General features: G+C 36.2%; 1 protein-coding gene across 2 annotated transcripts; it reads left to right on the top strand.

Annotated features, from left to right (window-relative positions):
• The first annotated feature begins 22,525 nt into the window (after positions 1-22,525).
• LOC138944679 (uncharacterized) lies at positions 22,526-60,667 on the top strand. 2 transcript variants are annotated; one of them, XM_070315550.1, is made up of 5 exons: positions 22,526-23,124; positions 28,893-29,485; positions 49,645-49,763; positions 54,153-54,246; positions 57,704-60,667. In XM_070315550.1, exons 2-5 carry the CDS (start codon positions 29,264-29,266, stop codon positions 57,869-57,871), a joined length of 603 nt encoding a protein of 200 aa, XP_070171651.1. In that variant the 5' UTR covers positions 22,526-23,124; positions 28,893-29,263; the 3' UTR covers positions 57,872-60,667. The 2 variants fall into 2 exon arrangements, with proteins under 2 accessions (XP_070171651.1, XP_070171652.1); XM_070315551.1 differs by lacking the exon at positions 22,526-23,124 and adding an exon at positions 25,250-25,453.
• The last annotated feature ends 5,308 nt before the right edge of the window (positions 60,668-65,975 follow it).

Raw genomic sequence — 65,975 nt, forward strand, 5'->3', positions numbered from 1 at the left:
GCTCGCGATGCTCCTGGGAGGACTGCCGGACAGCTGATAACGATAAGGGAACCGCGAACCGCGTTTACAATCGTATTCATGAGAGACACGTGGGTCTGCCATAAAAACGCGACTGGATCCACAAGACTGCCAATGGCATTGTGCGATTTATCCACAAGATTGCCTATGGCATTGTGCGATTTAATCTATTTCACATGAAATTCACGATATATCCCACGTCAAATAAATTTAAAGACGTGGCATCAGTTCAATATTTTTAATTATGCCATAACTGTAAAGAATTTCATCAATATCTAATTTTTAATTGTAATAATATCACAATAAGAAATTGTATTATATTTTATTATAATTGTATCATAATATATTATATTTATATTTTATGCGAATTATAAATATCACTTAAATATAAATCTATTCAGTTTAAATAGTACAATTATTTTACTTTGCATTTTAAATTAGAATATTGATATAGACTTTTGTATATTTTTTATATCTATATCCTTTAAAATTTATTTTATTTATTTATTTAAAATTAATTATTCTTTATATCAATTAATTACATTTTTACGTTGCAACTGTAACAGATTTGTGTGTGTGTGTGTGTGTCTGTGGGTAAATTTATTTTATTATATATATTATATATATTTTCCTGCAACAGAATTATTGTGTGTTACGATTCTAATAAACAATTCAATGACGAATAACGCGAAATAAAAAGATCTGTTTACTATGTACTGTATTTGATTATACACTGATGCCTTCTCGTTGCGAGATTTTGCCGCAATATTTTTCGCGTTATTTTTATTGGATTCATCGATGAAGTTGTCGCCGTGCAGCACGATCGCTGTTCCGTCGCATTTTTCCCTCTCGGAAAAAGGAGAGAATTTACAAAAGCGTATTTTTTTATTCCACCTTCATAATTCTTTCTATCGTTTTTATTATCTTTTTATCGATTTTTTAATTATCACATTTTTCATGTCGCGAAATGTTATAAAAGTTTAGATTCACGCATTTTAAATTATTTAAAAAAAAAAAAAAAAAAAAGGTTTAATTTTGCTGAGTTACGTCATTTTTTTTAATTTTGTGGATATAATGAAATTCATTGAAACAACGTCGAGGAACATTATGTTAATCGGAAGACAAATTCGTGTCCTCTTTTTATCCTTCGATATTTTAATCGCCGAAAGATGACATTGTTTTTACCGCGATTAGCAACCAAGTTCCGTCGCGTACGTTCTCGTGAATGCGGCTTTAATCGGTAACTATCGCACGATGGAGAGGAAACTTTTCGATCCTGCCGAGTATACACAGGAATGTAAACGGGGCGCGACCCTGTGATCCTTCGGGATCTGTCGAGGTATACTGAGTTTCGGAGGATTACTAAAGCTGCAAAGGATTACCCTAGCATCTGGAGAAATGGCCGATGTGACTTAACGCGACACCGAGACCTTCCCACCTTGCTTTCAGATGTCGAGACAGATTTCAATATTTGATTACCGAGATCTTTCTGAGCAGTTTTTCCCTCCATCTCTCACTCGATATATGTATTCTTTTTTTTAGATAAAAAAGTTATGTATACATAAAATAAGAAATTCAAAAAAAGTGTGTGTGTGTCTGAACTCTTATACGATTTTAAAGATCACTGTGACTTTAAATTCTCATCGTATTTTATACATCGTGTTAAATATATACGATAAATAAATGCCTAAAAAAAAGGATCTCGTTATTATTATAATTAGCAAATGTTAATAATTTATATGAAAAAAAAAAAGTTTTTGATTAATTTTCTCTTAATAAATGCGCAAGTAGTGTAATATTAAAAAATATATATATGTATTAAATATAACATTTATCACAATAAAATCGGATTGGACAATACTCTCGCGTATTCTCCATAAAGAGACTGCAACTTGTGATCGTTTTGCCCCAACACGCTTCACGTAATCCAACAACTTGACGGGGTAGCGCGTTCAACCGCTTTTCGAAATCGGAAAAAGAGACGATGAGAATCGAAATCGACAAATATTGTCGTCACGTATCGCGCCGGCGATAAGTCGCGCTCGTTCGGGCCGTCCCTTCCTCGCTCTCAGGGAAAAGCGTCGACGAAAATGCAGGATCCGCGATGGAATTTTGCCGAGATACGTCAATGAGTTTCGCGCCTTCTCGCAGTCATTCGTCGGAAACGTGAGTAAATATTGATGCGCGTGATCCGATCGCGCGTCCGGATTGAATCAGCTGTGGACGCCAATTGTGTTTACTATAGATACGCCAATAGTGTACAGTAGTTTTATGACCGTATAAATATAGCATATCTCACTTTTTCTTCCGCACACGATTTGGAAGCGATTCAAAGTGCTCATTGGTAAAGAGTCGTCTTTCTAAATGAGATTGACGATCTAAAAATTCTTTATTAGATTGCAGATCTTAAACGAAATTGAATTTAACTAGATGTCAATTTAAAGTTTCTTACAAATTTCAGAGCTATCAATGAATAATATAAAAAAAATCTTATTTATATTTTAAATCCAAATAGATCGTACTTTTCTAAGACTTTAGTTTAATAATTAATTAAAGTAATGAGCAATATTTAATAATAAATGTTATATAATTGCAACGACGAAAAATTTTCTAAAGAAAGTTGAATCAAATGTTGTCAAAGAATATTTCTATTGTTAAAATTAAAAATTTTTGGTACTACGGAATTATAGTATTAATAATTAACTGATAATATTAATGTTCTCTATTATTTTAAATAATGTACAATATATATGTAACGGAACGGATTTTGACAATTTTAAAATCGTTCATGACTATAGTTTTCAATGTTTTTCATATCTATTAAAAATAATATGTTTTTATTATTAAAAAAATTTAAAAATACTGCAAACTTTCGTATATATAGTACAGAATATTTAAATTATAGAAATTCTCTTCTCTAAGGATGGACATTTTCCACAACACAACGGCGAAAACCGATGCCAATGACAGCTGACTGATGGAATCGAAAGCTGACTTTCTTCCTTTCTCTCTCTCTCCCTCTCTCTCTCACCTTTCCTATATCTCTTGTTCAACCTGAATATTGGATATCAATAACAACAGCCGAGGCTGACATCGAGGGCTTTTGTTCATTCACTTCATTCGCGAATGGGTATGGTCACAGTAGTGCTGTTCCTTGCTGAACAATACGGGGTGTGTCAGGCAGCACGTACTTTTTTTTTGGATCGCAAATATTAAACTGAGAAGATTCGTATGTGACGCATCAATAATCCTTGATTTACCAATTATTGAAAATGTTTCACCAAGTTAAGTAAATAGGAAAAACAGTTTAATCTATGCCTATAATTTTGCTGATATAATTTTAATTTAAAGCTTAATTATTTTAATAAAGATTAAAAAGATCGAAAAAAATTGTCATTTGACAGAATTTAATTTTATGAAATTATTAATAAGGAAAAATCGATTTTTCAAATTAATGAAAATCTGTAGATGAGAAATACAGCGAACTTTTATGACAATCTATGTAAGATATATTTTTTATTCACCTTTACTTTTATTAATATTAATATTTATTACATTAGTAATTGTTCCGTTAATCTTTTTATCGCATGACAAACGCGCATTAACTAAATCAATCTGTATGTTCTTGCTTACGGAAATAGAAGACGAACAGTTGTCGGAAGAGAGCAATCGAAGGAAACGGACAATTCCGAGCAGTTGAGAGAGAGAGAGAGAGCTATTGATGTAAGACTCGAGTAAGTTTGTAATAACCATGTCAAATAATTGAACGGCCGAGCAGAGATGAAGGCGGTATGCAGCATTTATAGTATTTCGAAGTTATCGCCTTCGAGGTAGAATTGTTGCTCGCCGAGAACGCGACTCGATTCATTTAATATTGCACTCCCTACAAATAAACTCGATTAAATACTATCGTCTAACTCGTTTGATGGTACGCGAGATTTTCAAGGGAGGAATCTATCTTTGAGAATATATAATTCGTGCAATTTTAAGTAGATAACGAATGGATAATAAATTCGATTACGATAAAATTGCGGCGATCTTGATAAAGCAGATACCGTGAAGAAGTTTTAAATGAAGAAGAGCAGAGATGTGTATCTTATTAATAGTAATTAGTATTGTGATTCATGTTATTTCTGTTACCGTTAAATAAAATATTGTGACAGTAATAATAAGAATAATAATAATTTTTTTTATTTAATTTAAAAAATTTGTATAACTTTTATAATTTTTTATATAAATATATTGAATTAAACGATTGTTTTGTAACGTAAGTAACTTTTTTTTTTTTTTTTAAGTCTCTTGAATATTGCATTTCCAAAATCCGAATTTCTTTTCGCATATCTAATAATACGCATGCGATAAATAATCGATCCATGAATAATTGACAAAATTACGACATGCCTCGTTTGTCCACTCGCAGTCATCCGGCTAGAACTCGCGCAGCGTGACAAAAGATGAGCCTGGCGATAAACTCCCACGACAAACAAGTACCGGCATACCGGGTGATATATCATGCAACCGCGAGTCATAAACGCGGAAATTTCGCAAAAACGGCGAACATTTGCAAAATGTCTCGGAGCAGCAGACAACGATGGCTGCGTTGCGGCGAGTCACTGTACTATATATTATACGTAATATCGTCGAAGTTGGTGATGAATGAATCGCGGTGGATGGGCGGGCGAGCGAGCTGTCTAGCGCGGCCGACATTAGCTCGCGCTCGCCCGGGATAACCGGCAACTTTGATCTGCGATTCCGGATGACTGTCTAGTCCGCCCCGCGCATCCGTCGCTTCGATCTGCGAGGCCGAATTCTCCAAGATTCCATTACAAACGACGATAGCGGAATCAATATTTAAACTTCTAATGGCAACCGCTCCCGTCGATGAACGCGATCGCGAAACGCAGGCCGCCTGATAAAACGTGTCGAGTTGCGAAATCCATTTCCAGAGTGCAAGCTTCGGCAGCGAGAGGCTGGAGCAGATGATGCACTTATCTGATACATGTAAAGGTATGCTATCACGGACGATGAAACCACAGAACCCAATCGAGAATACGTGATCCGCAAAAAAAAAAAAAAAAAAACACGATTATAAAAATATAAAAAGATAAATTAAGAAATAAGATATAATATATATATAAAAAAATAAATAAATAAAAAAATTACAAAAGCAAGAGAAATGAATGGTAAAAATAATATAACACATAATAATTTTAGATTTATCTCAAATCTGTTTGTATTTTTGTCACAATGACTTTTTTCACTCCATTCTCGTCATCGAGGGAAAGAGAGTTACCCTCTTCCGGATGAACAAAAAATTTAGATTAGAAGCGGAAATATGTTGGTGAACCGGGGATGATGTTGAAATGACAAAGGCCGTCTCGTCGGCTCGGTAATAAAGACGGCGAATTAAGGATTCCGGCATGTAAATTGTCGTTGATATGATTTACCGGCAATTTGAATGAAGAGCGCGCATGGCCCATGATGTCGGTTAGCATAGATTTGAATAAATTCTGAGTTACTACGACGTCATTAAGCTCAGCGAATCTTTTTGCAAGCTACTTGTTTGAACGAATATCCCGTAGTTATTATCGAGCCGTCCTCTTCCTTTTCTCTCTCTCTCTCTCTCTCTCTCTCTCTTTTCGCCAAAGCATTGATTAAAAACGGAATAAAAATCAGATTCCAGATAAACGCGCAATATACTATTATTATTATTATTATTATTATTAATAATAATAGTTTTGATGTCTTATTTCAATGAGTCCTATAATATAAGACTATATAAAACAGTATATATAAGAATATATAAAACCAATTATGACTCGATAAAATCTATCAATTATCACATGAATTATGTGTAACACGCGTTTTTTTACGTATTTTTATTACGTATACGTGTTTATATTGCACATAAATCTGGAAAATAATAATAATCAACATAATATTATCCTAGATGTAAAAAAATTTGTTTTAGATAAAAATTATGAGGAGTTCTTTTTTATATTATTTTAATTATCTTGTTTAAAATATATTCAAATAAATTCTAAAAATGTAATAATTTACAATTATTCTATTTCTTGGTTCTTTATACGTATATGTAATTCTATATATAATTAAGTCTTATACATATATACAATCTTATATACAATTTTATATAAGTTCTATATATATATACAATATATATTATATGATATAATTTTTAATATATTCAGGCTTTTTATTTTGCACAGCAACACGTTCGTTGTTTTTTTTTAATGTCTTGTTTAACAAGATAAATATGACGTATTCCGAGTCTTCAGTCAGCTGTCCAAAAAGTGGGATAAAATCACGCATTCGTAGGTTTTTGAAAATCTACTTCTGTTAGTATTGCTAGAGAGTTAAAAGCCATCACGGTTACATAGCACACGTCGCTCCCGAGGAACGATTGGACTGGACAGACGTATGAAGGCTGGAGTTAGCCGTCGTTCCGAGGTAGAATTGTGCGTGGATCAATAAATGGCGCGGGTGCGGGGAACGTTCGAATGGCGAATAAAGAGAGTCCTTGCGGCGCTCAGAAACAACAACGATTTCGATGGCCAAGACGATACCGACGATGATTGGCGATTTGTGCAATGGTCTGTTTAAACTCGAAGCCTAGTTTAATCCTTCTTACGACTCGTCCCGTAAATCGATTAACTCGCGAGCACTATTACGAGATTTGGGATTGGAATTCTTCCATAGTAATACCAATTATCGTTCGATCAGTTCTTCCCCCTCTCTCTTTCTCTCTCTCTTCCGCGCGCGCGCGCGTAACAATCGGATTAAATTAAGGATCTATCGTATCGATCCACGGAACATCGAGGCGAAAAATAAGGATTTTATTTGCGCCGGAATCTAATCGTAAACGTATAGGTAAATTAAAAAGGGACGCTAAAAAAATATAAAAAATAAAAATTGTAAATTTTTATTTCTGTATAAAAGCTCAACGGTAAAAGAAAGTGACACGATTGCATATGGAGAAAATTACTTTGTTGTACCAGCAATAATCAAGAAACTTATTGGATAGAAATTAAATTATATAAAAGGCAGCAACGTGCGAGTCAAAAATTTATGAAGAGAACATCTCCAAATTTTGGTAAATGAGATTTATATTTCTCTGTCACGGCGATGTTTTGATAATTTTATGCAAATGGCTTCTCGAATATCTGCGAGATGGCAATTTTCCTATAGGAGGAGCGCTCTGAGGAGAGAATATCGCTATAATTTTCGTATGCTTGTGCGTTACACTATCGTGGCTGTCGTTGTAAAGACACGATGCAAACAATTTCATCCGCGATTATCCTGCGAAAATCGCAACAAGAGTGCTCGCGGTCATTTTACGGAGCTTAGAAACCAATTAGTTGCGATCTCGGTATTTCCGGGACAACTCGGCGCTTTGTGATCGTTAGAAAGATCTATGCGACCGTTTCGTCAAGATCATATATCGCTGCATCATCGGTAATGAATAAAATTTGTCCGAAAAAATGCAAACTTTAGCGGCATTTTTTGAAATTCTCTGTTTCTCTGTGTTCCTTCTCTTTTATTAAATGTATATATATATGGTAAGTAAAAGCACGAGAGAAAAATAAAGAAAGACTGGAATATACGAGACAATTATTTATACAGTTGAGACTGATGAACAAATATAATGTACATATCACGAATATACATAACTCTGTGCGACAAATATGTGAAAGCTGTGCGTGTTATGTTTACCGTACATCATCTTTCACATGAACTCCTTTATTGTGGTTTCCGCTTGTATTCTCGACGGATCCCCGCGAAACAGTGTGTGCGAAATTGCACTGCGTTACATTATTACGCGGATTCGCTTTTGCAGTCAACAAATCCCCCTTCTCTCTATTCGGCTTCGTTAGATTCAACTTCGCCGACGTACGGCGTGTCCCGGCCCTCATCAGAAACGTTATGTACTCGTGTCTCCATTTGTTGTATTCCGATGGGAAACTGTAACTCTTGCTTCGACGAATTTACAGCGACACGAAAATATACACAGCGACGTATAAACTTGATATATCTATATTTAACTCTTGACGATATACGATAGAATCCTGCAAAAACGCTGCTGTTTTAACGATAAAGCTGATACACGAGCAATGTCATAGTTAAATAGATACAGTGGTGTAATATTTCTTATTCGACAATTCTATAATAGAAATGAAAAATAAAATTACTTTTACGAACAAAAACTTGTGTTCTCTCTAATAATATAATTCGGAATATGAATTATTTTAAGCGACATAAATACAAAATTAAATTTAGATATGACTCGATGTAGATTGTCAAATTAAATTTTAAATTTTGTTATAATTTTTGGCTCGATACTTACGTTGCATTTAAATTTACATACAAGATAGACGGATAGATCGGGATTAATCCTAAGAGACGACGCGGCGAGAATAGGTCGCGGATCAGCGAGATGTTACAGTCGATGCGAATAATAATAAGGTGATGAGAAAGCGAGCGTAGACGACGAGGCGAGACGAGAATAGAGGAATAGGAGCTTCATCCGCGTCTCCACTTCATTTGCATGGGAAAGGGGAAGGATCCGGTATAGGTATCTCTCCCTCATCTGACCCAATAATACGCAACCGGCCAACCAAACGGTCGGAATTCAATTACGCGAATGTAGTCGAACGCGTCCGCTAACTCAAGCCCGGAGACAAGCGAAACATAATAACCAAACAATAGAGAGCCTCTATTGCGTGCAGATCCTCAAGATTCTCCGGGATATTGATAAATATGTCTCTATTATAGGGGGGGGGGAGGGGGAGGTGGAGCTCGCATTCGTAATGTACATATATAATACATAATATTATAATATATAATATACAATAACACACAATATAGTATATAGTTTATTATAAAATTATATATATGTACCTCTCGCGTGTATTATTATGATCTCATGTATCCGTAAATAAATTTTAAAATTAAGATTTTTTAATAATATCGTACCATACACGTAGAAATAATTATTTTTCATATTCCCGATTTTCTCCCCTTTATAAAGATCTTTTCGTAATGTCAAAAGAATAAGTGTCGATTTTCTAAACCGTACTTGTGTTTTACGCACAAGATTAACACAACACAGAGCTAGAAAATCTTACGGATGAAATTCAAATCCGGACTCTGGAGCTATTTCAATCGCGGCTATAGACGGGCCGCGAACGAATGGAAGTACTCAATTAATTCGACGTAGGCATTACAAACTGGTCTGGGCTATTACGGGCAAAGGGAAGAGGGAGACAGAGGGTGGGGGTAGGGGGGGGGGAGTTAAATTGCTTCCGTACGCGGCGCGCTTATGTGGGAAATTGAAACAAAGTCCGAAATTGCGCGGCCTGCTATTATGATGTCCGCTTAACTATTAACGCGCTCTGATGGACTAAGCGCTCGCAAAAAATCCGGATGTAAAGAGAAGAAAAATGGCAAAACACAGACAGAGAGAGAGAGAGAGAGAGAGAGAGAGAGAGAGAGGGAGAGGGGAAAAAAGAAAGAGAGAAGAGAGAAAAACAGCAATGAAAGAGAACATTTCAATTATCGCGCGGGAAAAAAAAAATCTATCTTTATCCTCTACAAAATCGAGTATGGACCATCGCGTTATCGCCGTTGACTCCATATACAGACAGCGACTGAGCCCGCGGAGATTTTCGAAAAATCTGGAACACAGCCAATAGCGCAGCTTAACGTTGTCGTACCTATACGGGAAAGGGGCAGAGCACTCGCTCTATTCCGAGTTTATACGCTCCACAGGGCAAGTTTTTCCATCCCGCTTTCCTCCGCGAAAAATTAACCGCGATGACTGACTGTTGAGGATTATCGACATCGCACTGCGAATGTCCGCCAGAAAATTGCAATTATAGAGTATCCGATATTTCGTTATATGCATATATACAATACCGTATTTTACATTTTTGTTTCACAATACAAGAATTATTTCAGAAAATATTAATTTTTGTGAAACAAATAATTCATTTTTTAAAATTGAAAATATGTTTAAAATTAAAAAAAGAGACAAAAATTTAAGAAACATTAATTAATAAATAATTTATATTAATAATCTTAATAAGTTGTAGAAAATGATAGATTTTTTTCTACAAAAAATTTTACCGTTCGAAATATTTGAAGAATAAAAAAATCCACAAATTTCTTCTTAAACGAAGTATTATTTTATTATATATTATAAATCATGTATGTTACACGATGTGTATATCATATCAGATATATATATATATATATATATATATATATATATATATATATATATATCACGTATCTGCCATCGATGGATATTTTATTTTTCTGTACATGGTGCTCAATCGTATTTTGCTATCATAAGTCGTGAGTGGTGTTTTCTTTGCGATATAAATGTTATTTCGTCAGCGAGAGCTTGGCGGTCGCGGAAAATTGAAAATATCTGGGAAACGCGAATTATATTATTTGGAAAAAATATGACAAAAAAAGTGGATCACGGTGATGTTGGAAGCGTTATATCGAATCGCCCTACTTTCGAACGAATCCGATACGCGAGCGATTCGGTCCGAGCGACGTTTACATTACAGCAGTGATATCGGATTTCTCGCTGCCGATGTAATCGTCGCTGTAATCTCTGTCTTGTCATATTCCCCCCGCATCTGCATATAGCTTCAGATATGTACACATACACCTATATATTTATTTTACATCGATATGGTGTATATGTATCTTTATTTATTAAATCAAATTTTTTTATCATAGATCTGTAAAGAGAGAGGTACGATAGAGAATGAAAATACTCGTTGCTTAAATTGCTTATATTATAAAACAAAAAATATAATAAATATGTAAAAATATAAAGTAAAAATTTGAAATATTAAAATATGATTTTGATTTTCAAATAACTGAAGAAAGATTTATTTTTATAATTCGTATAATTTTTATATTAAAAGTAACGTAAATTTATGTGATCTAAAATTCATCAAGTATCTACATTACTAATTTACTATCAGGTATCAAAAATATAATGAGAATTTAATATTCCTGTTTTTTTTATCTAATTTTATTTTTCTTAATTTTATTTTTCGTGGATTTTTATCTAATTAAGTTATTTTTATAGAAATAACCGTTCAAAAATATGAGCTCCCACAAATAATTTGCATTTGGTATCGTGATATGAAAAAGAACTGGTCGTGAATCATCCGCCGTAAGACAATGACGAGCCGTCGGCATTAAAGTTGTATTATTAATTAGGGAGGTGGATGGAAGTGAAGACCTTTGGTGCGAATATGCACGCTCACTCGGTCGGTCGTTCGTTCGTTTCATTATTGAATGCAAATAGGTTCGTTAGGGCCGGCCGTTTTTAAGTGCTCGTTGAGTCTCGACCCTCTATCTAGCCGAGCCTCCAGAAACAATACCCTATTCCTACCCTCGAGAGAGCGAGGAAAATTACTTTGCGGAAAGTTTATCGTGTCGTGCCGTGACAGTCAACTGTCAAAATCGGCGAAAACCTCTTAAATATATACAAGATGTCCTAGATCTAGCAAGTTACTTTCCACATCTCTGTGAGATCTCTTATATAACATCTTAGAAATCATACACGGATTCGAACAATGTCGAACAACAAATTATATTAAAGTCGAATCAATAAGTAATATAACAAATCTAAATTGAAAAATACAAAAGGTTTTAAAAAGAGATATATTACAAAAAAATTATTTTTTTTTTTTTAAATTGAAATATTTAATTATATATTTTTATCAAATAAAAGTTTTAAATATGAACAGAATAGAATTTCTGCAAGATTTCTTTAAAATTTGTTAAAGTTCGAAAAAAAAATTTAGCTTTTGGGTACAGAAGTTGTGGGAGCGGAATCGACGCGTATTATATTCTGGTGGCGTTAGAATTTAGGGATGTCGAATGCATCGTCCGCGTTATCTGAATTACGATTAGAAACGTGCTAGTCGCGTCCGAAACAATCGGTCCCGTAACACCTCGATCGTGGCATAAATGGGATCATTTGCGTTTCTCGTCTCTTGCCATCTATACACGATACCGAAATGCTGCCGATTGACCAATTGACCGTGGAAACACAAACGTGATCGGCGCAAACAGAGATCAAATATGCAAAATACATACAACAAAAAGTGATTGGGAAAAATTAAATATAAAAATATTGTTCAAGAAAGAATAAGATCTCGAAGACATCTTTTCTATACATATATATATATATATATATAATAGTTATTAATTAAGTAAAAAATACAAAAAAATATTCTTTCAAAAATATATAAAGATAAAAAGATTCAAGTTGAAAAGAAAAATTAAGAAATAAAAAAAAATAATAAGTATAAAAAAATAAAAAAATATCTAATAAAGTAATAAAATTAAATCATAAAAAACCAAATTATATAATTAATATTTTTTCCAATTTCATTAGAATCCGGAAAAGAGCAGATTCGATGCTGATAGTATAATATAATAGTCGGCGTTTATCTCGGTGTCGGACATTACATTATTATCAATTACTGTAATAGCACGAATTATTGGAGTAACGGGCGTCTCCAAAAATCGCTGACGTCGCGACGAATTTTATGGTCTAACGCCATTCGCTGTCGTTGTGCCATTTGTCGCTCGTATGTATTGTAATTGATCGAGCGCGGCAACAGGTGATTTACGATGATAATTTGGTAAATGTGACGACCATTCGTTGCGTCATTTGCCGATATCGTGATAAATACGTTGTATTGTCGAGGATAATAAATTTAGTTATAAATTCGACTATGCGATTTCAGACTAAAAATCTTTATTTGGCATTAAAAATATATAGTATCATAAATCATGAGTAAAAAATAAAAAAGATAACATTTTAAATAGTCAGTTCTATATATATATATATGCTAATATTATAACGGTACATACAAAATTATATATATATATATATATATATATATATATATATATTAATTGCCTTTTATTTATATATATATGAAAATGACCATTTATTTCCTTCGTATGAGAAAATTATTTTATATATTATAAATATATTATATTTTTATAAAATGCACGTTACATTTATCGCAAATGAGAATGCGAAAAGCCATCAATTTCAGATATTTTTTTTTATACGAATTTTCCTGATATTTGTCCTATTCATTAGCTTCGTTCTCGAAGAACGCGATATAAATGCAAGATAAACGATAGTTGAAACAGGCGACAATGGCGCAACGAGTTAGTAGGTTCATTTCAATTAGGAGCAAGAGCGACAATGGATAGACGGATAGTGACAGCTTTGGCGATAGAACAATAGGAAGGCCGGCTATTCGTCATTGACAACGGATCGGATTGTTGCGGGGCGAAATTCAATCGAGCACGGTGAATGTACAACGCTTGCAATAACGCGTTTAGAGAATTTGGGATTTCTACTATTCAATCATTAAGCCATATTAAACTGTCTCTTTATAATTATTATAAAATTATATACAAGGTATAGTAAATCAGGAACAAAGAAAATAATAAATGACAGTTACGAGAATTCATGTAATCTAATTTCTAATTATGTATATGTTTAATTTTTTCAACAGAACAGACACATATAGAGATAAAAAATTATTATTTCTTTCATAAATGCTCAATTTCTAATTAATATGTTTAATAAATTAATTTTTAAGTAGCAAAAATATAGAATTTGACGTTTTCGAAGACGGCCGATAGCTAAGAGAAAAGCATAGAAATCTCCAATCTATTGTACCGAGATGCGTTACAGACCGTTCAACGATCCCGTCGAACGCTGCACGGTATGCCGTTTCAAATAATCAAGGGAGAGCATATATCCGAGGCACCCTCCTTCCTGTACGTACTGCCGGACGATCGAGATGATAGCAATTTGCACTGTTCGGCCGTGCAAGGACCCGGATCGCGTCGGATGGCCTATATGAATGAGAGTGGGCGATGGAGACGTGCGTGCTCGGGCTTGTATGCGTGCCGAAGGGAGAATGGATCCCCCTCTCTTTCTCTCTCCCCCTTTCTAATGTCCCTTACACACCGGCGGCATAGTATCCCGCCGTTAATGGCTACGAAAGCATGATTCGTAGTGTGATTCCGTGTTTACGAGGCTCGTTGGTTACGAGAGGCTCGAAAGTTCGTCGGGATGGAGAGAGGATATGCGTATTTTTTCGTCGAAAACGAAACAAATCATTCGAAATAAAGAATGACCCGACAGAAATGCATCGTCTCAATTGTATTGGTGAATAATTTAAATAAATTTAATGTACGTATTATTAATAATTTACTAAAATGCAAAAAGTAACTTTTGGTTAAGAAAAAATCAACGAGACAAAGACGAATTTATACCAAACATTATAGATAAATTATAGACAATAAAAAAAATATTTGATAAAAAGTATCAGTGTTAATTTTATATATATATATATATATATATATGTATATAATTTAAAACAATGTATATATATAGATCTAATTAGCTAATAAATATTCTCTTGTTATAATACAAGTATATATAAATTTCAATGCGCTATAAATCAAGAAGTTTTAAGAAAGTTCAGATGCTTAATATAATCCGTAAAATAACGTAATTACGCCAAGATTAATGATGGTTTCAAGTTTGACATAGTTTACAGAAGTTAATGCCATCGGTGATCCGATAGATACATTATTACACGACGGAATGTTCATTATCATCTGTGTGTTCGTATTTGAAATCAGAACGTATCTCCGCATAAATCGATGCTGAGATAAATTTGCGAAAGCACTTTTGTTGTCGTGAAACGTGTGTTTTACAAGATATATTTTTCCTTCTCCAGTAAAATCCCGAATATAGGTGCAGGAGCGAAAACGTCGAGATAAACAAGCTTTTGCGCGTCGACATCGGTTTTGACGTATTGTACGAAAGCCATCTGGTTTCCCGGTTTCGACGGGTGATCTTTCAATGTAAGAAGGGTAAGAGCACCCTTTAAAGGAACTAACCTAAGCAAGTCTACAAGAGAAAATAATAGCTCGGTTGGGACGCAGACGTTCGCGATCATAAATAACGTATACCGTACACACAGTCACAATGCGTAAATGTCTTATTTACAACTACGTGTACGTGTATATGTAAACGTAAATATAAACAGACGTCAGGAGAGGAAAGAAACTACGGGCGAAATAAAAGAAAGGCGCGAAAAAGCTTGCTGCTTTCGATAATCTGAACTCTCCTCATCCCCCGCTTCCTATCCTCTCAACCCCTATCCCTCTCGTCCTCCTTTTCACAGTAACTTCTTTATCAGTTCTGACGCACTTTCAATCACTTTCGACCAATCTTGGAACTGACTATATCTCGCATTGCACGAGATTCTCGAATTTACTTTTAGTTGCCCTAATCTGTTAATTTAAATGCTGCTCATAATTTCACAAAAATCAATAAAATAGTTATACATTTTTAATCTTTCGTGGCTTTTTCAATGTTCCACAAACATAATAAACTATTTAAATGAAACGAAAGATTATTTACATATAATGCTACTATATCTTCTTTACACACATACACGTACATAACACTAATTTTTTAAATATATATATATATATATATATATATATATATATATATATATGATGATCATTTAACAAATTTAATTTTAATAAACTATTATTACTATAATAATTAATTTGATTCGGTCATTGTTAATTTCATTAATTACAAATGATTGACAGTTTTCTTTTTGTTATCGAAGAAATCGTTTCCGAATTATTGCTGATAATAATTTTGATATCGCTACGTCCATCATCATCACAAATGGACGAATCATGCCGATAGCGATGCGATTTCGACATGAGTGTATCGAGAAAAATGTCGGATGCCTAGAGACGCGGATGATCGGACGCGCGGATGTCGGGGATTTTGCGAGAAACGTGTACTTTTATCAAGATATTTTACGCGAGAATTGAAAGAGCCGCCGGATACAAGGCTACGAGAAGATCTACGATGACTGCGGACAAGGAGAACGTTAGACTTTACCGTGGGAAATATCAGTAAGAGCTACATGCGCTCCTAGCATTGGATTCGCATCGATTAAGCGCGACAATTTTCGCTCCGTGGTCTTCGAAGTTTGCGATTCAAGTAGTTAAGGTGACATCGAGCCATCTCCCTCTCTTCCCCCTCCTATTCCAACTTTAATCCATAAAGCGTACGCTAATGGAAGCTCCAATTAAACTGATCAATGCGCGAAGTGCACGTAGATAGACTGTCGGACCAATCGGAACTCATTATGCGAAAGCTCGATTTTCTCCTCAAAGAATATAAATGTTTTTAAATTTTTCAATTACCAGTTACTCAATTTTCTCAAGATCATAATATAAATATATTGAATAATAAAAAAAATAGAAATTGATAAAAATATAGAAAAATATACAATTCTTAAGAAATATAAATTTTTTTTTTTTTTTTTTTTTTTTACTTTCTTTTATAAAGATATATTTCCTTTTTAAAGCAAAATGTATAGGTAACTCGTAATAAAGTGATCTTCTTTCCTTTCGCTCACCAATTTCGAAGTTCGATCTAATCTTTATTGCGAATTGTTCGAAGCTTGCTAGACGTTAAATAGTTCTTTAACAGACTTCGATTGAATATAGTCATCCGATAAGACTCGTAAATTGATTGCACGAAATCGCTAAAAGAAGAGAAGAGGTTCGGCGAAACTTAAAATACTTGCAGATGGTTTCGAATCTTGCGCGTCGATAAAAAGTCCGATGCTTTTGTCGTGCATTCGCGTTAGCGTTTGTGTAACAAGTCTCGTCGAAACTTCGCAACAGTACATTTTTTTTTAAATCCAAGTTGAAGGAAACGAGAGATTGAGAACTCGTTCGCCGATTTCGTTTGAGAATAAATTAACTGGAGAGAGAAAGAGAGAGAGAGAGAGCAGCAATGCTGGTCGACAAATTCGAACGAGTTGGCTAAAGTGCACGAAATCACTTTCATAAATCAAAGGGAGCAACGCTGCATCTCTCCATCGAGAGAGGCTTTACGAGCGTTGCAAAACATCTTGCTTTGAGAGCGCAATGCTCGTCGCAATTAACTTTCCAGCGGTCGCGCCACTTCGGGCGAATAGCTTCGTACACAAAGTACACCGAGATGTGTATTTTTTTGGGGGAAAAAAAAAAAAAAGATTATCTTCTTAATTCTGATATATAATTAAAATTTTCTCGCTTCTCCAAATAACACTTTTTACATTTTATAAATAAAATATATATTTTAGGATTAAATAAAATTTCCGAAAATAAAAAGTAAATGAAAGTTACAAATTGATAAATTTCTCTTCGTTAAAATCCGTATACGCATATGCGTGACAATCGGAAGATTGTATTTTCGTTCTTTTCCGATATCGTGTACCTTCGAGCGAACGACTGAATTTAACCGCCACGTGAGAAACTTTGTGCGACGTTGATACGTATCGTTTTTTCTTTCCTAATGAAAGAGTACCCACATACATTGCGACTACACATCCACTTAACGCAAGTGGCATCGCGCATTATACATTCAGGGCATGATGCAACGTGTGTTGCGCGAATCATTTTGATTCTTGTTTTCGCGCAGTCACGCGTGCCTGTTTTCACATCGGAAATAACCGCGTTTATGTATCCCGTCTTTGTCTTTTTATCGTGATTGTATTTTTATCAGTACAGTTTCTGTACAATTGTTTTTACAAAAAAATTACTTTAAATTTACACAAGCTCATTTACTAACGAAATTAAAAAATTCATTAGCAAAACAAATAAATTTTAATCAATCTCATTTAATTTAATTTTTTTATTCTAGCAAGAAGTATCATCAAATTAAATCTTATACCCGTTAATTAATACAGTTACAGGTTTTTAGTCGCAATGAAAATGTTAAATAGAGATCTGCGTCGAAGAAAATATTCTTATTTTATGAAAATCGCGATTATAGGCTCGTATGCGACGTCGTTAATCGCGAGTATGCGACACATTCGTATGCAAACGTGGCTGTGCACGCGCGGGTCCGATGTCCCCGAGGATTCTAAAGTTAGAAACACATGCGACGAGAATACACTCGCTCGCAGGGCCGTCTAAACCCTTAGATCGCAGATGGTGTAATTTCGCTTATTTTATGCTAATTTTAACATGCATCCGCGCTGTATAAGTATCGCTTTAATAGCAATATATTCCAATCGAACAAACTTTGTTCAGTAGAATAAGCAGTGAGAAAGATTGTATATCTGACGGTTTTAAAACTATCTAGCTATAAGCCTTTAGCAAAATATAAAAATTACCTATTGTAATTTAACTACGTATAATTACGTATTGTATATTATTAATCGTGAAAAAAGGAGAGAAAAAATTATTATAATTAAACTTAAAAAAAAAATATATATATATATATAGATATATAAACTTTAAGAATTAATAATTATAAGCGACATACGCGTTTCACAAAATAACAGAAAATAGGATTATTTAAATAAAACAAATTTTCTTTTATCGGGAAAAATTTTTTGCGTGAGCACTTTTTTTTTTTTTTTGAAAAAGTCGATGTCGAATGGCTTTAGGCTATTTCAAATGGTTGAAGCCAACCCTGTGTGTTCGCTCGGTCGTTGAATCTCACGAACTCGAAACGTGCTAATAACGTTAACGGAAAAAAAGAGTCTTGCGTACGACAGCGAAACTTTGCTCGCGGGTATCGCAAAAAAGTCGAACGTTCTCTGCGTCTGGCGAATACAGACGTAAGTAGAAGGGGATATCAGAGGCAGATGTACTAAAACTAACGGACAATGCATACGATGTGATATACGTGTCGACTAAATAAGAATAACAAACATCGAGAATCTATTGTTGCCGCTATTTATTGCTTGCCATTTATCTCATCTCAAATAATCTATTAATTTTTATATAATATTAAAAAAAATTTGCATATAGCGAGTGTTTTAATAATTAAAGCAAGTAACAATTAATTGTTGGACCTAATTGATAACTAAGCTGATTAAATGCATTAAAAATGTTGGTTCATTAAACGTGTATGAATATGTATTTATGTATGAGTTTTTATCAAGATAAAGCATATAATTTATATCGTCGACTTTATAAATTCTTACATAAATTATTATCCTTTCTTCCTCTGACAATTGTTTTTATAATTAATTTATCAACCGAGTCCAGATAATATACATATCCTATCAATATTGTGTTATTAACCTTGCATCATTCATCGAAATAATTATCAGGTGTTAGCAATTCTGACGTTACATATTACTCTTTTGTATTATAGATGTAATAATAGAAGCCATTGTAAATAATGTTTACACCAATAACTAATGATCAATATATTACATTCTGCTCTATTTGCTTCTGCGCACTCTCACTGTATTTCCATCAGATTATTACACATATATGAAATTATATAAATATTAACTGATAAACAAATCGCATTGGTTGAATTATAATAAGCGCGGTGAATTATAATAAGTTATTAATTCACATTCATGCATTTTTGTCGTTGCAAAAGAACAGCCATCTATAAATAAATATACAAAAGGATAAATTAGAGAGTAATATTCTATTCATTCATCATTAATTTCTATTCATTTTTACAGAATAAAATTATATCGGAAACAACGCGCGTTTAGATTCCATTTATTCTACAAAACGAAGAAATCAGATTCGATGATAAAAAGTTGAATTTCGGTGAAACAAGTTGTTGCCGAAAAATACATTAGAACTCGACTCACAATTAGCCGCTGATGCTGGTTGAACGGGACGACAGATTGTGTCTCGAAATATCATCTTTTCTAACATGATATATACTTTCCTTCGGTTTACTTTTTTAACGCGTGCACAAATCGACGACATAACTTTTGAGCGGCGACGATAGCGTTCTCGCGATATTGTTGCAAATACAATTCGAGCACTTGATCTGGACACTCTAATCCTCTTTATATCGAACGGAAGGGGAAAGAAGGATGAGAATAAAAGCCGACAAAGAGGACGAAAGGCACGAGTTCACCTGCGTGTGTATATATATGATATATGTGTATGTGTGCGTGTACAAGGATCTACTACAGAATTCTATATCCGGTCCAGCTTCCGCCTCTCTGTCGGCTCCTGACATTATCGTCCCTTCGATCTTTTCCAAGTTCACCCTAATCCGGTTCACGAACTCTCATAACTACACAGAGGGATGCGTACACGTGCCGGAATCGCGAGCGCGATTTTCTCACCGTAACTCGAGAATATAAATGCAATGTCACTTCGGAGAGAGAGATATATAAAAGAGAGTATAAAATTTTCTACATTTGGTATATCAAACGGCGGGGAGGACGGGAGAGCCTATCCTATTCCGCCGCAGCGTCCACTTGTCGCGGGAATCCTCCTCGAGAATGTCGATAGCTGCCGCGCAGGACGATCAATTCTTAAAACAAATAGCTCCGATCGTCCTAGTTCGTGTCTCGCGGCCGCGCGGAAAAATGAGATACTCGCGCTTCAAGACTCGTCTCCTGAAATATTCATTCTTCCGGTTACTCCGGAACGCCTCGTAGCAGCATCTCCAAGCGGCTCACGTATCGCGTTTGCGTGCATAAAAAATGTGTGTGTCCAGCGGTCGAAACGATCGATCTGGTTGAAACGTATCCGTGTCGTAGACAATAATTGTCATCGGCCAAGATTCCTTGCGATTGATCGCGTATTGGTTATAATTCGAGAACAATCGCTATTAAAAAGAAAAAAAAAAGAGAGAGAGAGAGAGAGAGAGAGAATTTTCGTCCCATCATCCGTATTTCATCTTTGATTTAGCATTTATCTTTATTTCTATCGAAGACGATTTATGATTGACAAGCGGAAACAAAGATGACATTTTTCCGATATATCGAAATTTTTGTTACTTTTTATTTTTATACTTTTTATATGAAATTTGTGCAGGTTATAGAAAGATATAAAGAGCGATGTCATCTTCGGAGATGTTTGACTGTTTGAAACGGGTGCAGACGGGTTACGAGATCGCGACGGACGTAAAAATGGTCGAACGTGTTTTCCGACGTTCGCGGTGACTCGAAGTTAGACGTTTGTTTTAGCGTCGAGGATCCAGTAGCAAAATATAAGAGGAAACGCGGCTATCGCACGATGCCGATGATGAGCGAAAAAAGTGAAATAAAGACGAACAAACGACAGATAGATATCAAAGAAGAAGACTCGTAGAGAGACGATGCTTGCAGACACGGAGGTGTCCAAAACTCTCGTACACGTTTTCCTTTCGAGAAAATAAGAGGAGCCGGAGAATTGTGGAAACGAGAGACGAATGGTGATATTCTGGCTCCCGGAGATGATACCACTGAGAAGATATATACACATAATACATACAACATGCACATATATACAGAAATGCGCACGGTATACCAAAGAACGGAACTTAAAGAAAAAGCAGTACAGAGATAGGAGCATAAAGGGTGAAAAGAAAAACGAGAAAGGAAATGCTGCTTCCTATTCTCTATACCGTTTATTAATATATCTTCGAGTGGCGCGTAATTGCGGCTAGAAACCTTGACAATTACCGCATCGTGATCCTCTGCAGGATTTCATGAATGTCATTTTTGTACTGCACAGTATGATACGAAATTTATTAGATTTATTTTTTAATTATTCAAGTAATATTTATATTTACAATCATATATAAAAGACCTTTCAAAAATATGAAAATTCTAAAAAAGATTTATTCATTAACAAAGTGCTAAATAATTATTGTAGTGTGTATTCACATTTCCCAAAATGTTTACATTTTTCTCTTTTAAAATGAATTGAACGATTGGATTCGAGAATATAAAATTGATATTAAACAAAATACAATATATTAAAAGCGTATAAATTACCAGTTGAAATCAGCAATCCCTTTATAATTTATACTTATAAATTAATTAATTAAAAATTTCTATTTATCTCTATTTATTATATAAATTAATTTAATAAACTTGAAGGCTAAAATTAACTTTGAATTACTATATCAGGCAATAAATATCTGCTCAAGCAAAAGAAAAAAATTGTATGTCATTATATGTATATATAATATAGGTATATATGTTTTTTTATTTTATAAAATTTCTCTCTCTCTCTCTTTAAAAAAGATATATATATATATGTATAAATATAAAATGTATATATTTATATGTAATAAAAATAAAAAATTAAAAAAAAGAGTACTTCCTTCTCTTCCTAATTTTTCAATAGAATACCGAGTATTTTCCACATTCGCTTGTAACATCCCAGAATCTATGACAGTTCTTTCGCGAAATCGACGCGATTCTTTCCGTAAGTAAGTGCTTACCCTGACGGACAAAAATTTTCCGGCGAAGAGTTTGAGATGCGAGATGCGGCGCAACTCGGGGATGAACGCAGGCCCGAAAGGTCGCTTCGGCGGCGCGTCGCGACGCTCGGCGTCGCTGCCACCCTCAGTCAGCCCTGCGCCGTAGCGCAGTCTACGGGCGAAGACCACGAGGGAAGAGGAAGCGCCGCCGCCGCCGCCGCCGCTTCTCGCCGTCGCGCGAGTCGACGCGACGCGACGACGAGCCACCGTCCCCCGTCCGTCGAGAGTTTAGTCCGCGTCTGCACGTCGACCGAAACACGCGATCCCCACGTCACTCCCACACCCGGTGTAGCGTGCGCGGCTCCCTTTTCTCTTCCGTCTCCTGTCGCTCAATCTCGTCCTCTGACGAAGGGACGACCTATAGTCCTACCGCGTCGAGTATAATAGAGAGTCTCTCTCTTCGCTCTTCTCTCCTCCCGCCGTTATCTCCTTTCACCCTCTCGTCTCGTCCTACTCTCGTCAGTTATCCGATAATCTTCTTCGTTCATCCTCCTACGAGAGATGCTTCGCGAGCCTTTCTGAGGTAGATGGAGGAGAGGATGTCCCGAGCGCGCGGGAGGAGGATTAAGAACGCCGGAAATTCGGGATGTAATATCCGGCAACCCTAGTTACACGTACGGTGTGTGCGCGCTGGTCGGCTTTCCTGCCTTCCGAGTCGGAGCAGCTTCGATATAAGTCAAAGTGGAGGAGATCTCGCTTGGAGGATTTCGAATCGATCGGGAATCTACTCAACGGAGGTGTGTTTTCTATCATTTCACTTTATTCTTTATAAAAAAATCAAATAGACTGAACAATACATATATATTATGATTTTTTTTTTTACAAACTGTTTTAATTCTCTAAATTAGATATATTAATAATGATTAATTTCTATTAATTTGTTAGAAAATACTTTGATTATTATCTTTGAGGATAATTACAAGAAATTCATATCTTATTCTTTTTTCCACATTTTAAAATTTATTCATGCGTGTGTTTCTGGTTTTCTTTCTTCATTTATCCAGAGATTAAAATTAATCATGTTGCAATTAGATGAGTTATTTCGAAAAAAAAACCGGATATTTATAAATAATGTCCTCTAAAGATTTTAAATTAATTATATTTTTATTATATATATAAATGTGTATATTTTTCTTTTCTTATTTATACCTTTATATCTTTTATACAAAAATTCTGATATTTATATCTTTATTATATATTTTATTACATTTCTATCTTTCAATGTGTGTGTGTGTGTATATGAAGAGGAGAGAATCTTATTCATTGTAATGAGTTCATATATCTCGCGTTACGAAGAATTATTTTAAGAGGATACTTTTGAATGAATTATTATCAATTCGAGAATCTTAAATTTAATAGGAAGAGAGGGATCTCTTCTTTTCATTCGTGTTATAACTCAGTGCCGCAACAAGTTTAAATTCACCTCAGTCCTCTCGAAGATATCGCGCGGGAAGTTATCTCCGACAATGGCTACAAGACTATTCTCCCATTCTCTCCTGTACTCGCAATTTCCACACGCTGTAAACTCCCTGTACGTTGCGAGGATGAATCCCCAACCACCCGCGACGCGGCGCAGAGCCTTCCCTCAAACTTTTCCGTAATGAGATTTCTCGGAGAACGAAGAGGGATTACGGGGTCGCGCGGAGGAGAGACTTTTTGCTCGTGTTGTGCCCGCGCACGTCGCCGCGGTCTCATACATCAAATTGTCGGTCGCGGATGTTGCAGAGGTGCATATGATACGTTCGGCCTGGTTAAGCGCCTTTATTTTTCGCGGCGAGATCCCGCATTGTCTACTAGATTTCGCGAGCTTCTTCCTATCGAATACTTCGAATTAATCCTACAATATCACGTTAAAAAAGCTAATATTTAATGCTATTGATATTGATGAATCTTTTTAAAAAATCCATACTTTTAAATATATGTATTACTGCTTGCTTCCGCTTCTCTGGTTCTCTCTCGTTTAAAAAGGATCTGATGCTTGTTAAAGTTCTCGGAGCGCTTGAGCGCACGTGCTCGTTGCTTCACGCGCGTGTTATACGTCACGTGTGCAATCGCCTCTCTCGTAAGTTTACATTAGCCTCCCGCGCGTCATACAAGGCACGCCGACTCGCGCTGTTTATTTGTCGTGATAACTATTGCGGGCGCTTCGTAAAGTCCGGAAACGAGCTCGCATGCGTGTGGCTGCACTCGCGATGGCGGCTCGCTACAATACTACACGTCGCGAATTTACAAAGAGGAACGCGCGTAGAGACAATGGCGACAGATTTAACGAGCGTTCTCTATACCGTGTAAAACGCATGAAAAGAACACACACGTAACAAGCTACATATCTGCAAAATATTTCGACAAACTTTTTCACCAATAGAACGCGCGAAAGTCATATTTCGTTTAATCTTTTCGTTCTGTCAATTAAGTGCGATTTATCGAGATGTCGAGCAATTAAAAATCCCGATACTTTGTCGATTCAAAAGTTTATGTGGTTTTAATTCGATTTAATTCAAACATAATTTTTTAACCAATATATCTCTAAGATATTTTTTTCTAATAAATATCTTCTTTTTCGTCTTCATTTATTTAATCTTTGACATATTAGAAATTGCCAAATTTTATTACTTTAAATGTTCGAGTCGAATCTAAGCATTAATTTAACACTGCCACGTGTGACAAATTGTCACCGTGAATACTCGGAACATTCGTTACACGATAATAATGAATTCTACGGACTTTTTGTACGAGAACCACATCGATTTGCGTGTTACGTCGTGAATCGGTACCGAAGGGGTTAATCTATCTCGTTTTTATGGGTTTTACGTCTCTTCGGTCGCTTCTCATCCGCAAGTTCCGCGCCGCGATTTAATTAAACTTCGACCTGTGCCGTCGAAAAATCGATGCCGTCGCCGTTGATTTTACTAGCGGTTCCGCGAGTCTCGGAACGAAGCAATTCCAGCGAGACCGGTCGAGTCGATTTAACTCGTTCGTGTAGAAATCCGCACGCGAACTAGTCAGCCGGTCCCGAAAAGTTGCGCACCGTAGGGAAAATTCACGGAGTTGACGGCAACGACAGTGGTAAGGAATTGCCTCCAACTTATTCAATCGAACTATTTTACGATCGAGCACAGCGTTCCCCGCCTAACAGATCGATCACCTATATATAAACATTTGAATAAATATAAAAAACCGCAGAAAAAATTCGACTTGAAATAGATATATGTATATCAGAGAGATTAATACTTATAAAAAAAAAAAAAATAATAATAATAATAATAATAAAACTAAAGAAGATTTAAATACGTTCTGCAATATTACGTTTGTTGCAATATTTCATTATATATGCATATTTTTCGTGCTTGTCACAAAGTATATTTAACACTTTTAACTTAGTAATTTTTTAACGTTTTTTGTAGTTACTATTAATTAAAGTTGAAAATTCGTAATTCTTCTACTCGTAAAAAATATAATACATTATATTCCAAATATGTATGATTCGTGCTGCTAATTTCTCATGACTCTTATGTTTTACGTACCGTGTTACGTTGGCATAACGAAGACTCGGGATTACGCTCTGCTTTAGTAAGTAATCTATGGCCACTCGGCCAGGAACGAAACGAGAGCAGGTTGAATTCTCGAGGGACAACTCTAAGCCGGGAATGTCACAATGAAAAATTGTTACGTCAACGGACGAATGGGTCCTGAGAGAGAGAGAGAGAGAGAGAGAGAAACCGGTTAAAAAGTTATAAAGAAACGCGTAACATTCGTCGAATTTCATTCTTTATAAATCCACTTTTCTTGCAAATTCTATCAAAATTCTCTCTCTCTCTCTTTCTCTCCTCTTCATAAAAATGTACATTATATATATATATATATATACACGCGATAAAAACATTTATTTAATAGATTTAAATTTTATACGATGCGAGATGCAGATTACCATGAATATAAAAGCTCGCTTCCATATATCCGGGAGTCGTAAAGTGTTCATCACCTGGAGTTTCCCGCACTCCAACTGATACTGGTTAACAATTCACGCTCCCTCGGATTCGTGAAATATAACGCTTCATCGGCGATTTTTTTGTTCGCTTTGTTGATATTAATGACGATTCTGTTAAAGGTATATATTGTATATCGATCCAATAGCATACGTTAAATTATTTTTTACAACTTTGCGATAATAATTATCTTTTCTAACGTATAAAAAAAATATGGAAAGAGAGAGAGAGAGAGATAGAGAAAAATAATGAAATTAATCGTGACTAATGTCAAACCGGATATTTCTTTTTAAGATCGAGCTCGTTCGGTACGCTTATTAGGCGCATTTGATACATTGAGATATTGTACGACTCTTATCACGACGAATGTATCGAGTGACCTGAAAGTCTACGGAAGACAGATCCCGTTTCTACTCTCGCGGGGTTTCTGCTTTATTAAATGGCACGACATCATCTGGTGCAACCGTAAAGCAAACTTATCGCGCGTCCTCTCAGACGCACCTCGTCGATCCGTATTACGAGGTCGTACAGGAATCTGATCCGAAACGAGGGAACTCTCCGGAAACATCCCGGGCCTCTCTACAAAGTGCAATTGGCATTGTCTTGGAGAACGCGAAAGGGGCGTCTTCACTCCATTGTAGAAAATATATATGTATAAATTATGCTCTAATTAATCTTTACAACTAATGCGACTGCGTATTGTACAAGATGACTCGGAAATATCGTCGTATTTTTCTTCGCCAGATTTCTCTTGCCGGCATCTATCGTTTTATACTTTTTTTATAACTCTTTCCTTTTCTTCTAAGTCAATCTTAGGTATTTCTAAACTCAGAATTATAAATGTAGCAATTTCTGAGAAATACGAAAGCAGTAAATAAAATTTTCATCGACATTCTATTAAAATAATGTAAAAAGATGAATTATTCGATGAAATTGCTGTCGATCGTTTACTGCAGAAACGAAAGGTAGAATTTTCTCTCTATTTTTTTGTAACTCGAATGATGTTTGCGGTATGCGACGCGTTTATTACCCAAGAGTATGGAAGACACGGCGCAAATTTTCCATTCTTAAATTAGGTCGCGCATTCTGTGACTAACGCAAAGTCGACGACGTTTCTCATGAATTGCAAATTCCTGTATTGTTTTTCTCATTTTTATGACTTTACCGTCCCATCCCCTTCTGCCATCTCTTCGCCGTGACAGTTTGCGTTGTGTCTTGTTTTGTCAAGAAATAAAACACGCACGTCTCTATTGATAATTTCCAATATCTTCGCATTGTACTGCAATAATTTGTATATTATTGTATATGCAACTTATTGTCACATTAAAAATTGTTTTAATGATTTTTTTACCAATATTATGTTAATTCTTTGTAGTTTAAAATAACGATTGATTAAAATTCTCGACATATATATATATATATATATACATATAAATCTTATAAACAAGTTTTTGAATGTAACAATAATAAACTATTTAATTAATGTTAATAATATTAATATTATTTTTATTATAAACATTTTTCGCAATATTACTATTTCTTTTAACATTACATATATTAATATATATATATATATATATATATATATATATATATATATATATAATATATTTTTATTTAGTTAATGTAACTATATTGTATATAATTACGCTTGACCGTCAATCTTAAATATCATCTTAATTTTTTTCTCAGTATGTATATATCTCTCTTTCTATTTCGCTCTCTACGATCTGTCTTTCTCTAAATAAATTATATCTATTTATCTCTTAGGGCGTCCTTAGGGAATCTATAGCGGGAGAGAAATCATCCATCCATTTGCGGTGTCTATCCATCTATCTACCAATTTATCAACCTGCCGCTTTTTGCAGTAGCCGTTAATTTAAGTCACGAGATCGAACGGCAAATCTAACGGCCCTTGATTTACGAAGAGCAGCATGTTTTTTAGAGCAATAATGGCCGAAATTCGATGCGACGCGCACACGGATTTAATCAAACGGGCTTCTTAGAAAATCCTACAAGCACGAATGATATTCGTAGTAAAAGAAATGGGGTAGTTGCGCGCGGATATCCTAGCGAAATTCGCTCTCTCTTTCTCTCTCTTTCTTTCTGCTTGACATGTAAGCCACATTTCTTAATGTTCGCAAAAGTAGAACTCAGATTAAATTGAGCCGTCTCGGAATTAATCCTCTCCTCGAATGCACTCTCCTCTGTTATAATAAAAATAAGAGAAGTCGACAAGTAGCTTATTAAGATCATTAGTTTCAGTTTTAAAGAAGCATTTTTAATGAAAAATAGCAAAGTAAATATAAATACACAAAGATATAAGATTCTCCTTAATCCTTAAAATTCATAACCGACAATCAATATCCTTCAATTACGTGTTTATTTATTCGAAACAAATATGTACGCCGGTATTTCGGAGACGGAAACAAACAAGTGTAGTTAAAAAAACAAATCCACTCGCATAAATCTAGCACAACCATCTATATCTATATAATCGCGCTTTTTTCTTCTTTCAGATTTGTAAAGTGGTTGCCGCCAAAAGCACAAGAATCGTTGCCAAATTCGTGCTACGCGACAAGCATCGCCACCATCACCATCACTACACGGAATTGTCTCCCTTGTAAACGCTTTAAACATGCATTAACGAAACTTCAGGATAATCTCGCCAGCGAGAATTAGCCGATTTTTAACGGGATCTACGAGCAAGGATCTTTAAGAGTTTGGAGACAAAGCTTCAGCGGCGACAAGTTGGCGACAAAGAGACAACATGAAGAGACTTGCCCTCACTCGCGGGGGGAAGTGATCTTTGAGAAAACGAGAAAACGGAGAGATATTCTCGACGCGTTGGGTCAGACGAGTCGGGCCGGCGGCGGGCCCGATCGGTGTGATGGTCTCAGGGTGGTGTCCGTGCGTGCCATTAGGGCGTCGGCAATCGTCGACCCAGCAACAGCAGCAACAGCAGCAACAACAGCAACCGCCATCGTCATCCAGGGCGCCGTTCACCGTCAGTGGCGCGACCGATCGCGCGGATATGGTGCAAATGTTCTACTACGAGAACCGCGGCAAGTGTTGCAAGAAACTGCTGAGATACAACGGATACCCGAATAAGGTCAGACAGCTTGCCATCGCAACCTCATTCCGCGATATGCTTAGTTACGTTTATCTACGTCTCTCTAAAGATCCAAGGTGTGGAATTTATTTGCAACTAACATTATTATTTCTCTCTTTTATAAATCTTAATAAAAAATATTTTTAAAAATATAAAATTACAAAAGATAATTATTTAAAAATATTTTTATTTAATTATTTTTTATTTAAATTTTTCAAAAATTAATTTAAAACATTTTTTTTTTTTTTTTTTTTTTTTTTTATAACAATTAGTTCGTGATACACATGTATCATTCATGCCACGCTTTAATGACTAGCGTTAAGATTTGACAATTAATATCGTGGAAATTCTTTCGTGAATATTCGCGGAAAAAATTTATTTCCCGCAAAAAGGACGCGTTTAAATATGAATCATAAAGCGCGCTCTTTTCGGCAAGAGCATTTATTAGTCGATGAGCATCGCTTGACGAGCTTCATCTAGAAAAGCACTTAAATTATTCTCTCGAGTAGTTTCTCGCGGAGACTTAATGTGCGCGTCCTAGTATCGCTCATGTTGCCGTGTATATGTATTAGGTGAGTTCAGATAAGTACGGTTATCAAATTTCGCCTCTGTCGATCAAACTTTAATCATGTTTCAAAAGGGACGGACTGATCCACAAGAAGCCAAACATGTTTATCAGATTCAACTAGAATATATCACATCTTAAAAACACTAATTATTTTTTTATATATGTCATCTATACAATATTTTAGCAATTTTTTGTAGCTCCTTAAAAACCAATAAAATAAATATTTGTTTAAATAGCAGTAAAATAAATATTGATGTACAATAGGAAAATATGTATGACGCGCTAGAATTTCCGATTTGAATCTTACGATCGATTCTTTATATTGTGTATCATCAAACAATAATTCATCTATGAAGATGTAACGCACGTTTCATGAAAATGTGATATCTTTCATTGAACCGCTTGGTCTTTCCATTAACATTATCGATTTTCCCGTCCGCCTTTCTTAATTGAATGTGATTTTAATCACATTTGTAGAGAAGCAATCGTCCTCGTCGTATTATATCGGAATCTTCCCGATAATGGACCAAACTAGATATAAATCTACCCACATATCCATTATCTATCTAATGAAACTTTTCATCCATCTATCCATTTATCCGTGTAATTAAATCGACTATCCACATTATCCGTCGTTCGATTACATCGAATTTTCCAATTGAGAAATGCCTCTTAAACGCTTGATAGCGTCTTGTTCAGACTGACTTTTACGTCAATTTAATATGATATTATAATCACATGACAACAATACGTTGATGGTATAACTTATGTTATAATAACAACAATCAATATTAATACAGTTATCTATATATAGATACATTAAATCATATATATCAGTTCATACGAGATGAAATAATTTACAATACAAAAAACGCGTTAAATTTTTTTTTTAAGGAAAGAGATATGTATAATCGGCGAATGCGTAATCGTATAAATAAAATTGAATTCGCCGACTGTGGTTATAAATTGCAACTTATCTCATTTCCCTTAACGGTCGATTTAGAAGCGCGCGACAAAACGCGACGCGACGATAAAAGTTTCGCGAAACGAATGTGACCCAATGAACATTTCACGCTCTACGGTAAGCCCGGGGTCTCGGTGATTCAAAATGCATCGCGAAAGCGAGACAGGTAGAAGTAAGAGAGAGAGAGAGAGAGAGAGGGAAGATAGCCATTCCAAGTTCATCGCAGGGATGGGCGAAGTTTTCGAAAGCCCCTCGGGAAATAAATCGATTCGATATCTGAATAGCCATTATGCGGACGTGGTTTCGTGGAATAAAGAGAGCACAGCGAAGCGGATAGTGCGCGGGAAGGGAAGGGGAGATGGAGAAAGAAGGCGGCGAACGTCGGAAGAGAGGCGGTGGAGGGCAGCCCTTATCCGAGAACTAGGCTAATGCTCCGAGTTGGAAAACTCTGGCTCTCTCGCGTATCGGCCAGAATTTTCTTTCAATAACCGAGTTATTATTCATCGTGGTCATTTATTACTCGAAATCGTTTCGCTCGTGTCATCTTTCCGCTTTCGTCCCGTATCTCGGTGTCATTTCTCCGTGAACTCGTCGAGGCTGCGCGTTTCTCTTCGCGTAGATAAATTTCCGCGTGTTCCTTCCTATCTCGGAGAGGAAAAAAATGGCAAGCGATTTAAGGGAAATTTTAATGTACGCGATTCTCTCTAAGTCGATTGCGTACTCTGATCGATTACGGAAAGCGGGTCGCGCGATGCTTTATCTCTCGTCGGAATTTTCAATTGTCTGATAGCGGAGGAGCGGCGCGGCGCCAGCTTCTCGTGCTCGGACAGATTTCCTATTTTCCCCGCTCTCGCTCGCTTCTTGCGAAATATGTTTTCGCCTACGGTATATCTTACGTATCAATCTTAGACATTACGCGGAATGCTCGAGTCCGGAGAATCTATAAATTATCCCCGAGTAGAAATATGAGCGCGGTAAGTTCCCATTTCGCGAAGATATTCTTCCCAAATTCCAAATGTTATATTTCAAAGACAAAGTATAACAATGAATTCTTGAGATACCATTTTGCAACGTTCTACGTGCGATCGTTTTCGATCATCGATAGTTGAACGATATGATTTATTGCGTTATTAGTATCAATCACTATTACACTTTTTTTCTAGCTTAAATATTTTCTAAAAAAATTAAAAGATCTGGAGCTTTTAATAAAGTATGATTTATATCATCCATAAAGTATCTGATTAAATAATAACTATCTCTCGTAGAAATAACTGACTAAACGTTATAATACATACTTTTTGATCCACGCGAATATTATTTTCTCAACGATTGATTCGCCAACTTCTACATCGTTATTCTCGGTCGTCACGCTACCGTAACATAAAAACAATGTAATTCTAACAATAATCGTTGGAGCTAATAATAATTCTAGACTACACGATAAAGGTACTGACGCGACCGACATCGTATACTTTTCTTCATCGATACGTCATTGACGATAATGCGCCGGTTATTTTTACGTGCCCTTCGATACTTTAATGCGAGCTTAAATGCTAGACATGGAAGGCACATTTATGATCACGACAAGAAAAATGTATTAGGATCGTTTAAAAATTCATGCAAAGACAAATAAATATTTTTTAAAAGATTAATAAATTTTTTAAAGCATCCTTCTCTCGTCCAAAATAATACATAATAAGTTTGATAAAAGTTAATAAAGAAATATTACACGTTTGCAATATATAAAACGCATTATAAGTGGCTATGTTAAAATTTAAATATATAATTTTGGTGTTTGACGTAAAAAAAAATTTTAATCTTACTTATTCTTATATTGTATAAAACTTTCTCAACGCTCCACTAGACATCACTTTTGATAAACGTGACACACAATTTTTTCTAGTTTTGAATAGCAAGATATTTCTGTATATTACTTTAAGAAAATATTTTTAATATATCTTTCTACAATATATAAAGATGACAAGAAATTTCTAGCTGGCTATAATGACTTTCATATAATTTATCGACGCAGGAACCTCGAAGTTTTGAAAAAACGCCCGTTCGAAGAAGGAAATAATTCGCAAAGAAAGAAAGTGGCTTGTATGGATGCGCCCGTTGATTTTAATCCATCACCCTCACGATGTGTCGGTGATTAACGAGCGTGTCGCGCCGGTCTCTCTAGAATCTGCGATTTAACCCGCGCTGACACGTGTTTCGTTAGCGGCAATGGCTAGCGGCATCGACTTCGCCGAGAAGGTTTCCTCGCGACGTCTATCGCACGTTGATTAATTGCTTTTCCGTTTCACAAATGATCAATGTACATTTCACGGACAATGGGACGAAAGTCAAAACCTTTTCCCACGCATTGTTTAACACATTCGAAAAACGGTAATTACGACCCTTTGCGGCTGTCATGCTCTCCCGTGATCATTCTTTCGGAAAAGGCTCGAATACTTCTAAGAATATGTGATCTTCTTTGATATATTTATAATGTATCATACATATATTCAATGAGAAAAACGAAAGAAAAACATAAATGGCAAAAAAGTCACAGTATAAGCATTGCGAATTTTTATATCTAATGATATTAATTTACATTTATAACACAGTAATCGAACTCTTTGTGAGAAAAAATTGTATTTAAAAAATTAATAAATTTATGATATTAATCAATCGTGTAAATTTATAAAAGGGGGAGAAATTAAGTAATATATTCGCGCATTCTTTGTATGATTCTCTAGAATAGAAAAATAATGCGTTTTTCAGAGAGGGAGAAGGTGCAAGAAACGAGGTCGCTTATTTTATACCCCGACTGCGTCATCTATTTGTTTCCCTGTTAAAAGTTAATTAGCAAGACCGGCGAAACTGCCCCGGGGGATCCGGCGAGAGAAAAACAGCGGGGATCTGGGAACATACTTATATCTTTTCACGAGAAATTGCCAGGAAATTGAATGCATTTAGCTATTAAAAGCACTCTTATAAAATTATCCGAAAATACGAGCGATACCGAGGAGAATAAGGACTCAAATATATTTAAAGCGGTGGATGTAAATATCCGCAAGCGTACGTTTTCTTACATGCGACCGGAAGATGCACTTTGTCACGCATTCACATTTGCAGTTGTAATCATGCACTTGGAAGAAACGGCGCGCGGTTACAATTTACTCGCAGTGTCGTCGTCGTCGACGTCGTATATCCTTTCGCGTCGCTTTCTCTCTCTCTCTCTCTCTCTCTTATTCTTCTGCCTCCTTTCCCCCCCTCTCTCATACCCGGAAAATTCCCGCGTGGCGGGAATAAACGCGAATCGCGCGCGACAAACGAGTTTTCCGCGGCCTTTGAGAGTCGACCGAGCGGCGACGAATAATTCAAATTAGCGAGAGCGCAAAACCAGCGATTTTGAAGCAAAGTAGTCTCCTCGCGAGCGAGCTCTTCGCACGAATGGAGTAATTGCTTTTTAACAAGCGTACGGGATTCCAGCACGTTTATTATGATCAGTATGTCTTTTATCTTCTTGCGGCGCGTATATACGATTATATGGACATAACGGGAATACAGATATTCCATGTCACCATTTGGTTCATTGATGGAAAAAGTCAAATTCTTTGACCGATAACAAAAGAATCGTTGAAGAATTTTTTTACATTTTAAACATATAAGATAGATCAGGAATTTTATTAAATAAACTCTTTTTTAAATTATATTATATAAAATGTAATATATGTATATAATTTAATTCGTTAAATATAATCTTAAATATTGTTTAATTAAATAATTAATCGTCTTATTACATTCACTATCAATTTCTATATATTTCTTAATAAGAACATAGCTTCAGGTATTAAGTATTTTTTGAGAATATCGATATCGATAACGAGCTACGTACGGACGGACGGTTTTCTTTAAAAACCTTTGAATTCTTTAGAATCGCGATTATATTGTACAATCGAGAAAAAGGCGACTATATCAACGAGGCTGCTCGTTCAAACTTATGAATCTCGATTAGCGCGATTCGCAATAGACACGTCGAACCTCCGCGAAATTTCGTCGGCGCGATGGTCACGTTTCCGCGGACCGCTATTACGCCCTATCGATCGATCGTTATTGCGCAACAATACCGCGAGGGAGAAACGATGTATAACGCAGCGCAGAGAACGCCGGAATTAAACTCGCCGTGACGAAATAAAATCGCCGGATGGACGATGCGCGATTAGATGTCGGAGAAGAAGAGAGAAAAGGACAGAGAGAGAGAGAGAGAGAGAGAGAGGTCAGGCAGCCACCACCGTTGCCTCCATTGGAGAATCATCCTGGGAACAAAAGAGGCGAAAGGGCCGGCAAGGATGGAGAAAAAGGGACGGGACACAGGGGAGGGCATAGGGAGGACGGCCGAGTGAATACGTATGTATACGGGGGAGAAAAACGCGAAGGGTGGCGGTAGTGAAAGAGAGAGAAACATAGAGAAAGAGAGAAGTGGCGGAGGGAAGGAAGAAGGGAGAGGAGGGAATCGCGGAAAAGAGGCAAGAGGGTGGATATTCCAGGCTGCACCCCCGTGGTAGCACGGTGCCAGCTCGTATCGCCATGGCAACCGACCCTGAAACACCCTCCGGTCGTCGCGGTACCATCGCATATCGGAGAGAGCTTCGCTTTCCAATGGCAGTAATAATGTATCCTCGCTCTCGCTGTACTCGCGCCCCCGTTGTTGATGTAGGTCGCAAAACGCGGTACGCTGCTGCACGCCGTTAGAGAGATGCTGCGAGACGGGAGGGAGGAGCGGAGCTTTTCGTTCTGTTCCTCAACTATTTCGATATCGCGCGCGCGCACACCGCTAGACAAAAGCGCGGGCGCGTTGTATCCTCGTATCTTTCCACGGCGAGACGTGTTTTCCCCGTGCACCATATCTACCGGGTATCCAAGTTCAAATTACATTTTTTTTTTATTTTTTTATTTGAACTGTATAATCGATAAACGTAATCAATGTCATTTTGAATATAAATTAAAAAATTTAATTTAATTTTGAATGTTTTGAGAAACAATTAAAGAGCGGGTAATTGTTATTTCACTTATAATTTTTCGGCATGACTTTATGATCATTCTTATTTACAACTTGATTAAGATATTTAATATAAATGATCACTCTGAAATGTTGAAAATCAATAATATCAAAAAGTTACACGTTAATCTAATCCATTTTTAAAATCCGTTAGCCGATGTTCCCTGTGACATCCTGTGAATGTTTTTTTCATTGGAGAAAGGTTTGATAAAACGTCTCTCCTTTGTGTTCCGCGCAAATCACGCGTAGACGCATGTTACAACACTCGGTAACGCAATTTTTCTATTTGCACGGCCACACCGTTGATCTTTTTACGTTTCGTCATACGGGACGTAGAATCCCAAAGAGGGAAGAGATACGATCGTTGCGCTGCCATTAACGTAATACGGACAAACTCACGACGCTGTGCGCGACGTTGTAATAACAACATAATGGCTCGTGACGATACGATCTCGTGTGAATTTACGGCGTACCGCGTAAGCTCCGTAATCGCAGGATCCGCCATTGTCTTCGCGAGAGAACGACAATAAGCTTTCATACTGATTGCGTACGCTCCGGAACGCGCGTTCTTCGTCGTATCGAATTATTGAAGTTCTTCGTTTGTACTCCCTTTGCATCCCCCTCCCCCCACTACTACCCTTTCTTCCTATCCTCGGGGAATTCTGTATTATTTGGTAAATAATGGTGAGGGAAAGCGGACTTTTGTTCCTTAAATTAATAAATGCTGCGTGTGGTGTCTCTTTTTTTCCTTAAATAATCTTTCAAAGAATTTAACCGATAAGTTATTTATATGTAGCGTGTTTCGATATTTTTCGTATCAAAGAAATAATAAAATAGCACGCGCACCTTTCGCGTTTTCAACAGTAATACGAGCGATCCGTCGTTCTATAACTCTTTCGGTACGCAACAATAACATTTTATTGCGATTGATCGATCCCCAAAGATGGATTTGTCGCCGGTAGCTACGGGTCGAAATTTACACCCAGTAACCGCGAATAGAGTCGCTGGTCTCGGAAGGTTTGCAGGTTACTACCCTTCGAGCGATCGAGAGAAAAATCTAAATCATAATGATAAACATGTCGAATCGTTATAAGAATTGCCTTGCCATTTCTTTAGCACTATTTAATGTAGATCTCTTCGCGCGTGCGAGTTTCTCTTAATTTCAAGTACAGAATGATTTTATGTTGGATTTTACTATAACTCCGAAGAATTTGCGTTAATTGTAATTTTGAAGAAAAAATCTGTATTAGAAATTTCAAAAAATATTTTTCAGAAAGTTCATCTTGAGAAAGTTAATATATATAACAAAATGAGATTAATATAATTGTTGTGGATTTAACATTGTTAATCGAGAGGCTTACGGGCGCCATATACTCGTTTTCGCTTTAATATTATTACATATTACGTTATTATGTGCCGCGACTGGCGGACGTATCGTTAACTTTAATCAGAACGTTCTATATGCCGTGATGCTTTTCTGGCATGCTGCGAATTACATTTCTCCACTCGAATTATGCAAAACGCATCGGGGGGAAAAGTAGACACGCGCGAGTAATCGTGCGATATTACTAGATATTATTATGCAACGGGAAAAGCCGGTGTAAGCAATTCAGAATAAGTTGGCACATGGTAAGACATCGTAAAAACATAATCTTTGTAGCTCAGTTACATAATAATTTAATCTAATATACGCAATAGATACGAATGTGAATACGAATAATATTCATTCCTTGCCCAGATTTGAAAAGATAATATTTCTCTCTTTATATTTTAAAATTAAATTCCAATTAGAAAAAAAATATTTTCAGACCTTTTCAATTATAAATTATTTTGTGAAATTGAAGAAATAATTCGAAAGGATCTTTTATAGTATCCGTAAAGTCTGAGCGTTTTGCTAGAAGACGGCATTGCACGGATAAGAAAAAGGCGGGAAAAAAGAATTTAAGAAACAAGGAAGAGAAAACGGGAGGAGAACGCAGCTCGAAGAAAAGCACCATCGCGCGTTCACCAATGTATCACAGTGAAAGTAGAGTCAGTGTTTTTAATAGTTAAGGCGCCGCTTGTTTCTAACGAGCATTCCTTGTTTAAGCTTCTTAGCTGCGCTCAAACCCCCGTTCTTTCCTCGCGAGCGACGCGTCGCAGATTCAAATGAACTGGCTTCTTTTTAGATATCAATATTGTGCGCGTTATTGAATTAACGTATTAAAGATTATTAAAAAATAAATTATTCCTTTTAGAGAATTAAATTATAAATTATTTATACTTTATACAATAATTCACACTTTATATGTCAACTTTTATTCTTTATATCTTACTCATTAGTTATATTATTTTTTATAGTCCTTTATACATTATGTACCTCTATGTTATTATATTTATGTTATTATTCAATAACAATCAATTTTAAATTTTATATATAATATATATAATTAAAAATCGAAAGTTAACGCTATGTAATAAGTATTTTTGCATAAAAGTTGTTGCAAAATAAATTATTCAATTTATCTTTCTTTGTTTTCCACCATCTCTCATCGGTCATCCTTTCGATCATCCTCACATTTTATCCTCAGGTTTCCAGTATGAAGAGGGGCCGCGTGACGTTTCCACGTCGGCCATTGTGCCCTTTAATTTACGAGGCGCCATCGAGTTTGCCTCGTATGCAGAAAGCTAGCACGTGAAGGCGTCGCATGACAGCCTGCGCGAGTTAGGCTGACAATTTACGTCTGTTATTTTACGAAGGCTCGTTTGAAGAATACGGGGTGAGAATCCTCCTAGAAAATCTAACCATCACGCAAATATCGATCTTTTCGCAAACGTTTATCTTTGAAACATCAAGTCTACGGTTGCACGGAAATTAAATTTTAGCAGGTTTATGCGACTCAGTCGATCTTCGAGATTTGTCTTTTTTTGTACGAAATCTGAGATAATAACAAGCAGTAATTATATTCCCTTTTCTTATTTTCTTCGACACAAGGAGTGCGAAGATTGCCGTCCGACATGATCAATCCGGTTCGAGATGGAGATCCGGTAAAATTCGACTGCTACTGTTTTAATAGGCCATTAAACTCGATCGAACCAAAGTGCGAATTTCACGTATAATTAACGCACTATGTCCCGGCGCTTAATTGCTCCGCGGCGTGCTCTTTCGCCGATTAACGGACGCGCTCTGTCGCTTTCGCGAAAAAATTACGTCGCGTCGACAGAAAAAAAAAAAGAGAGAGAGAGAAGCCCGAGAGCATCATTCTCGTTTTAGGAAATTTCACCCTGAATACGCAGTCCCAAATTATTTTCAGATATGGCAAAGAAATATAATACATAATGTTAAATCTCATTTATAATTACATGCAAAAGTAACACGAATATTACAAACGGTCTAATTTCTAAAAATGATAAAAGTCCGTATTAATATCGTGGCGGTCCAATTAACGAAGATTTCTACAAAGCATTTTATTAATGGAACCCTATCGTCAATTCCATATAGCGCGCACGTTAGCCGTATCCGTGATAAGCAACCAGCCGAGAGAGTAAATGGTGCCGCGTCCGGGAAACGGTAATTTCTCAAGACGTAAATGAGAAACTTTGTGAGAAGGTAGGAAAAGGAAAGGGGAGATGAGGCGAAGTGGCGACAACGGGATTGATTGAAATCGACATCGTAGAAATCTACGGATTTCTGTCAGAAAGCTACTCTCGATTGAGTGAGAAAGAGAGAGAGAGAATCGCTCAACAAAGTAGCTTGCCGGGGTGTCTATAGTCCGGAGAGTGCATTGAATCGAGGGAGACCGATTTGGAAAGCCGATAAAGTGTATTCCAACGAGATGCGGGCTACGTTTCACTTGTCATCTGGATAAGCTAGCGATGAGAAATTAATTTAGCGTCAGCAATTTCGCCGAAAAAGGGCATTCGGTATTTACATTTTTCAAATTTCTTCCTCACATTTTCTCAAAGTTCAAAATTTGTAATTACACACACACACACACATGCCATTACGTTATCAAAGGGTAATTTCAATGTAATCGGAATTATCCAATTATTATAGCTCTTATCATAATATTTTATAAAAATCAATGCTTCATCTTCTAAGACAAATTAACGATATTTTTCTCGAACACTTGTACCTGTCGGGCAATCTAATTAAATGTCCGCTAAGACGGGTGTAAGATACGAGGTCGGGATCGACGTAGCACGATATCTAGGATTTTCGCGGAAAGCGGATTTAATCTTGATATATATTTATCGGCCGGAATCGGGCGCCGTTCGCCCGTAACGTGTCGTTCCGCTGACCTTTTCCCCCGAACCGGGGTTAACCCGGAAAATTCCCTTGGCACTTTGTCTTCGAGGCGCGAGTCATCTGCCCGCACAAGAAACAAAACGAAGCGACCGATAAAACCCGGAAAAGCGCGCCGGATAACGCCGAAGCAACATAATCCGCACTGAGACCGCCATAAGAAACACGGAAACTGTAAAAAGCACCTTTTTATATATGTCGATCCATTTATAATTTTTTATTTTGAATTATGTTGTATTGCCGATCGAATAGCAATTGATAATTTAACATTTCTTATAATATTATATTAATTATCTCATCGACATTAATATTATTTAGGAAGACTTTCTGATTTCATAAAATGTTTGAAAGCTTCCTATCGTTAGATAAAAGAGAGAAATTTTTGTATAAAGAAGATATTGTACTTGTCCTCGCGTATATGTATTAAAATTTTCCTATAAAATTTAATAATTACATTTTATATTAAAGTCAACAAGAGCTCTTTCTCTCTCTCTCTCTCTCTCTCTCTCTCTCTCTCTCTCTCTCTCTAATGCAATATATTTTTTATTAATTCACATATTTCTGGCATTTTAATGTTTCTTACAAGTTCCCAAGATCCGTCGATAATGGATGTACATAAACTTGCGCGTAATGTACTAGAGTTTCTATCGTTGCTTCGCACTTTGGCTAATTTCTTGGTCAAACTCGAATCACAATGGCACCGAGTACGTGCGTGTTCCGAGAGAGCATCTCACTATAGCTCGATACAGGTGGTATAGCTTAGGTGGCACAGGCGTAATATTATATTCTCCTTGGTCAGGGGAGCGCATCGACGTTATTTGCATGCATTCGATGGCGCCGTCGTTGTTGGCCCGGCACGTCCTCGGCGAAACTTGCCGGAGTCGTGGTCGCGTGATCTCGCGACGATCTTCGTATATTTGTCGCGACACACTCGCAGAGACACCGCGGTAATTCGGATTGCCGACCGTACACATTCTCAACTGCAAACTCGACTTGACATTGGTAATCATAGTAGTGTAACATCTCTCTCTCTCTCTCTCTCTCTCTCTCTCTTTCTGTCTCGGTTATCTCGTGGATTATTCCGCTCTCCGGAGACGGTGTTTCTTCGACAAATGAACCTCTGAGCCGTTCGCAGCGCGTTGGTCCTGCAACGATATCGACGTGCGCGACTGAGCGAAGCCGATGGAAGGTGTCAAAGGGCTCGATAGCGTGGCCGTTATTCTCTTCGAGATTGAAGCTAATATTGGAATTCGCGAAGATAATTAACGCGTGTTTGGAGAGGCTTGTGTACAATTAAAGAGTAAGATACAATAATAACGTTCCTCACCTAAATTTTTCTATTTGTTTTTCTAAATTATTTAAAAATTCAATTGATATCGTTACATAACATGTCAATATTTACATCGTGCTTTTTACTACATTTTACACTATGAGAAAAGTTCTCTTACGATTCTCTGATTCACACATTATAAATGTGTGCTTCTAATCGATGCGCTTCCCATTTGCGCACTTCGCCATGCTTCATCACGATCGCGGTCGTTTGTAACATCCAGAAGGGAAGCGTGCGCCTCGAATTGCGAAGCGGGCGAATCACGGCAAGTGCGATATCGGGTGTCGTACGGATGCTTGGATATCGTACGAGCGATATATCGACGCGGGGTTTCACCGGATCCTCCTGGTATCCGTAGTCGCGATTCGAGAACGTCGACCGCATTCGCGTGAAGGTTTTAGGAGCGCCAAGAGTTTCTCACCTCGCACGATTCGCGTTAATCCCCTTTCTAGTTTAATCCGATTTTAAACATATACTTTATCCTTTTAATACTATTACATTAAATTGTAACATCACTTCTAAAAAATGTTGAATTATTTTAATCCTTTTCTGAAAATTATTCAACTATTCGTTTTTGAAAGTACAGTTTTTAGAGCTTTAAGACGAAAATATTTTCTACTAGTTTCGTTAAGATGGATTAACGTTTATTTATTTAATTAGTAACAGATAAAAAATGTATCATTAAGTTACAAAATAAATTTTCTCCTGATATAAATTCAATCCTTTGCAAGCCCATTTTTACTTTTATTATAATAATGCTTCTTTGAATATTAACATTATTTAGGGGTACAAAAATGCAAATTAAATAGCAACTGTGGTCACCCTGGGCATTGTCGATAATGACTCTGAGTGGTCCTATAATAATTGAAATGAATAAATAATATCGCGCGTACAGCATACGTAATAACTTGCTAATACACGCTAAATTTCGATGAGATCGCGGAAATAGATTGAACAAATTTGGCGACGAGCACGTCGATGCGTATATGGCGATGTAACGAACCGAATAATTGCGTTAATACGTTAATCGTGCCCTCTAATTAATGGGACACGACGCAAAAGCGACATGTCGTTCGCAAAATATACACTATTCCCCGCCATGGATTAAACAATTCGTTTGAATCACTGCGAGATTATAAAGTTTCAGCAACGAAACGGCGTTTTCTCTGATAATAATAGAAAATAAATAAATAACGTATATCGTTAAAGAGGCATGACTGAAAGACAATATATCTCAACGTTATTTTGCAACTGTTGTATATAGACATTTTTAATGACGACTTATTTTAATTCCACGTTCGACAAAATCTTTGCATATACAAAGACAAAGAAAGAGAGATATAGAGAAAAGAGAGAGAGAGAGAGAGAGAGAGAGAGAGAGAGAACAAAAATGTTCAATGCGCTCATGATATGATATAATCCAGAAAATCGCTACAAGGAAAAATCGTAAAAATACGTTTTTGCACGTGACCGATTTCTCCTGATGGATTTAACGAATCTTAGCATTAAACCGATCATTTGGACGTTCGATTCGATGCGTATATACGAATAGTAGCGCGTCCCACGATCGGCAATTCGCAATCGACTAATCCCAAGCAGAATTTAGATGCCGGCGCGAATCGGTCAGGTTACGGAGAAAGCTGTCCGATACTTCATTCTGACAAGCAGATGGACCGAATCGGCGCGATGCGGCGCATTGCGTCACTATATATCGGAGCAACGATGCCATCCTGTCGAATCGCTCCTCGAAGGACAATAACGTTTATCGTCAGCCTATCGATTTTACGTCCGCAGTCCATTACCTCGGTATTGGACGTAATCACTACGCGTTCGCTCCCTCGATAACTACAATCAGCGGAAACTTCTTTTTTGTTGTTCGCACGTTATTTACGTGTCATTCTTGTAGCTGTTTAACAATTAAATATTAGATAATTTAAAGGAGCGCGCTATTAATTACAATAGATAAGGTAATTTCTCTCTCTTTCTCTTTCTTGTCAATTTAAAAATATATTTTTTTCTAATAAAAACAAATACATTTCTCTCTCTCTCTCTCTTTCGAATTATTTATCGCGATTTGAGAGACACTGATGCAAAGAAATGCCCGACATAGAGCTATTGTCGCGAGCGAAGGGATGGCGCGGAGCAAAGCATGGCGGGGACGGGATTACAGCGGGGCAATGGACCGAACTACCCCGATTATCGGCTGAACCGGCATCCCCTATACGCGCAACCAATACGGTGTTACGAATAGTGAAGTGCGGGCTATCGTTCACCGACGGCAATATCTACCCTCGCCTCACTTGCGAAACTGCTGCCACGCTCCAGCGGTCGTGCCGCCGAACCGGATTTTCCGAAATTAAGGCGAGCGTGACACGATGGCAGCGAGCCGTGCACGATAAAGCTGCCGTAGTTGCGCGATACCTTTGACACTTGACAGCTCTCTCCCCTCCCTGCTACAAATTGATATTAGGTCGATAATATCTAGTAGGAACGTCAGATTGATATTATTTAATATCTATAACGATATTTAATATTTATTTCTTATATCAAGTGCTTAGAGAAAATATAATATCGATGTAATAATAAATATATTAATAATTATAATATAGTTACAACATATGTTTTGAGCATACATACATGTATAATTAACGTCCTATTCATCTTGAGTAATATTTTGCTTTTACAGTATTATATCTAAAAGTAGTATAATATTTCAGCATTATTTTTTCTCAACTTTTTTTTTTTTTTTTAATAATAATGCATATAAGATAATTGTAAATATTAAAAGTTCAAAACTTTACATTTTTGGAATGTTTCAATTTATATATGACTCTACGATAAATTGAAAAAAATCCTCTATTGTCTTTCGATGAATTCTTGCATTGAATAGAACACTATACCTCGTTACGATTATCGTTTAATATCAATTTATTGCTTTTTTTTGTCTATCTAATTTAGTCACTAATGAAAGCCAATAATGGCATTCTAAGTATGACCTAATTACGTAAAATATCTCTTCATTGGCCATTTCAATTCATATTCTTTCAAATATTTTCAGAATCGTTTTATAAACCATGCGGAAAATCTATCGTGCAAAATCTTAACGAGCGTTCATACAGTTTTATCGACGGGACGCAATTAAATTTGCCTCGTGACACGCGAAGGTAGAGAATAGGAGGAAGATAGATGTGCGACTAGTCGCGGAAAGGAAGAAGCTATTGCAAAATTCTGTTGCTTTCAGCAATTCGAGAGAAGGTAAATTACTGAAGAGCGAACACTCGAGATGAAAAGAGAGAGAGAGAGAGAGAGAGAGAGAGAGAGAGAGAGAGAGGAAAAGGAAGTCGCGGTGACGATGGCAGCCGCGCGTGAGATCTACTTATCCGATCTGACTTATTCAGCGTCATTTAGGCTGATATAAACGCGAATCGCGCGCATAATATCAAAATCGACGCATTTGTCGACAGCTCCGGTTCCGTTTACCGTGACAAGAGTGACAAAGAGATTTACGAGAACGAGATTAATCAAACGATTCGCGGGCGCATTTTTTCGATGCCTCGGCCAAGTTAATCCTAGAGAGAATTTAAAAAATTAAATTTGTAAATCTTAATTTTCTTTCAATCTTAATTATGCAGGATACATCAGAGAAGACTGCTACGTCTTGCGTAAAGGAGTTTTTTGTAATATCTACGTGTGCTTGATGTAGATAAATAAATGTCAGATAGGGATCAATCAATTTTATTTTTAAGCCCCGCTATTAATAATTAATTCCCTCTTGATAACTCTGCCAAATTTATTCCTTGCATAATTATCACGCTATAATTGGCTTTCCAATAAAAACGATGCAACGCGATGCGCAAACAAAAAAAAAAAATTTGTATTTTCACGACGAAACTATAACCACGGTGGGCAATATAAATCGTTAATGGACACCTCCGGGCAGTTCGGTGCAAACGCCGATAAATTTGCATGTTTAACAGGAAAGGATCATTACACAAGTTCGCGATCGTTTTCTGATTATTTCCGAGCCGCGAAAATTGATTGAATTTGTTTGATTGTTCTTCTCTATATGGGGGAAGAAAGACAAAAATTACGATCGTAACATGTATCCCTCTGTGCGATATCTTATACGCAGAGCGTAATTATTCTTTTCTAAATCCAAATTAATGAACTTTGTTTACAGATTTTATGTATCTTCGTTATCGAGGCTAAAGCTCTTGTTTATTTCTGTTTATTGTTTTATTTATTAACTCGTGCGAAAAAGATAAATTTTCCGAAAAGTCTTGGCAGTTTTAAAGGCCAAATATGCGTTGCCGGAATTACGAAATATACGGGTGAGAATTACGCGGAAACGGGACGCGCGGGAAAAAAGGGTGCTCGAAAGAAAAATAGACGGGAGAAAAGAGAGCGGAAACTTCCGCCGAAATTCTGCCCCATGTCCCTTCGGTTGTTTATATTCCGTCCTTACTCTCGCAGCCCTTTGCTCCACTTCGTACGGTCGTTCGCTTTTATTTTATTTTACCCGGACTTCGTCCTTACGATTCGGCCGCGCTCGAGCGAATTGAAAGCGGAAATTGCGAGATCCCCGCGCAATCCCTGCTTATTAAAAGCGACGAAAAGGCGGATATTAGCCACGCCAAGACTCGCTTCGATATTTTCCATGGCAATATACGTAATTGCTGGCTTTAAACATTCTCAATCAAAGTTGGAACCTGGGCCCCAATCAGTTTTCGTTCGATATCTCGATACATCTGACTTGAGAGCAGCCAGACATTCCGTAATATACGTTAATATTTTGCGCTTTTTATAGCTTTAAAGCTTTTGACTATACTATTTAACTACTTTAAAAAGTTTTTATCAAGAAATAAATTATAAGCTCTTTATTTCGAAATAGCAGATAAGTGAATTTTGAAATACGCTAACGCGTAAGTCATCATTATTTGCATTTTAATAATGACTATAAGCGGAAAGAATTATAATTAAAATAATAAAATAATTATATATTCAAAGTTAAATAATTATACGTAAAATAGCAGAATTACACAGCAAGCCATATAACATGTTGCAAAAAAACTGCGTTTTAATTACAGCGAGATATGTATAACAATCATAGTATAGCATCAGCTATATGTGCGTTATAATGTACCGCAGCATAAAATACTAAATAATGACTGTTTCACCGATCGGACTGCAAAAGCGGATCTCGCTACTCCGTAATGCAACTCGATGATTCGCGAAACATTATTAAAGGCCAGTAAACTCGGCCATGGTGCACGGTCGATTGGCCGCTGCGGTAACGAGTCGATAGAGAGAAAGAGAGAGAAACACTAGGGAAACCGACACTGCAAAATACGAACGTAATCATGCGAGTCTGATCAGGCGAGCAGGCAAATAATCGCGCTAGTCGCGAAGATTTATATCGCGAATTGTATTTCCAGTTTTATACATACTTTATTGCCGCGGGGATAGATTTTCCGCGTTGAAAAGCTGTGTTCGATTTCACTGTACGGTCGCTAATGTGTACGCGCGCAATCCTATGTAAAAATTAATTAACGCAGAAAACTTTGGAAAAATTATTGGCTTGCAAACATAAAATTCTGTATTTTTCAACGCTCGTATTACTTTCATTTAAGTCGAGGTAGCAATAAAAATACATACTTTCGAGCTAGAAATTATACTGGAGAAAACAATTACAAAGTTTCATCCAGAGTTAATCCAGAAAATGTGAAGAACGAGTTATATGTATTTACTGAATCGACAAAAGAGGAAAAACTTAGCATTTTAATCTTTTAAAAACTATTCTATGACGTATCGTAAGAATTACATAGACAACCGTTTAAAAATTAATGTTTAAATTAAATTAAGTTAAACATAAACTCTGTACATAGTATTTCTGAAATTAAACAGAAAGAAACAAATTTAATAGATTAAATAACATTTCTTCTCTTCAAAGACTATTACTTGGAAGATCAACATTTATTCTTGCACAACGTCATTTGTATATTCGACGGATTCGGCGATCAAAATGTAATGTAGTTCCAAAAACTGCATTATTGCGCGTTGACTTGGCTCTATTATTGGAAACGAGGGTGGAAAAAAAAAACAGAATAAGCAAACGGACATTAATCGCGAGTTTGTTGCGTCACTCTCGATCCGCACCGGAACGAAGGATTGGAAGGATGAGATGGAGGGTTCATCTGAATCTCGATATTCCCGTTTACGTGGCTGGAATGCAATTCCGCGGGATCCGATAAAATCGCGCTTCCATATCTCTCTCTTCTCTTCCTCGAAGGGTAAATTGTCTCTGTTCCCGACTGTTCCGTTGTTCCGGGACTGCGAATCAAGAAGTTTTGGCAACGAGCTATCTCGCGGTAACTTGAAAGGGAGAGAGGGGGGGGGGGGTGGTCGATTTTAGAGAGGAGTTCTTCCAACCCTTCGCCCTTTCGATATCGCTGTATGTTCTTCTCATCTTACTACCCTTCCCTTCTTGAAAGGGGAAGAAAGCGCATTCTTGCTGACAGACGGCAATTTGCGACATATCATAATTTTGATGGAAATATACGGTTAACGTGGAATATCTGGGATGCCAGCGAGACCGTTGCCAAGAGAACTTTGCAGACGCCGGCAAGTAGTAATGAAGAAGCGAAACGGTTTGTGTTGATAAAGCGAAATATTCGCCTCGCTACGCGATTCTGTTGGATTTATAGCGAGATAGCGAAATTTCACGTGGCTTCCCAAGATATTTGTTATTTCAGGGGAATTTTCCATAAAACTATTATTAAACTCAAGATGGCAAACAATGAGAGAATAATGTGTAACATTTATTACAGTCTCTATTTTCGAGTGAAATGCAAGAGTAAAAGAGAGAATGTGTAAACGAAAAATAATAAAATGTAGAAATGAAAAAAAAAAAAAAAATTGATTTCTATTATCGAGAAATAATAATTTACGATTATAAATAGATTCATTTATATGTTAGAAGTACTTTCTCATGCTTTTAATTTTTTTTAATCTGGGCAAGAAAAATGTCTGCAACTTGTTCGTTGCATTTCTAACAAACTGCCAAGAGAAAGAAGAACAAACTTACACATTTTCCGTGAGATATGTGTATCAATTAAAGAACGATTTATCCACGTTCGCCGTATAGAAAATCCTCCCAGAATGACGGATGCTTACATCGCGTGCGAAAGTTTTGCAGGAATAGGAGAGGGAGGGAGGGGGGGGGGAAGGGAAGACATACCTCCTCCTTCTTTCTCGCGCACGCGAGAGAAGGAAATGCGCTTTCTCAGTTCCGTTTCAATATTTCGGTCACATAGCTGAGGAGGAGAGGTTTGAGAAAGCGGCGCGAAGGACGGAAACCAGATCACGGGGGTGGGACGCGAACGGTGGAAGAAGATAGAGTTATTTTTTTTTCCGCAAAAGATACGTTCGATAGGAAGACCTCCTCCTTCCTTCGCAAAGAATCTCGCCCCAGCAAATCTTCCCCGAGAAACCTCGAACCCGTCGAAAGGCGCCGCGAAAAAGTCCCGACGAAGCCTTTTCCCGATCCTGTCTACTTTACTCGAGAATGCGCTATAGCGAGCTTACTCTCTATCGACATGCCGCGTTTTATTATCTTATACCGAGAGGAAAAAAAGTTGCTCTCGGAAAAAACAAAATTTGTTCAATTGGAAATAAAATCCACAAATCACATAATTAATATGTGATTTATATTTTTAAAACAATTTAAACATTATAATATCACGGCAATTGTATCAAAAATTCTGTTGATCTATAGTTTGTTTAATGGTTATATTTAATTTGCGGTATTGTTTAATTTAATTTGATATTTTAAAAAACTTCCTCTTTTTACAAAAATAAAATTTTTGTTGTGCAATATTTACATGATGTGACGCATACATCCGAAACAAATTTCTGAAAAAAAGGAAAATGAAATAATCGAAGGTCGACTCACCGTTTGTGTCGCAGGTCCTTCTGTTCCCCGAGGAAGGCTGGGCGAGAAGTGCGAGTAGTTCCTACTGGACCTTGACGCCTTTCTGGTGGAGTCGGAGTCGGTGCAAGGTCGTCGAAGTCGCTGGAACAAGAAGGTAAGCGAGCCGTTAAAAAAACTTACTTATTTCGCACTGTAAAATTAAAAATATATTAATCGTTGGAAAAATATAAAAATATCAATATATTAAACATCTTGTGTTTTATTCGATAATTTCGCATAATATTGTCGCAATGTAATCAATATTTCTTATCGATTTATTTATATCCGGCGGTGATCATCATCCATATCCACGTTTACGACGCGTCCTGAATTCTAACGGTCCAGAATGCGCGTCGCGTTATCCTTGCGCCGAGATAACGAGCTCGAGAACAAACCGTATACGTAAAGTGGATAAAGGCGAATAGCGAACGGAGACGGAATACCGTATAACGGGGTAAAACGAGATTTTCCTCTTCCCCCGTGTCGTACCACTTTGGGAAACTAGGGCTCGTCCAACTTTCCAGCGTCCATAGATTTCGGCGCCGTTTAAGGTCGCTGGTCGCGGCGGTCGAAGTCGATAAGAAGCTGACGATTTATAGCGATCCGTTCGATCGCGCGCACAAGAGAAAAGAGACGCCCCCATTGTCTTCTCTCGCGAATACTGAAAGCCATGATAAATTTCGAGACGAATCGGCAAGCAGGTTTACCACGCGATAAAATCGCACGTTTTATAACGCTCCATGTCGAATGTTGTATTTTTAATCTTGCGGGGACATCCTACATTCCCTCTTCGCGACAAAATTGCACGATATCTCTCGGCTAATGTTTATTTTAATTGCATGCTAATTAATATTAACAAGAGAATAATATAAGATATTTAAATATCTCGATTCTAGATTATATTATTGATAAAATATATGTGTCACTATTATTAGTAGAAAAAAGATAATTTTTATTTTCATCTTTTCATTTTATAAAATCTCATATATACATATAACAATTTCCATTATTTCGAAACAAGAAATAACGCGGAAAATATTTTTTTAGAAAAGTACTCAAATTGCACGTTAATATTAAAAAAGGAACTTTATATACGCTAAGTTATAAATAATTTTCTAAAGCTTGATTATTATATCCTTTCCTAAAATAAAATATTTAGAGAATTCGTATCGAAACTTCACTATAACCGTACCCCACAAGTCTTATGTCGATTAATGCATGGTCAAAGTTGGCTTCGGGGCATCCTTAGCATGGTGCATCGAGCATATACGTCTTCGCAAGATTGAACGGACTTTGCGAAGGCGACCAAACTTGCCTAAATATCCCTCGGCTACTGCGGAGTGTCTGCATTTCCGTCTTCCCGCTGAAATGAAGTCGAGTTACTAGATACACTGCGATCTTAGCAAACACCCGATGTACAAAGGCAGTGAATCGTGGACAAATATGTATATTTCGTGTTATCCTCTCTTTTTCTCTTTCTCTCTCTCTCTCTCTGTCTGTGTCTGTGTGTGTTGTGTGTGTATATGTAACGAAATGCCGAAGACAAACTATATTTTCCCCCTTCACATATCCTTTGACAGACTTCGGTTTACTCTCGGTTCGATTCTCGAAGAGCGAAACTCGATTTCGATCTCCAAGATAGTTGCTTGGCCAACACAAATCTCTTCTCTATTGAAATTTCCAGATAGTTTACATCGAAGTCTACCGACATCTCAAAGATCGTTATACGGATTTTCAATCGTTGTTTGGTCAACAAAAATCTTCATAGTTAAAGATATCTATATCTAAGTCGATTCGAATCTCGAAGACCGCTACTTTATTCCAAACTCCAATCGCTACCTGGTCAACAAAGGTTTGCCAAACTCAATGTTGGAACAGCGGGGACTTGGTTACATTGGGATCGATCCGAACCCCGAAGATCGCTATTTTATGCCGATCCTCGTCGTTGCTTGGTCAACAAAAGCTTTTACGACAGGTTGAAATGCGACGACAGTACGTACCAGGCCGTTGGTCGAGAAAATCTCGCTCATTTATCTTCATCGGGGACTTCGACCTTCGATGCAATCGATTGCAATCAAATCCAAACCGATCGAGAATACTCGACAGATACGTTGCGGTGAGCGCTATCAATTCATCGATAATGAACCAATGCATACTCCAGAAATAAACAATATCTCGAGAGTATCGATACTACAATGCACACTAATTATCTATGCAATTAATATCGCTAATTGATATATGTGATATTACTAATTGATATTCAATCTCATTCAGTTTATTGTTCATTTTAATAAATTAATGAATATTTACATATATCAAAGCGTTCTTACATTACATTATAATTTGTTTCTTTTTTAATTAATGCACATTTATTATATATTATTATTAAAAGCATTCATTAGTTATAATATTTAATTTCGCTAAGTTACACAATTCTTTCTTAATTAATAAACATTTATTATAAAAATAGTAATTGATTGGACAAATTTAATCAAGTTAATATACATATACATATAATATGTGTGTGGGGGGGGGGTATGCACGCGCGCGCGCGCGCGTGTGTGAATATGTAGGTATATGTATTGAATGTGGCACTTAGTTTAGTATTTTTTTCAGTTGTTACATTTATGTCAAAAATAGTTAATATTCGAGATTATCGATATCATTGCGCATTGTAATAACTAAGAGGTCAAGGATCGAGAAATATCATCACGAGAGCGCATCGATTAGCTACTATGCACATTATCTATATAAAGCAAGCGATATCTATGTGCTTTCCTTCGGCAATTCGCATTTTCTTTTGCACGCCCTTCCCTTCTCCTTCGCGGAGAAGCAAAGTCGGAGCAACTCGGCGCGGATTTTGAGCCGAGTGTCGGATTCGCCGACGCTCACTTCAATAGGGGCCGTTTAAACTTTTAATGATCGTCGCCGGTCCTCGAGCGGCATCCTTGCCGGAATAAGCCCCTCGAGTCGACCGTGCGCGGATGTTGGTGAGTTCTGCTGCCCTTTCTCTCCTTCCTCTCCTTCCGCCCCTATCTTTTACTCTTCTCTTTTTCTTTCTTTGTAGGAAAAAACTGTCTCTCTTCTCGGACACTTACTTCTTTTACCAACAACTTTTATAATGCTTATTATTTTTATTTTTATTCGCTTGATTCGCGAATGCATATAATCAATTTGAACATTGAAAGAACAGTGAAAGAGTATCTTTTAAAAATATGATATCTATAATAACTCAAATGTACAATACTTTCGCGTATATAAATATATTCTTCAAAAATGAAAAAAAAAAAATATATATATATATATATATATATATATATATATATATAACTTTCGATACATATGTCAAGAATAGAATAGAATACTATTTTATAGAATACTATTTTTGATGAGGATTTGAAAGAAAAATAATATTAATAATAAATTTTCTTGATTGAAAAAGAATAGTTTGTATAAAAACGTACAAATAATATAAATGTATGCTCACTTTATTAACATTATTAATCTAAGAATATTATTATAAAAACCGTTTTCTTATTGAAATGATTAAAATTATAGGAAAAATTATTTACATATCTCTCTCTCTCTCTCTCTTTCTTTTTTAGTAAAAATTTGGCAGAAAATTCGTTGTAAAATACTATAATGGAATGTACTTTATCGTATATACTATCTCTTCTCTCTATCATTAAAGGGGCAGCCCAACATCTTTCGTCACCAGTCGAGCGGAATTCCCCCTAGTTTTCCCCATTCTCTCCCTCCGCAATTTCCCCCCTCGTTCATCGCTTCGATGAAGATCGTAGTCTAAAGACATGGGTACGTAACTAACGACGATCGTCAATTAACCTAACAATGCGCATTCAAAATGATCAGATGGCCCTCAAAAGTCTCAAATCGGCATTTAAGGTTCAATTACATCAAAAATCTCACCATCTGAAAATACTTGTAATTCCGCACGCATTTTGACAAAATCAACAATTTTTTTCGATCATTACAATAATACAGAATTATAAGGACTTTGCGAGAAGAGACAAAATAATATAATTAAAAAATAGCTTCCCTTTCTCTTTACAAAAAGTGAGATAATATAAACAGCCTTCGCGAATTTTTACAAGAGGATAGCAAACGGTAAGATCGCTTCCTTACGAGCGCTTTTTGTACGCATACACAATGGCTCGCCACCCCTGCTTGAGTAAGAATATCGAGGATGTGCGCTTGAGGGTCGATTTTCTCCTCGAGAGTTACATCGAAAAACGTTAAAACGAAAAGGGGGCGAGCTAAGACGACGAATTGATAGCTCTTTGTTTATATTCGGCGTATCAAAATCGATTGTACTTTCTTCGATATTTTCTTCTTTCATTCCACACATATATAAAATATCTAGGATATTTTATTTTTTAAATATCTAGGATATTGTTCCTTTTATCTAGGTTCTTCTACTAACTTAAATATGAAATTTTAATCGCATTATTATAATATTTTAATCCGCGATGTAATTGTGTTTCAGGTACAGTACTCAAGCAAAGATGGTAGACACGGGCACGGGAACGCTTTACATTATCGGCTCGTTCAAGAGGATGACGACCGATCCTGATTTTAAGGTACAAAATTATATAATCCATATGCGTAATTAAATTTATTAAATTAATTCTTTAATTACTTTATACTTTTTGTTAATTTCCGATTTAGTTTTTTTATCTTTGATCTGCTTATCAAAAGATAATCCGTGCCAAAAGATGTATCACCTTCTAATTCGTAAAACTTCAGAAATGCTGTATCTTATATTGCTATTAATGAAAAATATAACAAATTGTGAGATGATCCCTTCGTAAATTTCATCAAAGTTTGTTCATTGGCTCCCGTTAATTATAAATAAACTCGCGGAGCAAGCTTGTCGTAAGCAGAGAAATAATCTTTAACCTTTTCCAAAAAATTACACTACGCTATATTTTTCTATACTTTCATCATTTAACCTTGATCTAAAATTAGAATTCTCCTCTTCCCTCTCACACAAACACAGTAATAATATGTCCATAAATATATTATAAATATAGATAGATAAATCAAATAAAAGTTTTCTTTTATTAAAAATTCAATTTTTCAGTTCTATTAATTCAATTCTATTTTTTAATTCAATTTTAACTTTTTAATATATATATATCTTTGTTTTTACACTTATACAGGGTGTCCGACATGTAAGTAGCCAAACGAAAACTGGAGATAAGATCGGGTCAACCTGAAGCGAAAAGTCCTATACCATTTTGCTAAATTCGCAATAATTATTATGTTATTAATTAAAATGTCTGAGCCAATGATTGTGAGATGCGTGAGGAGCGGTACGCCGGAATCGATAGAAATGTAAAATGACTTACTTGTTTATGTCTCTTAGCGTCGCAAGTATCAGCTGAGCGAGAGAGGCGGAGTCACGTGGCGAGCGACACCGCGCCGAAAAATAATTATCACGCATCGAGTGACGAGCGATGTCACCGCGCCGGAAAATAATTATCCTCTCGAATTGTTTTTTCGATGGCAAGACAATGATGCTCTATCATTTCCACACCACCTTGCGGTAGATAACTATGCATACGAGAAGGAGGACGACATTTCGAATTTTTACATTAATTAAATATTGAGAGTTGATTAGGCCTACAGGGGAAACTACTATAAAAAAGCGCACCAAGCTATCTACCGCAAGGTGGTGTGGAAATGATAGGGCATCATTGTCTTGCCATCGAAAAAACAATTCGAGAGGATAATTATTTTTCGGCGCGGTGATATCGCTCGTCACTCGATGCGTGATTCCGCCTCTCTCGCTCAGCTGATACTTCCGACGCTAAGAGACATAAACAAATAAGCCATTTTACATTTCTATCGATTCCGGCCTACCGCTTCCCACGCGCTCATTGGCTCAGACATTTTAATTAATAGCATAATAATTATTGCAAATTAGCAAAATAGTATAGGACTTTTCGCTTCAGGTTGACCCGATCTATCTCCACTTTTCGTTTGGCTACTTACATGTCAGACACCCTGTATATGTTGTAAATTAGAGATATATATAATTCTTATTACAAAAATAAATTTTAATTCTCTTTTATAAATTTTTTGTGTGTTTTATTTCACGATACTTAATAATGGTCTCGGAAGAATAATATTCGCATGATCCTTTCAAAAGCTGTGACAAACATTTTATCGGGAGCTCGCAGTCTGCCCGGCTAATCTGCAGATTGTCGGATTACAAGGAACTTTGTCTCTGCGTAATAATTTTGCTTGCGACGCAGTCGCTTCACAGTATCAAATTTGCGATCAACGAATCTCTGTCATATGCGTCTCCGCATAAATATCGCAGTGAATACACGCGTGCATTTTTTTTTTTTTTTCGATGCTTCTATCACAAGGCACGGAAGCAAAACGTAGGAATAATTAAATAAATATATAGCAACGTGGAAAACTTTATATAATAACGCGCGCGCGTTCGCCGTTTGCGTTTCCGCAGTTACGAAAAAACAGGTCGCGCGTTTTTTGCAAGCAAATTAAACAAATTAAAAATTCGTTCCCCTTTCGCGACGGATGTCCATCCCGATGTGAGTTAACAAAATCGCTTGACGTTTGTAAAAAAATATATAATATATATTTCTCTTTGGCATGTTGTCAAAATGCGCGTAACCGCGTGATGCTGCGGTATTTTCTGACAATAAATTTCATATCAAAAGCATACAAAATAACAGTTATCGAATTTATCACAGGGAATTATTACGTTACTTAAACATTCACCGTCATAATCGCATATCTGTCGGCAACATATATTAAAAAAATACAATTCATCGCAATCGTTAATCTTTTTATTGAAGGAAAAAAAAAAACTTCGCATTCACTCATCGTTACAATTACGCCGATTAACTCTTACACGTTGAAAACATATTAGTTCATAGCCTTTGACTTTTTTCAATTTCCGCTTTCTGAAGAGTCAAATACGGGAATCTGGAATAAGAGCTTCGGAGGATAACTGTCGGCCGACAAAAGGCGTGAAGGCGTTTCACATGTGTTAGTGGCACGCCTCGGGGACGCGTTTTCGCGACGTTTATTGAGCCAGCGGGAGAAAAGTCACGTCGCGAATAGACTTTTTCTGCGAGAGAGAGAGAGAGAGAGAGAGAGAGAGAGAGAGAGAGAGAGAAGTTCGGACATACGTACATACGTACCAAATGTTAAAGTGTGCACCCACTGTGCACCCCGACAACGGAGGAGCCGTATAGAGTTACCGCGGGATTTTATGATCGTACTAAAACCCGAAAGCTGTAGCATGTACAGCAGCTTCTGTACATGTTGCCGAATGCATACCGAAAATGTGTATCAATAGGTTGCTTGCCCGAACCACCGCTCAAATAATACACGCGTATCCGCGGCTATAACTGTCGCGCATGCAATTTTGATGAAGAGATTCAGAACTTGAATAAAAAAAAAATAAAAATAAAAGAAACATCGATCGATGTCGTGTTAGAAATTGGCGCGGATTCGGGCTTTTGCCTCTGTATTCTATCCATCGGAGTTCATCAGATTGTGTCATAAATATTATTTCTAGAAATAACACAGAAACACGAGTTACAAAATATTTTTGAATGTAAATTACTAAAGGAGTTCCGGAACGTTTTAATTAACACGGACATGTTTTATGGTAATTTTTTTTTCCACCACTCGTTAACTTTTAATAACAAATAATCCGACTAAGAGATCTAGGTGAATGTTTTTAGCCGTGCTTTTCCACGCATAAAAAGAAACAAGTATAAATTCGTGTTTCAGAGAGTCAGAGAAATAAAATGTACAAGTATGCAAAAAATATATAATTAGAAATATTTCTCTCTTTTTACTTCATTATTCGTTTTATATATTATTATAATAGAATCACTATTATCATTAAATTTTTATAAATGTTAAACCGTGCGCGGAGATGTATCGCGAGAGTATAAAATTTTCTCTTTCTCTCTCCCTTTTTCTTCTCGAATTTTCTACGCGAGAGCAACGCGATGATATCACATCGATCTGCTTGCCGCTCTGTTACAGCTGTACCTCACGTCGAACGTCTCGTCGAGCGACTTCAACATGGGTTACAGTATGACAGGCACGCTGGAGCGCGGCTGCAAGAAGACTAACTCTTTCCAGATGACCCACTTTGCGGTGATACGGCGACGGGACTACGAGAAGGCATACGAGGACCCGAATCCCACCTAGTGTCCGTCCACACCCACGCTCTCCGAGTGTGGGGATTGCGAGCATTACACATAGTTGGGAGGCAAGGGGCCGTCGGGAAAAGAGAGAGAGAGAGAGAGAAAGAGGGACACAGATGCCCTTCCGCATAAATGTATCGCGCGAGGAAGCGCTACATCCGCCGCTCCATGAATGCTGGCAAGAAGTCGCTCTTGGGCGCGAGATCGATCGCGAATTCTCGGAAATCCCGAAACTCCAGGTTAGGTCGGTAAACGGCCTTTACGATATGACGGATCGCGATATTTGATCGCGAATCGTCTGTGAGATGGAGAACTTTCTGTATTTGCAGAAGTATTTGTGTAACATTAGATCGCTAAATTGCCCGTGTTAAATATTTCATTTATTATTTGCTTCTAAAGGAAATATAGTAGAAAATAAGGCGTAGACAAAAAATGCGGACAGAAATGCAAAAAAGTAAGAAGTACGGAGGGAAAAGAATAAAAAGCGCGTGAGAAGAAAGATAAATACCGTAATTGGAACGGCATCTACATTTCTCTCACAAGACGTTATAAGGATGGAAGATAATCAAAATTGGGTGTGAAGGGGGAAGCTTTAATTCGCGCAAAATCAACATTAGCTCGTGGTAATAAGAGATTATAGAAATGAAGAGGCGGAAGAGAAATATCAAGATAGAGTAGTTATGAGGAAACAAGGATAGCTTTATACACATTAATAAAGATATTTCTCTCACGCAAGAATTTCTTCTACGAAAGATAAACCTTTAATAGAATCTCTTGGTAAACAAATTTTTTAAAAATAGCAAAATATACAGATATATATATATATATATTTTGCTTCGGCATACGACTTGTATAATTTTTATTTGTTTACTAAAGCCTACGTCAAGATTCAATTAGCGGTTTAATGGGTTACACCGGTATCTCTGTTATCTCGAATTTTCAAGACACGTCATTTTCGTATGTCAATGAATTCGAGATTAAACAAGACCTGACAGCGGCACACTTTGAAAAGGTAAGAAGAAAAATGAAGATCGAATCGTTATTATCGCGGAGAAACGAAATACCAAAGCCGAGCGTGTGACGGCCCTGCGCGACAGAGCCAAAACGTCCAAAAATAGTCCTTAATTTAGATCGAATTAATTAGCTCTTAATGAAGATCGCGATAAACGATGCGTATATCTATAAGCGAAGAAGAGTATACAAACGGGATGACGTTGATCGGGAAGATACGGGAACTGTTTTACCAAAGTACTAGCACATAAGTCACTTGCAACTTTCTTCAACGCGATAACCCGAGATCGCGATAATGCAATCTCTTTCAATCTAACAAGGTACACTGCTTCTCATCGACGCATCGATGGCCGCCACCGCCGCCGCCGCTTCGTCGAGATTAATAAGCGACTAAGGCTTTTTCTCGGTGAATTCATGACGATTCAGTTGCCTAGCGTAGAATTATATGTGCCAACACAAAGCCATCGTTGACGAGCACTGTACCTGACAATTATTACGAGTCAGAGCGCAAAAACTGAACGCGATATTGAAAGCTCGAGCCGGACGCGAAACGATATTTCCAGCCCCATTTCACGCTTAATCTACATGTTGACATATATGTAGAGTCCAAAAGACATTTAAAAAGAATCTATAGAATCAAGCGATTAAGATACAAGAAAAGAAAAGAGATTCAAACGTCTTGGCGCAACGCACGACACCACATTGTCAATTGGCAGTTTTCTGAAATAACAAATTGTTCAGTTTCTATAATTTAATTTCGTTACAATATGAATTCACATAAATTAAAAAAAAAAAATAGATAATCAAAAGATTTTATCAGCAAAAAATATATTGTTCTCCCTCTTCGATATTTATCATAATATATAAAAGTTTGCTTTGTCTCTTTAATTCTTGAATATATAGATTAATGACTCCGAAAAGATTAAGAATTCACTTGATTTATAACTTTAGTTATCAATTGGTTTATTCGATCGTATCTTTGCCCATGGACAGTTATTGCATTTTGAGTTTGATGGTTCGCAGGGATGGAAAATTTCATATGCCGGGGCCCGTGTCAGAGAACGCTGGTTATAAATATCGTTTCCCCGGTCCAGGCTTTATAAGCAGTATATATAGCTATGTAGCGTGTAGCCGGCTTACAAGGTATTTCAAAGCTTGTTACGCGCCCCTTTCTTTGAGCCATCGCCGACGGACGTCGCTCAAGGAAAGAAGAAAGCCCCGCGAGAGAATGAGAGCTTCGCTGCACCGACGCCGGACACAAAGCGAGAGATCTCTCTTATCTTACGTTACCTTACATATAGGATCATCGTGAGCCGGTGTTGTAACGCATAACACGATACTTATTTTTGCTAAAGAGTAGAAAGTCGCTCGCACCAGTCACACGATGCATCCCGGTAAAATCTAAGTCAGTGCTCGCCGATCGTTCGTTCGAAATAAAAAATGGCTATCTACGAGTCGAAAGAAAACAGGAAGAGCCATCATCGATAAAATGTAAGATATTCAAGATTTGCACAACGAGAGTCTTTCTTTTTCTATATTATATTTATAAATACGAGATTAATTTGTGTTAGCGAGTAAAGTTACGATTTTATGTCGCGTTTAAATGATGTAAATTTATTGTTACTTAGCGCTTTTTTCGCCAATATTGTCAATGTTATCCATGTTACATCACACGATTCGAATCGATCTTCTACAATATATAAGAGTTTCAATGGCAGAAATATTTCTTTCAATAACGGTGAACACATTCCAAACGCAGATTATTGAATATTAAGCATTTATTCATATGTAGGAGTAGAAATTAATTTTATTTAAAACGAAAAATTAAATTTGATATATTTATATCCTAATTTGTAAAATCAATTAAATATTTTATATACAATTTTAATTAACATACAAATAATTATTTTACATTGGTTATTTTTACTTCAGAAACAGCTTACCCAGATATTTTTATTTTCTATTTTAAAAAATATTTCTATATTGCCCATCTCTGTTTACTTTTTAGAAGCAATGAACGCGACGAACGAGCGGTCGAAAATTCTACTATAATGAAAACTTGTGCGTAAACTTCTTCGACAAGAATCTAGTACCTTCCGCTTTTGCTCAAAAAATTATCTAATGCCAAAATAAATATTACGTGCAATAGAACGCAAGGAAGTTAAGTCGTTTACATTTTGATATTAGAATATGTGTTAAGAGTTTCCTCGTTTAACTATCAGGATAAAGTAAAATGCATTTTTCGGCAAATTATGAAGAGCGCTATTCTAGATTATTTATCTCAAAAACGCATTTATGAATAATTATTAGCGTAAGAATCTCCCCAGTCCAACTAATCCTTTCAATATCGATATAAATATCCTGAAAATTTCTTTCTGTTAATTCTATCTTCAAATTTCTTTAAAATTTTGATAAATGAACGAAAGGAATATTTTGATATATCTTGAATATCAAAATAAAAATAAAGAGAATAATTTAATAATCGTCGAAATACAATGATAATATTTAAAGAATTCCTTTTTTAGGATTTTTAATAAATCACTATTAATCTTTAAACATTTTTGAGTTGCATAATTTTAAATTATTAGAGACGTTTGATTTTTAATGTGTAACAGATAAGGGAAATTAATGTGCAATACATATATGACGCAAGAATACTGAAAGATTCGTTGTGACTCATTGTTTTAATTTTCCTTTGCTTTAATATTGCCGACATGCCGACATGCCGACGCTTTTCTCAAATTAGTGTAAATAAAGGCAATCGAATCCAATGGGATTTCTCGGGCCTCTCGTTCGAATAGAATTACATGTTACGGGGTTTAGTAATTCAAAATGTTGGGAAGAAGTCTTTACACTGTTTCTTTCAGCAATGTTTATACGCGATACTTAAAAAAACTCAACGCTCTGACAAAAATTTTAATTACTGAAAAAAGAAATACTTTTGTAAGTTTATGTTGCTCATTATATAACAAACTCTCGTTAGTTTGAATCCTCCTCCACTTTGGAGAGAGAGAGAGAGAGAGAGAGAGAGAGAGAGAGAGAGATATCTTTCTCTATCATGACCTACTATTAGTTTCAAGTTCCTCCGAATTTGCTCTAACGAGAGTTTATTACATTCGTGCTTTACCACTGTATATGTGTATAGGGATTACGTTCGTTATTACACTACCTTCATTATTTGGATTGCGAAAGTCAAATAGGAAATCGATAAAATAAATGTATCACTGCATGTACATATGGTATATATGATGTGTATAAAAATCCGTACATATATACAGTCACATACACACATACACACATACAATAATAAACTTTATAAGTAGATGAAATTTTGCAAGATCCTCGTCGATGTTGTAAAACGTTAGATTATTACTCGTCAGAGATGCTTTTTTTAGCCGATCTAGTCCTTAGATTTAGCACGGACCGCCCGTCATAGCTAGATTGTTTTCGAGATAGCGATAGATTATGTATACCGAAGGAATTACACCGAGAACACTCGTAAAGTAAAATATTTTACGAGCTCTTATAAGCTCGTTGATGAGCATTTTACTTTTAATAGTATCCTTGTTCCGAAAGATATTTCTCTAGGAAAACATGGCGCTTCGTTCGATCCATCTTTCATCTTACTTGGCGAGAAGCCTCGCTTCCATTCCGAGGCATCACGCCTCCTAAATTCAACAAAGGAATTTCCGTCGCCGAGCGAGCGAGTAAACTCAAACGAGACGACGGCGTCTCGCTTAGCTTTCTGACTTTAAGATTCATGACCGTCAGTTTATGACCGCTCTTAGTCGACTTGGACTAACAATAAGAAGAAGTCGATCTATGAGCGTATAACTTGTTAACATCCCCAGAGAAATGTCACACATATTTAATATTCTTCTATACTATCTGTGTGTCGTTTACGATCGAAATTTCCGGTGGTTTCCAAAATATTCGCAAAACACGACAAATATTTCTGATTGTTGCTGCGAAGTGCAACGAAATATTATCGATATTATAATATCAAAAAATGTATCAGATGGATTTCATCTATTATATATCCATTATGTATCCAAATCCATTATATAGTGAACAAAAAAAATTTAGACTCGATTTTTTTCTTCAATAAAAATACGAAATGTAAAACTTTTTTCAATCACAAAAAATTAAATTTTATTTTATTCAAATCATTTAAATGCCATTAAATTTTCAATTAAATCTATTTTTTAATACGTATTTAAAAATTATGAAAAAATGACAAATTAAGAATTCTCGCTGTTCGTAGTATATGATTGTATGAATTTGAAACATTCCTATAATTATTATTTTGACGTATCATTGATATAACACGCTCTGTATATTATTGAATTCGTGCTCGCTGCGAGAGTTCTCGGTTTCTCCTTCGGCAGAATAATAATATTATTGTCTCGCCAAAAACGTAGTGGTCGTGTTTTCACTTTTCGAGATAGTCTTCTATAGTCTTCTAGAATGATTTAAGTAAACACATACGTCCGATATCACGGTCCCTCCTAACTACTTAGCCGTAGCTGGACCCACTGATGCACGCTTCCTACGAATCTAAAAAGGAGTCACTTACTTCGTCTTCGAGCTGCACAACGGGTCTCTAGTCTATCTTATCGCGTCACGCTATCTAATTACATTCGAATCGTCTAAGATGTATTTAAAAAATCTTTAGACATATATATATTTTTTGATAGATACATTTATGATTCTGTAAATATATAAATATTTTTTCAAAAATATTTAATTCAAATTATAAGATATTTCTTCGAGAGATCTGTTTTTATTAAAGAATTTAATTTTATATCAAATCACATTTTAAATATATTAAATCATATGATTCATAAAGTATTTAAAAAATTTATTGACACTGATATATCTTGATTTGTTTGACACTTACATAAAATTGAAACTCCTGTATAGTTTGGTTTAAAAAGGTATATTACTTAAGAAATTTCAGTTTATATTATTAACCATGATTAAGATCGTATGATTATTATAATAAAGCCAAAAATGATGTGATATAATAATACAAAAATTTTATAGCATCTTTAATCCTTTTTCGACACGATATGTAATAAAGATTGCGTATTCACTTCCAAACGTCAAATTTTATTATATTAAAGAAGCGGAACCTCTTAAAATCGATCTCGGCGATTCGAATGTAAAATAGGAAGCGTGCCGTATCCTATCTTCGAGATGTAGCGAAAGTATAAACGTAGAGAACGCCAAATAATAATCGTAGCGAAGTCAATGGTCGCCGTCTTGGTCGTGTCTCATCACCGCGCGTCGCGACGTCGTCGACGCTTCGCTTCTCGTTCCTCTCCGAGAATCGATCTCGATATGTATTTCGCCTTTTTCTCTCTATCCTTCTCTCGCTCCTCCCCGTTGGAACGTCAGTCGAATCTTTACCGCTCACATAAACGTCGATCGGTAAATTTTATTTTTTCTAGGCGGCAAAGATCCTCGACTAGCGATCTCGCGGTCTTTGAATAGCGCACGCGTGGGAACGTCGCGACGGATCGGTGATGATTTTCGTTTAGGATGCGACAGTCTTAATATCAATAGAGATTGAAATTAATGATCGAAAAATAAAATATTTCGAGCAAACGTATGTTTAATTCAAAGCTTAGATTTTGAACTTTCTACTCTAAACGTTTCAGTTTGCGATTTTTAATATCGTGAATGTTGTGTTCTAAATACGGTAAACTCGCAGGCAACGAAAATTAAGCCAAGATAATTCAAAATAAAAACTGCTATAATTTGTTGGCTTAGATAACGCGTGCATGAAGTAGCTTCATTATTTTTATTGTGTATCTAAATATTATGCTAAAATCATTTTGAGATAATGATCCATATGTATATAATATCGCAATATTAGTTATGGCTTTTTGATTTTTACCGTGCGCTCACATCAATCTTCAAATTAGAATAATAATGTGCAAAATTAGGCAGTTACATTTTGCATCAGTAAATATAAATAAACGTGCGCGTTTATTCGTTTATTAAATATTCGCTTATTGTTAGTCAGGATTTTATGTAAATGATATATGGTAATAAATCACAAAGATGCATATCTTAAATTTGATTTCGTTAAGTTTATGTTGCTGCGAATGATCGAGCGACTGTTGCATCCGTGTCTCGTCGTGTAATCGATGTGTAGTTACATAGCAAATAGAGAGAATTAAGAAGAATGTATCCTTGTAACTGCTAAACGGATTATGATACTATATCTATCTTAAGACGAGATGAAAGAAGGAAGAAAAATACGAACGAAAACATTCGTATTCTCAAAGCAATGGCTGTGATTCTCATTAATTAATCGATAAAAATCGGTTCATATTATATTCGCGACATTATATATATAAAATATATATATATATATAGATATTATATATTATATATACATATATATAGATTACGGCGATATATTTAGTGATAAAAGGCATGATATTTTGCACTGTTGCGTTTCACGTCTCTTTTCTTCTCTCTCTCTCTCTCTCTCTCTCTCTCTCTCTGGCTAATCGAAATTTATGGTCGCGCGCCTCTTCGCGACGGCGGCGGCGGTGGCTTTATTTTTTTATCTGGTGCTAAATCCTAGAGAGTACCAGCGCATGCGATTTCGTTGATCGAGACATCGATCGGTCCCTAGGTGTCGGATATTGAAGCCGGTAGAATTTCAACGGCGTAGACACGCAAAAATGATCTGTAAAACGCTAGTCTGAAATACGAGGTGATATTTTACGAGGTGATTCATGAATGAAAGCAGAGTAATAACCCGATACAAATGGTGGTTTTTAAAATATAGTTTTTTTCGTTATTGCGCGAGTATGATAGTTTGTTTATTATATTTGTTTATATTTATTTATATTAATTTTTTTATAAAATTACTAGTATAATTTTATAGAACCAATTTGTATAATGTATTATTCTACTTTCAGAATTAGAAAATTAAAATCATCATGACATTAATATTAAAATCATCAATAACTAAAGATTTCACAATCGTTGCACGAAGCTCTATTTTTACCATATATGTATATATGTATATCACGTTGTTAAAATATCGTCGTCTATTTCAAACTTTGTTCTGGATA

The sequence above is a fragment of the Polyergus mexicanus genome, unplaced genomic scaffold (assembly GCF_030449975.1).
Source record: "Polyergus mexicanus isolate NDT 795.1 unplaced genomic scaffold, iyPolMexi1.0 SCAF_2, whole genome shotgun sequence".
Lineage (NCBI taxonomy): Eukaryota > Metazoa > Arthropoda > Insecta > Hymenoptera > Formicidae > Polyergus > Polyergus mexicanus.

Excerpts from the sequence above, each read along its gene's own strand:
- LOC138944679 (XM_070315550.1), top strand. The coding sequence starts at position 29,264 with ATGGTCTCAGGGTGGTGTCCGTGCGTGCCATTAGGGCGTCGGCAATCG. Across the intron at positions 29,486-49,644 it reads ACAACGGATACCCGAATAAG|GTCCTTCTGTTCCCCGAGGA; the intron begins GTCAGACAGCTT and ends TTTGTGTCGCAG. Across the intron at positions 54,247-57,703 it reads CGACCGATCCTGATTTTAAG|CTGTACCTCACGTCGAACGT; the intron begins GTACAAAATTAT and ends GCTCTGTTACAG.